General features: G+C 49.2%; 6 protein-coding genes and 1 non-coding gene across 30 annotated transcripts; 3 read left to right on the top strand and 4 right to left on the bottom strand.

The window, feature by feature from the left end:
• Positions 1–10,093: 10,093 nt before the first annotated feature.
• On the bottom strand, positions 10,094–37,062 carry LOC138633862 (CLIP-associating protein 1-B-like). Of its 24 annotated transcripts, XM_069720341.1 has the most exons (41): positions 36,016–37,062; positions 32,941–33,019; positions 32,204–32,307; positions 32,014–32,105; positions 31,689–31,764; positions 30,871–30,968; positions 30,286–30,356; positions 24,038–24,175; positions 23,827–23,903; positions 23,612–23,704; positions 23,381–23,526; positions 23,058–23,193; positions 22,779–22,849; positions 22,641–22,700; positions 21,577–21,654; positions 21,319–21,486; positions 20,823–20,869; positions 20,519–20,704; positions 20,020–20,046; positions 18,874–18,969; positions 18,523–18,705; positions 17,916–18,020; positions 17,517–17,573; positions 16,722–16,819; positions 16,594–16,617; positions 15,981–16,228; positions 15,815–15,878; positions 15,379–15,542; positions 14,910–15,132; positions 14,642–14,737; positions 13,919–14,071; positions 13,368–13,474; positions 12,783–12,905; positions 12,135–12,270; positions 11,637–11,874; positions 11,502–11,555; positions 11,114–11,316; positions 10,913–11,041; positions 10,630–10,836; positions 10,425–10,541; positions 10,094–10,264 (listed from the first exon to the last, which is right to left on the bottom strand). In XM_069720341.1, exons 1-41 carry the CDS (start codon positions 36,214–36,216, stop codon positions 10,181–10,183), a joined length of 4,857 nt encoding a protein of 1,618 aa, XP_069576442.1. In that variant the 5' UTR covers positions 36,217–37,062; the 3' UTR covers positions 10,094–10,180. The 24 variants fall into 24 exon arrangements, with proteins under 24 accessions (XP_069576442.1, XP_069576449.1, XP_069576448.1 ...); XM_069720348.1 differs by lacking the exon at positions 12,783–12,905; XM_069720347.1 differs by lacking the exon at positions 14,642–14,737.
• LOC138633870 (U4atac minor spliceosomal RNA) lies at positions 33,305–33,433 on the top strand. The gene has a single exon (XR_011311919.1). It is a non-coding gene; the product is annotated as a U4atac minor spliceosomal RNA (small nuclear RNA).
• Positions 37,063–37,083: 21 nt separating the features above from the next.
• Positions 37,084–42,797, top strand: LOC138633866 (high affinity cGMP-specific 3',5'-cyclic phosphodiesterase 9A-like). The gene is made up of 14 exons (XM_069720372.1): positions 37,084–37,354; positions 38,021–38,170; positions 38,538–38,577; positions 38,685–38,787; positions 39,043–39,185; positions 39,260–39,319; positions 39,475–39,652; positions 40,643–40,765; positions 40,858–40,950; positions 41,236–41,303; positions 41,383–41,485; positions 41,757–41,861; positions 42,232–42,378; positions 42,684–42,797. Exons 1-14 carry the CDS (start codon positions 37,267–37,269, stop codon positions 42,795–42,797), a joined length of 1,515 nt encoding a protein of 504 aa, XP_069576473.1. The 5' UTR covers positions 37,084–37,266.
• A 2,093-nt stretch (positions 42,798–44,890) lies between these two features.
• On the bottom strand, positions 44,891–49,554 carry LOC138633841 (H(+)/Cl(-) exchange transporter 4). Its single transcript, XM_069720305.1, has 12 exons — positions 49,398–49,554; positions 48,911–49,065; positions 48,716–48,815; positions 48,382–48,569; positions 48,090–48,212; positions 47,800–48,006; positions 47,641–47,721; positions 47,013–47,558; positions 46,679–46,865; positions 46,016–46,414; positions 45,693–45,909; positions 44,891–45,561 (listed from the first exon to the last, which is right to left on the bottom strand). Exons 1-12 carry the CDS (start codon positions 49,411–49,413, stop codon positions 45,471–45,473), a joined length of 2,310 nt encoding a protein of 769 aa, XP_069576406.1. The 5' UTR covers positions 49,414–49,554; the 3' UTR covers positions 44,891–45,470.
• Positions 49,555–50,056: 502 nt separating this feature from the next.
• On the top strand, positions 50,057–57,161 carry ephx2 (epoxide hydrolase 2, cytoplasmic). Its single transcript, XM_069720301.1, has 18 exons — positions 50,057–50,209; positions 51,615–51,693; positions 51,783–51,945; positions 52,051–52,241; positions 52,327–52,449; positions 52,520–52,591; positions 52,675–52,770; positions 52,842–52,920; positions 53,124–53,158; positions 53,241–53,267; positions 53,344–53,429; positions 53,574–53,685; positions 53,962–54,036; positions 54,173–54,215; positions 54,303–54,405; positions 54,703–54,772; positions 56,517–56,597; positions 56,684–57,161. Exons 1-18 carry the CDS (start codon positions 50,106–50,108, stop codon positions 56,828–56,830), a joined length of 1,686 nt encoding a protein of 561 aa, XP_069576402.1. The 5' UTR covers positions 50,057–50,105; the 3' UTR covers positions 56,831–57,161.
• plaat1l (phospholipase A and acyltransferase 1-like) lies at positions 56,889–59,501 on the bottom strand. Its single transcript, XM_069720303.1, has 4 exons — positions 59,389–59,501; positions 58,535–58,664; positions 57,669–57,922; positions 56,889–57,583 (listed from the first exon to the last, which is right to left on the bottom strand). The coding sequence occupies exons 1-4, from the start codon at positions 59,395–59,397 to the stop codon at positions 57,518–57,520; spliced, it is 459 nt and encodes a 152-aa protein (XP_069576404.1). The 5' UTR covers positions 59,398–59,501; the 3' UTR covers positions 56,889–57,517.
• A 169-nt stretch (positions 59,502–59,670) lies between these two features.
• On the bottom strand, positions 59,671–66,332 carry LOC138633839 (zinc finger protein 513-like). The gene is made up of 7 exons (XM_069720302.1): positions 66,229–66,332; positions 65,698–65,941; positions 64,079–64,201; positions 63,458–63,595; positions 62,561–63,067; positions 61,844–62,055; positions 59,671–61,637 (listed from the first exon to the last, which is right to left on the bottom strand). Exons 2-7 carry the CDS (start codon positions 65,735–65,737, stop codon positions 61,038–61,040), a joined length of 1,620 nt encoding a protein of 539 aa, XP_069576403.1. The 5' UTR covers positions 65,738–65,941; positions 66,229–66,332; the 3' UTR covers positions 59,671–61,037.
• Between the last annotated feature and the right edge of the window lie 1,562 nt (positions 66,333–67,894).

The following is a 67,894-nucleotide window of genomic DNA, read 5'->3' as shown; positions in this document are numbered from 1 at the left end:
GAAAACATGTAACATTAAAAATGTGACTTCTTCTGTGATGCTGTTTTCACGTGTTGATGAACTGATGGTATTCATGGTATTAAACTGTAGCTGTAGAAGTTCCTCCTCGCTGCCTCCGAGGAGAGCTGGTTAAACTCTGCAGGACGTCAGGGGTCCCGGTGGCAGCTGAGGAGGTCTCCGCCCTCTGGAGGCTTACGGGTGGAGGTCCTCATTAAAACCTCCCATCGCTCTGCCCTCTCCTCCTCCTCATCGCCCGGATCGGCCTCTCGGAGGAGTCCCACCTCTGAACGTATGCCGGGACGTGCAGGTGTCATCCAGCAGGTGTGTGCAGACATCTGCAGCGTTCTGATGAGGACACATTTCTTCATCCGACCTGTTTTCTACTTTATTTCAGTCAGCACTGGACAAACTTCTTCAGGACTTCTTCACATCTCACTTTCCAGATTTGTGAGATTTATGTTTCTTACAGCTTTGAATGAGTTATTTTGTCTGTTTCTGCCTTTTAGATTTGTACGCGTTGACATCAGTCCACCGACAGTGTATTTATGGGAGTCCAAGTATTTCTAAATATCTGCAGAACAGATTTGAACATTTCACCTGCTTTGTTGACCAGAAGAGAAGATGAATATCGGTCTAACGTTTGGAGGCTGGAGATCAGAGTGATTAGCTCAGCTCATCATACAGACTTGGTTTCAGCTGCAGACTACTACTTCAATATTTACAGCATGAATGTGAAGACGTATCAACTCCATCCCTCCATGCATCCTCCACCTCTTCCAGCTCCACTAGGAGCCCAGAGGGGCCACAACGCTGATGGAGACCGGATGGGCAAACTCCCATGATCCCTCAGGTCTTCTGGTCCGCCGAGTCGGCAGTCAGACAGTCGGTGGGAGCCTCCGTTGCAGCGCCCGTCCGTCCACCCCGACCTCCTCCCTGCATCAACGCTCTGCTGACATCAGACGACCGTCGTTCTTCACACGGCTGCAGCTTTCATTACAAGTTGCTGATCTCAGAGAGAACAGGATGTGATTGAGATACAAGTGGCCCGTTTGAAGTCTCTCTTCACGCACGTCGGTGAGTCGAGACGTCCCGAAGCTGCCAGAGTCCTCTTTAAATATTGACTTTGCACACAAGAGGCAACAAAAGCTGCAGAGGGGAAGGAGAGACGCTGCCAACACCAGGGTTTCTCTGGCTCTTCCTCCAGCAGCAGCACCTCCACCTGAGGAGCAGCCATCTTTCATCTGGCCCAAAAGGCTGACAGCGGAACGGCGGTTTGCGATTCGAACATTTCTTTTCAGACTCTTGACATGAAAGGTGGTTTTGAGGATGTTATCCCGTTGTGGTCAGGCAGAGAAAACATTTGATCCTGGAGGAGAGTTCATCTCTGCTCGCCGCCGTTTCAAAGCCAAAAAGCAAAAGGCAGAGAACAAAGCAGCTCTGTGTGTTCAGGCCGGCCGCTCTCCGAGTGTTTGTGTCTCAATTTTTACTCCCTCCTCCTCCTCCTCCTCCTCCTCCTCCTCCTCACCCTCGGCAGGGAGTGAACACTATTATTTCATAGCCCGTGAAAACACAGATATGAGCGCTGCCCAAATTTGAACCACAAATCATAAATAGCTGATTTCTCCTCAGACTTGTCAGACGAGAAATCACAGTGAAGAAATGTGATCCACCTTGTTCACAGAGTCTTTTTTATTTTAGCGCTGCAGGCCTTCGCCAAGAAGAACACAGAGAACACGGGCCGCATAAAACATTCACCACCTGATGCAACCGTGATTTAAGTGCGTTAATGTTTTTCTCCCCGTGGTCGAAGTGAGCTCACGTCGTGCCAACAGGCCTCCGCAGCCGGCTTCTTCTGTCCTGTGTTTTCAGACTCTCACTTTATAAATCAGCCCCTTCTCTTTAGGGGGATGGGGGAGGGGCGGGGGGCCTGTTTTCTTTACAAGCTGCTTCAACAGGCGGGAAATGCAGCATCATTTTCCACTGCAATTAAGAGGGAGGCCCTGGTGCTGAGGCAGCGGCGGCTGCCAGCTCCGTGTCTGGGTCTGGCACCTTCCAGCCGTTTTCTGGAAAGACTTAACAGAACCCGGCTGCATGTCTTGGCTCACGGTGGAGCCGGAGTCAGGCCGCCCTGACGTAATCCTTTAAGAAACGGCTCTCCTCGCTGGCTGTGAACCTCGCCGCCTCTCCACAACATAAAGGGAGCTTTGGGGTGATTATCAGCTCGGTTAATAACCCCGCCGGGAGGCCAAAGTTACAGAGAGCATCTGAAACCGCCGTCCTCCTCTCAGGCTCCACATTACAGCCTGTTTATGCACAGCGGAGCTCGGCCTGTCAGCGGCTAATCATTACAAGGATGATCGATGGTGTTTATTTTCTGATGATGGAACGCAACCCCCTGCCTGATGATAATTGTAATAAAAAGGACAGATCAAGCTGGCAGAGTTATTAAATTATCAGACCATAATTTGCATTAATGCTGGCTGCAGAGATGTAGGGGGAGATGTGACAGAGGCCCGGCGCCGCCTCGTTACAGAGTCCACCTTCAAAAGCTCCCCGTGCCCTTGGCCCCCCGCGGATCCTCAACATGCCGTCATGGCATGATGACACGCCCGTCACATGACAGGAAGACAGCTCAGCTCCCACTCTGACATCCAGAGGCAGAAACAAGACGCCGGAGGGAACCGACCGTCTTCTCGCTGGAAGTCTGTTCTTCTTTTCACTTTCAAGTTGGAGAAATGTCACAAATCTCGAGGAGATGACGTTAAAGTGAAGCGCTGGTGTGAGAGGCATGCTGCGGTTAGGCCCCGCCCACTTTCATTCAGGTTGTAATGAGACAGCAAAGTGAAAGTTGAAAAAGGACCGCGAGCTGGTCAGAGTGAACTGTGAGACAGGATGAGGGGGGACGTCACCATGACGGGAGGACTGAACCAGCTCTCACGCTGTCAGAACGCTGTCTGGAGAAACATCCAGGTGTCCTCCAGGTGTCCTCCAGGTGTCTGACTGATTGTTGACAGACAGCAGCGTCTCTCAGACCTGAGTTGAGTCCAGATGGACCCTTGAACCAGCAGAGCCCAGAGATCATTAACAGCCGACGACTCTCAGTTGTCCTTTTTTTCTTCCAGTGTTTGAAACGGATCTCGGAGGGAACGGGAGCCAGCTGGACGGAAAAGATCCAGAAAATAAAGAGCAGAGGAAGAAGAAATAAAGATAATGGGGCTCGGCTGCTTTTAAGTTCAACGCAGCAGAGGAATACATGAATGTGGAGAACTCCCCAGTTCCCCCCGACTCAGTGTCTGTTCCTCTGAGAACTTAAAAACCAAACAACAGAGTTCAGACGGCACACACACACACACACACACACACACACACACACACACACACACACACACACACACACACACACACACACACACACACACACACACACACTTCAGACCACGGGACGCACAGAGAAGCCCGTAGGTGGACTTCAGAACCAGAACCAGACTTCACGGTCCAGTCCAGCCGGTCCGAGTCTCGCCCCCCAGACCGACACGCTCAGCCTGCCTTGCTCAACAGGTGGAGGGAAGCTGTGCTTCACCTTCCCAGCGAGGCCCTCAGCAGCTCTGAAGCTCCCTCTACTGACCGCAGGAAGAAGGACTTGTGGAGGAACCGGAGATGGAGAGCCTCCTCTGGAAACTGGAAACCTGCTGAGCGTCTGGTTTCTTTCCACAGTTCAGTTGTGATGCAGCAGGAGTTGTTTGATGAGAATATTAAAGACTCTCTTCATTCACATCCGGCACTTTGTGTTGGGTTTCATTCAGTCGGTTTGATTTCAGATCTTTGGCTTCAGAATCTGTGAACTGTTGGTTCATGTAGGAAATACTGAGCGACACGTTTGGTATTTTTGGAGACTTCAGGATGAGAAGGTTTGAGGGTTGTTTTCCCTGCAGGTCAAACATCCCTTCGGTTTGAAGACGCTTCTGTCTGAAACCAACTGTTGTTGCTCAGTTCGTGGCGGTCGGACCTTCGTATACAAACACGGAGAGCTGACGGAGCGCGGCGTGTTGCAGCAGTGAGCTGCAGTGCGGTGAATCCTGTTAAATAATCATGATGAATAATGAAGGTGTGAGCGGGCCGCAGCTTTCCCCTCCTGGGCCGACATTTAGTGTCAACCTGACAGGTCTCCGTGCAGCTGGGGGACGAGGGGGGGATGAAGTTGTCTCCATATTAAGCAGGCAGATTAGACCTGTTAAGTGGAGGGCAGCGTGGAGAGGAGCAGCACGTGGACCTCCGAGGTCTGCATCTCATCAGGCGAGGCCGGCCCGAGCTGCAGGGACGGGGGAGGGGGGGGAGGGGAGGGAGGGGGGAGCGGCGGCGGCCCGGCCTCTGGCCCGCCTCCACCACACCTCACGTCTTCCGCATCCGCAAACTGGAACTGACCCTGCTCTTCTGCCAGCCTCCGCCGCAGCTAAGCCCGGCCCTTCCCATCATGCACAGGGGCCGCAACGAGCTCCCAGGAGCCCCGGCTCGCTCCCCGCCATCTGCCGTGATTTATAGAAAACGGCCGATGATTTATGGGCCAGTCATCTCACAATGAAGTTGTTCTCTTTCATTTGTGCGACCTCCCGACCCAGCCGCCACTCCCAGCCAGGTTGGGGAAATGCGCGCTAATCATACACTATGAGGGCCTTTAAACAGGAGATGCTGGGCAGGTGGGGGGGAGGGGGGGGGGCTGCAAATAGAGGCCCTTTAATGAAATTAATTTTCAACAGCGTGTGCATACTGATGAAACAGGCGCCGACACGCGGCCACCGCTGAGAGACGCCAACGTCAAGGTCTGCAGCGAGTCCAGCACGGCAGCCCCGTCCCCCGTCCCCCGTCCCCCGCTTTGATCTATGAATGAAACACCCCATTAGGAGCCACTGATCCAGGAGAGCTGTTTAAACATTTATACAGAGCTCAGTGCAGCGTGTAAACTACAGAGTGTGGCCCTGCAGATCACCTGGAAGCAGCGCTTCGGCCTGATCGCAGCAGCAGGACGGAGGACCAACAACACGCCGACCACAGACGTGTCACAGGACGCACACACCGGCTTATCCTCCACCAGCTCACAGAAATGGACTGTTCAACACACATTTCACTGGAAATGTATTTAAACTCATGAAACAGATTTTTCAAGATTAAAGCAGCAGTTTAAAGGTTTGTCATGTTTCAGTTATCTTACAAATAAAAAGCAAAGACACCAAAAAAAAATGATGCAAAAATACAGAATAATTTGTGCATCAGGTTTTTTTTCTTCTTCTTTTGTTTCCCATGAAGAATCTCAGATTTATCTGCCGAACATAAAGCAGTTAAAAACAGCTTTGATTTGTCGTGTTTCAGTGCAGCAAGCACCTTTATTTTCATGCTTTAGCGAAATTTAATACTTCTGTGCTTTTATTCAATTTTCAATGCAGGACTTTTTCTTGTACTGGAGCAGCTCCATTTTATTTCCTCAGCTTCATCAGATACACAACAGGGAGTTTAGCAACGAATTAAAACCTCCGTTTAAATGATTGTGGAGCTTTATTCTGTCTATTTTGAAAAACCTGTTTGTGAGAAATCCAGAATTTGTATTATTGTTTTTCTCTCCCATATGTAATAATTTAATTTGTCACTGTATTTGTTTGTCATTTATATTTTTCGGTCTTTAATATTTAATTTAAATAAAATGATCGAGCTAAAGGTAGTTTTATGTTGGGGTAAATATTCACAGCTATAAGCAGAGGCCTAGTTTCATATTTCTTTTCTATAATTTATCGGTTTCATTTACAGAATCCTCACCTGTAATTAATCAACTATCAAATATAAATAATTAGAGAGAAACGTGATGTTTCCTCCGTGAAGGTGAAAGAGTTCAGTGTTGGTGAAGATGTACCTGCAGGTCCGCAGGACATCCTGAGCTGTCCGTCTGTCTCTCACACGAGTCCACGGCGGCCTGTGAAGGACAAGTCCCAGGTCTGAGCTGCAGGACGTCCCTGAGACGAGGACACGCAGCATGAAGACCAACAGACCTCCTTGAAACCGAAATCACAAGCTGAGGAGTGGAACAAGTCGCCATGATCATAAAGCAGCCGGGGCCATCCGAGCTGAGAGCGCCATCTGGTGGTGAATTACAGCTTTGACTTTCTGCGCTTCTTTCTAAATCTTTCCCAACACGTCGAACAGCAACTGAGCAGGAACATCTCGTTATCATTTACAGATTACGGTTAGTCCCGACACGTCCTCTGAACAAACACACGTCGGGTCCAAGAGCTCCAGCTCCTCCAACGACCTCTGATTGAAAACACCTGGCACTCTGCACGCAAGGGCTCATGGGAAATGTAGTCCACGTGGAGGTGGCGGAAGTATTCGGAGCTTTTTCGCTGAACTGAAAATACTCCATACTTACTGAAAGTCCTGTGTCTGTTTGGGATCCTGTGCAGTTTCCATACGGCTTCATGCAGATAAATGAAGGTGTCAGACAAAAGACAGACAGTATTTCCCTGATGGAGCCTGAAGAGGTTTAAAGGTAAACAAGTCCCAAGTCAACTAACAAGAAAAACGGAAGAAAATCCCTGAAAAGCATCAATACACGTTGTCCAGAGAGGAGCAGCATCATTCAATCACAAACTGGGTTCAACATTTGAATAAAGACACAAGAGAAAAGAAGTCTGATCGTTTATTTCAAGTTCTGCAAAGTCTATCACAGGTGGAAGAGAACCAAACATGGAAATATATACAGTCAGACGGGGAATAAAAGAGAATATAAATATGGTGGAGCAGGAGAGGAACCAGATCAGGAGCCATGCACTGGAAGTGGTTTGGATGGAGAACAGCTGGAAGCTCATTTACAGCCGTGCGTCTCCTGCGCTCAGAAGCAGTGTTGTAGTGTTAGCACAGGTTAGTACTGTACAGGACGACCAGGAGATTTACCCAAAGGCACACGTTCAGGAACTCAGAAGCACGTCTTTAAATCACACTTTCAATTTGGAGATTTTTTTTTTTTTTTTTTTTTCTCAAACAAACAGCAACACGTCCGGAAACATCCTGCTGCTGCAGAGCTTCGGGTCCCGCTGCACACAACAGTAAAGGAAGTGGGCTTTAGATCTCCGTCCTGACCTCTCGGCCCACCGCGATCACATCCACACCACGGGCACCGGCTCACGTCACGTAACAGTCCCGGCGATGGGTTTGGAGATCAAATAAGGCCTGGAAGTCTTCAGTCTCAGCGTCCTTCATGGTCTGGGCTCACGGCCCGTTCAAGAGACACTTTGGGAAACAAACTCACTCTTTTCTGCGGAGAGTCACAGAACATGAAGCTGGAAACAGGCGGTTGAATTCAGGCAAACCGTCAACCAGTTGGGATGGTACTCTGGGTCACATGTAGGTTCTGGAAAATGGTTCTAGTCTCCACGCACAGCTACGGTGATGTAAAGTCTGTCCTTTTTGATTTCATCCTTTTATGGTGAGATTTGCTGCAAAGCTTAAACCTCATCACAGATTTTTAAAAGGTGGATTCTGCAGAACCTTTGCAGAACGTTTTCAGCCTTCTAAGAGCCGTCGGACGGGAGGAACTTCCCCAGAACAAGAGGAGCTACAGGGGAATTGGTTCTTCCTCCGACGAGGAGCTGTTACATGGCTCTGTTCAAAGCCACCAGACTCCATAAATAAAAACAGGAATTTAACCTCACAGAACACGATGCCTCGACCCGACAGAAGACATCGTATTTTATTATTCGTGGATATTAAAGCTTTAATTCAGCTTTTGTTATCTCCAGTCATTTTCATCCTGCAGGCTGCAGCTTCATATTCAGTGGTCTCCATCTCCAACTCTCAGCAAGACATCTAATGAGTGCATTTCCCAAAGCTCTGCCTCGCCTTCAGCATCCTCTGGGGCGTTTGTTTGGACTCGCTCGGTGCACCGGCCGGGTGGAGTCCAGCACCAGGAGAGTTCACGCCGTGCAGAGGATTTGTTTTCTACATGTCAGTGTTGAGTCATGAAGTTTTCTGCTGAGATGCAGCTCTCACGCTGGAGTTATTAGGCGCGTTTGTTAGTATTAGAAGAAGCAGCTTTAACATTTCATAAAAAAACAAACAAAGACCAGCGAGCGTCTCTAACGATGGAGATTTACAGTGTTCGACGGGGGAACCCAGGCTGGACTCCTCGGAGTTTATTGCTAATGTTTCATCTTTAATCTCAGATTGTTGGTCTGTCTGACAGTTTTAGGTTCCGCCCGCCTGTTGTTTGTCAAACTATTTCACATTTTTAAGGTCGAAGTCTCCGAGTGATTTACATTCGATTGAGGAACAAGTGATACAGACGAGTTTGTGCCCCGCGGTTAAACCATAAATACACCGTCAACAGCTGATTCTCTCAGTCTGCCCCACGTTTAAATACTGATACTCTGCGTGACACGTCCTGACCTGTCATACATATATTACAGTGTTGGAGATCACAGTCGTCTCCACCTGACAGCAGACGGTTCAGATTCACAGGTGAGAGCGTCGCTGTCGTCCTTTCAGTGCTTTCGAGAGACGGCCAATAAAAACCAATGTGTGGTTCCAAATACATACAGAAGAATTACAGCCACGTGACGCCGACCAGGTTCACTTTCCATTTAAAACCTGTATTTTTATTTACAATAATGTTTAGATTTGGGGAAAATTAGAAAATCAGTTTTCTCTTTTCAGCACATTTATAAAGTCCTCTAACATGAAGTGGCCCGTGAATGCGACTTGCTAATAAAACTTAGCATTAAAAGGAGAACATCCGTCACAGCTTGTTGATTATTTAAAGTATTTCTGATTTGTTTTTCCGACTAAAAATCACATCATAATCAATAAAAGCCGGTTGCTTGTTGGATTTCAGAATCCCAGAAGAGGAAACGGGGTCGACTGAAGGACCTCGGGGAAATATCTCAGATTATAATGCAGCTTTTTACCATAAAATAAACAATAAACTGTTTAAATGTTTAAAAAAAAAAAAATCTTTTTCTACATGAACAGAACCGAAAGTTTGTTCAGTGGTCTCCTCGACATCAGTCAGCAATATTATAATATTATAATATTATAAAATTAGTAGTGGTATTAAATGTAGTTCAAACTAAATCCCTTCTGATGAAGTTTTATATCTGACAATGACATGATGGGTCATTTTTGGATGTTTTAAAATACTGGACACATGTTCACCAGCTGTTGCAACAGCTACACATCTGTCCACTGGATCATTTATCCAGAACACAAACGCTCCAAACATTAAAGTTCCACTGATTCTTCATCTTAAGTGAACGGTGCGTTCAGGTGCTCACCTTATTAAATGGAAACTGAACTGAGCAGCGTCACACAGACTGAATTCATCCTTCTTTTCTTCACATCTGAAAAGTCTTTCTGCAGATTGTGATGTTTTAATTTGGGATATATTCAGTTGCTTTTTGGGCCCAAATAATACAACTTTTCTCTTTTACATTTAGCTGGAGTGCTTCCAATCATTGGCCAGCCAAATGATCTCTGTAAACCGAGACAAACTTCTTCTTCCGAGGGCGAGATCAACAGGACACAAACAGTCCTCTTCCTTCTGTCGCGGTTTCCTTCATCTTGAATTTCAAAGACTTTCTTTCAACAGCTGGAAATTCATCGAATGTTAAAAGCTGGAGCTCCAGCAGGTATGACGAGGCAGTAGTTCAGGGAGGAGCAACACAGGTGATCATTCAAAGCTCTTCACATTCAATATACTCTAAGGTTTGATGTGTCAAAGCAAAACAGTGTTCAGAGATGTGAATTAAAGGTACTAAAATGAATACAAATACTGACGCCACAGGTCTCCTGCTGCGCTGAGAGGAAGGACGCTACACCTTCAGACTCACCTCGGGTCCTTCACCAGGACGAGGAGACGCACTCAACGCTGTCAGGAAGAGAGGAGGAAGAGGAGATCTTTGTTTCAGGCACACGGCCTCAGAAACACGGAAGATGAAGACTTAAGGCTCATGACTCTGGCGGTCGTCCGGAGGATCAGGATCACCTCCTGAAAAGTAGCAGAGATTTCAAGACGACGGGAAGACGGTGTCGAAGGTGGAGCTCCTCCAGACGAGCCCAGCAGCTGCAGGAATGGGAGGACGCTCGTGATCCCACCCGCTGACGGAGGAATGAAACGGTTTGTGCGGAGCTGAGAGCGAAGCGGTTAGTAGGAGGAGATGTCGGAGGAGCTGCTGCTGTTGCTGGTGGAGGTCTGCGCCCTCTTGATGTACAGGTTGAGCAGCTTCATCTGCAGGAGGAGGGAACAGCAGGCGGTTAGAGGACTCCACCTCTGAGGCTGCACACAGCTGTGTGCTACACCACGGCTTACCTGACGGGGGCGGTCTACCGGCTCATCCTTTAGATGTGCCCTCTTTGAATCTAAGCCGAGAGACAGGAAGTGAGCGTACCTTGCTGCCGGTCAGCTGAGCCAGGTACGGCTTCAGCTCCTCTCCGATCACAGAGTAGATGGCCACCAGGCAGAAGACGCTGGCCTTCCTCACGCTGCTCTCCGTGTTGTCGTAGCCCTGCAGCAGACGGCAGACGGCGGCGTGACCAACACGGCTGCAGCCGACGCCACTTCCTGACGCCAACACTCACCGCACGGAGTCTCACCTGCAGGAGTCCGGGGATGATGTCGGGCAGCAGCTGATGCAGCGGCTCCTTGGTGATGCGTTCGATGGCCCTCGTCTGCATCTTGATGGCGGCCAGGTTGATGGGGTAGTCGGCGGTCTGCACGATGGGACAGAGGACCTTGATGCACTGCTCGGGGTGGATGGAGCCCGCCAGCGTGGACGCCGCCTCCTCGGCCGCCCGCACCACCTTGATGAAGGGTCACACGGAGTTAGAAACAACACGCTCCTCGGGCACGTGCGGCTCCTCGCCGCCCGCTCCTCACCTCCTTGTGCGAGTCCTTGTGAGCCTCCAGCGTCTTCATGATGGTGAGCTCGGCGTAGTTCTTGAAGCGGGCCGGCTGGTTCCTCAGGATCTCCTTCAGGACTCGCAGGGCCAGCGCCCGGATGGTGTGCTGAGAGAGAGGAAACAGCGTGACTCGTCTGAGGGGGACAGCTTTGACACAGCAGGGGGCTCGTGTCCTTACGTCTTTGTCCCCCAGCGTCTCCAGCAGCAGCAGCAGCATGGTCTTGAAGTGCTCCTCCCACACCACCAGGCTGTCCTCTCGGGCCACCTTCAGCAGCTCCAGCAGGGTCCCCCGCCGCTCCTCGGGGCCCCTCTCCCCCGCCTGGCCCTGGGACAGCTCCTTCAGCAGCTCCCCCACCAGCTCCAGCTGCTCGGCGGGGCCGGCTGCAGGAAACAGAGACATCATTTGTCCGAGAGCTGCAGGCCGGTCTCACATTTCAATCAGCCGAACGATAAACACAGAGAGATGACGTCATCACTTCTGTCTGATTTTTCTGTGTCTCAATCTGAACATGAAACCGGGTCAGAAAAACAGACAAACGTGAAATGTTTTCGGGTCGGGTGGTTACCGGGGAAACTTTTGGGGTTCACGATCTTGTTTTCGACACTTTCTTGTCGGCGGCCTGCAGAGGACGACAGGAAGGAGGGAAAGGTTTCAGCTTTAAAGACACGGCTGGAGTTCCCTGGTGAAGACGCGTCCTCACCGTCTCGCAGCTGCTCCACGGCGTCCTCGTACAGCGCCTCCTTCAGGGCAGCCTTGTCCAGCGTGCTGATGCTGTCCGTGTAGTTGTACGGGTTGTACTCTCTGAAGCGCGGCCCGGCGAAGGATCGGGGCGACGGCGTGTTCAGCAGCGACGTCTTGTTGTCCAGCGCTGTGCGGCCGCCTTCCACCGCGTCTCCACCCGGACGAGGGTCGGAGTCCGAGGACGCCGCGACGCCCGGCTGCCATCAGAGGAGACAAGTCAAACAGGTGAGCTCAGTCTGACGGGACCTGCGGCCTTAAAACGTCTCAATCCATCTGTTCTGGACTAGAGAGACACACTGGACGCCGTCCAACCACATGTCTGGATGAAGCAGAGGTCATTTCCTGTCTCAGATCATTTGTGTATGAAAACACACGACACCTCGAAGCCTCTAACTTCACAGCATCTAATGTAATGAGCTCCTCCCTCCTTCGTCTTAGTCCCCCTCCTCCTCCTCACCTTGCCGTCCCGCCTCGGCGGCTCCATCAGGTCCTCCTGGCTGCGGAAGCTGAAGTTCTGGATGGCCTCGGTGACGCCGCGCAGAGAGCTGTAGATCTCCTCGGAGTTCAGGTTCTCGCTGTCGTACTCCAGCATGCTGCAGCGTCAGAGGAGAGACGGCTTGTTAGAGGAGCATCAGGCACGTTAATCCCCGACTCCGAAGGATGGAGCCCGATCTACGGTCCTGTTGTTTGTGACGACTGAGGACACTTTCCTAGACATGAACCAAACACTGCCGGTCTGTAAATATGTTGAGGAAACAGAATGAGGTTTGTCCATGACTAGGAAACGGGCCCGTCGTCCACCACCATGTACCACAGAGCAGTCCGGTGTCGACCCGTGCACGTGCAGAGCCGTGCATGTTGACCAGCTCAGACAAACAGGTGAGTGGAGCACAGACACAGGTGACACGGTGACGGAGGATCCGAGCAGATGGAGGCACAGACTGCTGCGAGGTGTCGGGGTTTCACAGTAAAACACTTCAGGCTTCATACAGGGACGGACATGGGACAATTAGCTGATATTTTGGAGGTAATATCGATCGGCGCTACTGTGAAACCCCGTGACAAGGAGGAGGAGGAGGAGGAGGAGGAGGGGGGGCAGGGTTACCTGGGTGAGTAAGCTCGCCGCAGGGCCTTGAGGGAGGACTGGGCGGTTGGGGGAGGAAGAGGGGAGGGGAAGGACTGAGGAGGGAACTTGGAGAGCCCGTCTGCGCTCCAACCCCACAGCCGACTGCAACCAGCCGGGGAGGAAGAGGAGGAAGAGGAGGAAGAGGAGGAAGAGGAGGAGACAGAGACGTGAGAGAAGAGGATAATCAGGAGAGGGGTCAGAGTTTAGTGCTCGTCTGGAGTCCACGGCACGTCTTCATCCGGACGGACTCAGACTGGACACACAGGACGCGTTCCATTCGTTTCTGCCCTCTGACCCTGAAATCAGTGGAGGTGGACCCTGAAATGTGTCCTGCAGCAGACGAGGAGCGCAGCTGCATCGTTTCCTGAACACTCAGCTGATCTGACGCTAAAAGAATAAAAACTAACTCTTATCTATCCTGACTGTATTTGAGTGTTTAGTTTGAAAAAAGATCAGTGCTTCCTTTTTCCTTCTCTCTGAGGTGAACTGAAGAATAGCAGGAAACGTTGCTGTAATGTTGGATTTGAAGACATTTGAGTGTCCTGAGCCCTGGAAGCAGCGTACCTGGGCGAGAGGCCGCCGTGGGAGCAGTTGGTGGGCGACGTCAGCGGGCTGCTGCGGCTGCTCGGCTGCCGTGGAGGCGTGCGAGCGGCCGTGTTGCCGGGAGACGCCTGCGGATGGACGGTGTGCTTCATTAGTTCTTATAGCTCTTCTTTAAATGACTTGTTTTCTCTGATCAACAGTCACAAACACAAATATACTCAGTTTACAATGATGTAACACATTTATTTATCTATATTTCCAGAACTTTTAGTCTTTGAGCTGCTAAAAACACATTTTTCTTTAAATAAATGCAAGAAACATGTTGAATTTTCTAGAAATTCGTGTTTTGTCTTTGAAGAAAAAAATATAATTTGATTGCAGAATATTTGTCTTTTATATCACAATATCAATAAATTATTTGATGGAGGAGAGTTTATGCAAAAAGGATTCTTCATCACATCAGCGTTTGGTCTACCGGTGTGTGTGTGTGTGTGTGTGTGTGTGTGTGTGTGTGTGTGTGTGTGTGTGTGTGTGTGTGTGTGTGTGTGTGTGTGTGTGTGTGTGTGTGTTACCATGGCGATGCCGCTGTTGGCGCTGGCGTTCCTCAGGTGGTTGTGCAGCAGCTTGGTGGTCCCGTCCTGGAAGGTTTTGGGCAGCGCGCCCAGCAGCATGGTGAACTCCGGTGTGTTCAGCTCAAAGAGGGCGATCAGCACCACCTGGGCCGCCTGCACACACACACACACACACACACACACACACACACACACACACACACACACACACACACACACACACACACACACACACACACACCATCAATCATCAGAGAACACGTCTGCAGACAGAGAAAGATGTTGAAATGCAAACGTTTGTGGACGGGAAGAGACGAAGTAAAAGTGAAAGTTGGAGCAGGACCCCGGAGCTGTAAGTTGCAGGTGAAAGGTCACAGAGTCTGTCAAAGGTCAATAAAAGTCTCTTTTCGCTGTTAAGAGAAAAAGCCTGCTGGTTGCAGTGAACATGCAGCGCGTCACTTGAAGTCTTCTTCCAGTTTCAGGTTGTTGTTGCTGCAGCAGAGTTCAGACTGCGCTGATGAAACTCTGCAGCTCTTCATGCACTAACACTTCCTCAGTCTCCCGTTTGTTTTAATATGAAGCTTCACGCGGTGTTTCAGAGCAGTTAGTGTTGGAAAGCGTTCCCGCTCCTCGCTCTCAGGTTGTTCGTTTTCACATCCGGTCCGAGGACTGCAGGTCGAGGAGGTTATTTACGCTGCTCGTGCTGTTTGATGGATAATCTACCTGCTTGCACCTCTCCTCCAGGTTGCCCTCCCCAGGCAGAGAGGCCACGGTGCTGGGTCGGCCTGACAAATCCTCCCCTGCCCAGTTCTGAAGGGTCTGGGGGTGTTGGTGGATGGAAGGAAGGCGATTGGGGAAAACAATGAAGACATGAAAACAAAAAACAAATAAAGAAACGCTGCAATGGAACTTAAAGGAAATGAAAGGGGGAGCGGTGCTGTGAGGGAGGAAGAGGGCGACACCGGGACGCCCCCTCGCCCCGCCCTCCTACCTTGCGGACGTCGGAGCTCTTGGGCTCGGTGGTCCAGGTGATGATGCGCGAGACGGCGAGGCGCGTCTCGCTGGAGTTGACGAAGTCGGCCGGGTCCATCTGGCGGGCCAGAGCCTCGATGTAGCGCAGGATGGCCACCTTCACCTTCAGGTTGGGCGTCTGCGTCTGATCCACGATGAAGCGCATCAGGATGTTGAACTGCTGCTCGTAAGAGAAGGACTCTCTGCAGCGAGACGGGAGAGGAACATGCAGCGCTGGTGAAGCCAACACAAACACCTTGATCCTGATTGACTCTCAGCTTTACACTTCAAAATGGAAACACGTTGTCCCTCTGGATTCAAACCAGCCACACCAGGTGTACAGCTCCTCCACTTTATATTCAGATACACAAAGAATGTAAACGATGAAGTTTAGCTTGACATTCATGGAACAGCTGTGTGCACTGGGCAGATGTTTACATGGTGCTGACCTGGTGACATCCAGGGCCTTCTGGACTTTGGCCTGGACGGAGCCCAGCAGGTCGGCCCCCATTTTCTTCAGCAGCTGGGTGAGCAGGACGAAGAGCCAGTCCTGCAGGTCGTCCCTGTGCAGCACGATGAAGTCCACCAGCGTCTCCAGGAACATGCTGAAGACCTGCGGCAGAGGGAGGGACGATGAGGAGGAGGAGGAGGGAGGAGGAAGGATGGCAGGCAGGTCTGATCAGTACGGGGGTCAACACTTACTCTCTGGGGTTTGTTAGAGTCCACAGCAGCGAGGAGGCATGCAACAGAGAAACACAGTGTGTTAGTTGGTCCTACAGTTAGTGGTGACGGTGAGCAGGGAGATCACTCAGACCAGGAGGTGCAGCTCTCCTCGGCTGTGGTTCAGGGAGGGGGAAGCATGCTGTGCGTTGAAGAGACTCTCACCTTGCTGTGAGGGTCCGCAAACATCCTGGTGAAGATCTCACAAAGCCTCTTCAGCTCCACACGACTGAGGGACAGAGACCAGACGCACAGTCAGCACAAAACTGACAGACAGTTTCCTGAACTTGAATTCGGACCCTCGGGTGAGGCCTCTCCTCCTCACACCCACCTGAGCATCCTCTGGCTCTTGAGCAGGTTCTGCAGCCCCAGCAGCCCCTCCTTCCTCTCGGACCAGTTGGCGCTGGCGCAGTGGTTCAGCACCTCCGCCACGTCCTCCGTCTGACGCAGGTAGTGCGGCGCCATGCCGCCGTTGCGCGAGCTGTACGAGCGCTCCGAGCAGGCGCTGGAGGCGTCGCTGTTGGCGTCGTCGTCCGAGTACATGCCCGGCGACTCGAAGCGCCGCCTCACCGGCCTCCGCTGCGTCGGAGAGAAGATGGAGGAGTTCAGAGACAGCGAGGGAACCGGCAGCAGTCCGACGCTCAGAGGATCTAGCATGCAGCTACAGTCGGAGTCATGCAGCTTTCTAATGACATGATGTGAGATGGAGCGCTGAGCTTTCTTCACGTCAACATGCTGGACTCATTAACAGCAGCCAGCGCCTCTGAATGAGGAGAAAAACTGAGACACACATTCTCCTCAGCTTCAGTCTCTAAGGATGATGTTAGAAAGAAGATTTAGGAATCAGGAAAGAATCCTATAACTGTCAGAGTCAGTGTGTGAAGCTCATGCTCTGCATGCAGTGACAGAACACAACGGCTCTGAGGCAGGTGGGATCGATGTACCTTATTCCTCGAGTCTCCTAAGAGCTGAAACGTACAGAGTCCAGAGAGAGAGAGCACAGAGGGCGTTAACTCCCACCGTCGCCAGCGTCAGTCACACCGAGGGAATCTGTTCTCGGATCTGTTCTTACCAGAGCGTCGGCGACGGCCGCCTCCACCTCGGTGCCGGTGTTCAGGATCCTCATGGCGTTGACGGTGGCCGAGATCCGAGCCTGGTGGGACAGCCGGTCTGAGCAAGAGAAGGTCGAGAGAAGCTGGGCGTGAGGATCGACCGTGGTGGTGCAGTTTGGAAGCAGACACTTCAAATGGAACAAAACAAGGAGGGATGAAGAGGCCGATGCACGCTTCACTTCCAAACAGAAACGTCTCCTTAATGTCGGACGAAGACGAGGAAGTATTTGGGAGTGAAGAGTGTCCCGGTCCCGTTTCTAACTGCGTGAGATGAACTGATTATCTGCATGTTTCGGTTGGACTCAGAGAGTTGCTGGAAGTCAGTGATTTAATACCAAAGACTTGTCAGCGTGGACAAAGAGACCCAACTCAGAGCAATAAGCTGTTCTTTAACGAAATTTAAAAAAAAAAAGGTGCAGCCTGTAAAGTGTTAAATCAACAAAAAATACAACGAAAATTCAAATAATACTGTAAACATGAGAATGCCCGCATTGCAAAAAAAAAAAGGCAGAAGCAGAATATTTTATCTTCATAATTTATTCTTCCTATTAGTACGAATTCTTAAAGCAGCCACAAACATGGGATTTGTGTGATTGTGTGTCGCCCCCTGCAGGTGAGTGACATGTTTAGCTCGGGCCGTGCAGGGAGGGGATCGACGGAGCCGGAGAACTCCTTTAACCAGATGAATGAAGCGAAGCGAGCAGCTGAGCTCCTTGTTTATCTGGTTAGGGGAGTGACTCGGCCTCACGGGTCACCTGAGTAGCCCTCTGCAGAGGACAGGGCGCTGGTGGAGCGGGAGTGACGGCGGGTCGCTGAGGAAAGTTAGAAGAGATCGACAGATAACAGGCTGCCGTCAGCATCATCATCATCATCACGCTACCTGGACAACCAACACATGCCCTGACAGCATCTCTACCTGCTGCGACAAGTGTTTCAGCAGCTTTACGAGTCTTTTCATTAGTGGACAGACAGAATCTGGACATTTAAATGGGGAGCATGCAGAGAAATAAGCAGCAGAACAGATTATAGAAGACAGCTGCAGCGTAGGAAGGTCCCGAAAGAGTTCCACACTCGTTCTGGGCACTTCCCAAACTTGAAATCAAATGCAGTGTTTCTCCCCTGAGAGAGGGCGGGGGCTTCAGTGCTGTACTCACCCAGGGGGGAGAAGCCCCTGGCGGGGCTGGTGTCACGGCTGCTCTCGCGACTGGTTTCGCGGCTGCAGCCCTGACTCACGCTCGGTCGAGGGATTCGACTCCGGGCTGGAGAGGCGAGGCAGAGACACGGAGACACGGAGACACAGAGACACAGAGAGACAGACAGCAGCGCAGGGCAGAGTTTAGCTTGTAGCACATGGAGGCAGACACCGACACACCTGGAGCTCTGAGGAGGTGGTTAGTCAGGCAGGAGGAAAGGAGAGGAGGACCGTGAGAGGCAGCAGGATGAGTTGGAGGAAGAGGAACTGCATGCAGGTCAGCCTCAGGACGAACAAACACTTCACCTGTCCTGCTTTAATGGCTCAGGTCTGTCTTCTTTACAGAAGAAGATGCCGTCGCGTTCAACTTTTAAAAGCTTTGAGCTGATTTTATCCTTCAAACCAGAAGATCCAGATTGTTGAATTTTCAAATCAACAGTTGTGGACAATTGTTTAAACTCTGAAACTCAACCTGCCACTTCTTCCACTAATTCTGTTTCCAGTTGTTTACCACTCCTTAATAAAAGACTTTTATTTTGAAAAGAATTGGTCTTCCTGTGAGTCCTTACCCAGGCCTGATCGGGTGGGGCTGGTCTCCCGGCTGCAGCCGTGGCTGCGGTGACCTCGAGGTCGTTTCTTGTCGATGAGGCTGGCGGAGGGGCTGCTGGCGGCGGCGGTGCCCATGGTGGGCCGGGGGATCCGGCCGTAGGTGGAGCTCAGCAGGCGCCCGGGAGAACCGGACCGGCTGCCGGCTGCAACGTGGAGGGAAATAGTTCGTCACTGTTTGAATGCAGCAACATTTTGGTTTGATTTCTTAATTACTTAAAGATTGTGTCACAAAAATAATAAAACAATTCAAGGTATTTTTTGATTCTCTGAACATGAAAATAAATCTCCATCAAGAAGCAGAAGCTGCTCACGCTGAGACTGCGAGACGACTTTTCCTCGGCTCCGCCCCCGGCTGTCCGTCACCGGCGGGACGTTTCCTGCACTCGTCTTCCTCGTTCGCACTCGACCTGTGGAGGCAGAGGACGGGAAGCGAGGACACGTCACAGCTGCAACACGCTGAATGCGGAGGCCGCTGCTGGTTTGAAGTCAACACTTTAAACATCATGCAGACACTGAGAGAGGGAGCAGGGAGAGGAGAAACATCGACCGGACCAACGGAAACCGACACCGGACAGGTCGTGAAGGCGAGACGAGGGTTTAACATCACAATCATAAATAAGCTGCAGCTCACTCGCACAATTCATATCTGCAACACTCACGTGTGCGGACAGAACAGATGAGGCGTGCAGCTGTGCTCCGGTCTCAGGTCAGCAACATGCACCCGCCACCTTTATTCATGAGTGAACTGAGGACTGTAGAAGGTTTCAGCCTCTGGCACACAGACTTCTGCCAATAAGCTGTCTGTTGCTCTGATCAATAACGTGTAGCGCCAGATGTCGATGACGGGTCGCCTCACATGGCGGTTCCACTGACCGGTCCGGGGGTGTCTGGGCTGCACGTGACCAGAGGCAGCGGCCCTCCTCCGTCCTCCATCACATGTTAAGGATCTCCTGGTTCCCCCAAACAGAAGGCTGCAGGCCTGCTTGTGGTTCTGAGTTTCCGGGTTCCTCTCCCAGCCTGGTTCGGGAGCCGACCCGTCTCCGTCTTCGAGTCTCCTCTGAAAGGCTGAAAGGACCTCGGATCTCTTCTTTTTCACGCGTTTGCACTTTCTGTTCAAATTTTTCTTCACATTGATATTTTAAAGAGGTTGCTGGTTGTTTGTTGTGCTTGTAGAGCGTGTGAGGACCGTCCTACATGGTGATTCTTAAAGAAAGCTTTAAATAGAACAGACTTTACATTAACCTCCGGCCTCGTTAACGGCTCCGTGAATTTTTTTTTCTTTCCACCTGAACAAACATCCCCAAAGTAAAAAGGTTTTCCAGGTGTGGGAGAAAAGTGAGAGGAAACCATGCGGAGACAGTCCATGCACTGACACGTCCATCACAGATGATCACCATGACAGCACTGATGGGGTAAAACACACACCGAGGAGACATGGAGGAGCATCGCCAGCTTACCGTCTGCATTAACAGACCACGAGCCGTCTGACAGGCGGGCGGGAGACACAACAGGGGTTTAGGGTCAAGAGGTTAAGCTTCAGGAGGAGGAGGAGGACGGGGAGGGGAGGGGGGCAAACAGGGGGGCACAGCGAGATTTATTTGGACAGCAGCATCGGATCAGATCCACTTAATGCAAATCCAGAAACAGCATCTCCCAAGACGAGCACGTGTCTCTGCAGCGCCGTGAACAGAGCGAGTGATTGCATCACGTCAGGTACGTTAGCGGCTGTGAGCTGGAGGACACGCTCATGAAAACAGACACTCAGCTGCTGAACATACAAGTGTTTTAACACCGACTCCACACAGGCTGCAGCTTTCATCCCCACACAGAGAGAAGGGGGAGATGTTCTGCTGCTAATCTGCTTTCAGTAGAACCCACAGCTGTTTGGGGTTTGCAGGTAGAAGCAACAGGAAAACGTGCTTTACATTTCTTTAACGGCGTGACCCGCCGTCTCACCCAGTGAAGCGTAGGATCCCGGAGGAAGAGCCGAGGCCGAGCTGAAAGAGGAAGTGGCGCTGGGCACGGCGGGCATCCTGGTGCGGGCGGTGGCGGCGGCGTTGACGTCCACGTCGCTGCGGGAGCGCTGCAGCGAGGCCGGGGAGGAGGCTGCGGCGGGCGGCCGGGAGCCGTGGGCGGGTTTGGCTGCGGAGCGACAGGTCAGGTCAGCGTCCAGATCCACAAACACAACTCAGACCTGCACACGGACACCGTCATGTGGAGGGAAACATGTGGTGGGCTGTACATGGATGGGAGTCCTTACATCTGGCGGAGCTGCTTCCAACGCTGCTCTTCACAGACAGCGGGCGACTGGGGAGGAAAAAACAACATAAAACACACACATCCACTTTAATGACATCCTCTGATACTCCTAAATCCTGTCTGAGACATCGATACGGGGCTTTTCAGAGACATCAATGACACAAACATCAATGCAGACTTGAGACTGTGAATATATTAAGAAGGGAAGCGTCAAGTGTCAGAGAGGAACGAGAGGAGTGGAAACGGATCCACGGAGACAGAAAACCTCATCGTCTGAGCAGATACTCGGGCCGGGCCCTTTTCAAGTCTGTGAGGTCAGAACCAGATCAATACTTCACAGGACGTCCCTCCTCACCACTCCCTGTGTCTCTTACACCTTCACTACACATGAAGAAGAGACGTGAGGGAGGGAACAGGGGGCTTTAAACCTGATTTAATTTATATATCTCAGTTGATCAATAACTTGGTCGATCAGAGAGGAGGAGGAGGAGTCTCACTTGAGGCTCTCCTGAGACGAGGAGGAGGAGCGGTCGGAGGCGGGCAGCGACATCAGACTGTCTCCGCTCCTCATGTGAGCCTGCAGAGCCTTCTGATAGGACGACTCCAGGCCCTGGAACAGATGCTCCGCCTCCCGGCTGAAGTGACCATGGTAACTCCAGTAACACCTGCAACGGCAAGCCAGCGTCAGGACATCCGTGTCGGAGGCAGCGATTGGTCCTTCAGAAAGGTGAGGTCAGAGGTCAGGTGGGACTTACTTCCTGCAGACGGAGCGAGCCTCGGCGTCGGCGTCATGGATCCCTTTCTTTATCGTCTCCATTATAACGGTTCCGTGTCTGCAGGAGAAGATGAGGAGAAGTGTTTGTGAGTGTTATCAATGACACCACCGTGCAATGGGAGCGTCTACAGCTGCAGGGCAAACAGGACGCTTCATTATTTGAAAATAAAAAGGATGGACCTTCAAACTAAAAGTAGTTTGAGGGGTTTGGGGTCTTTATTATGCAGCTTTGGTCACAGAATTCAGTATTTTGATTATGAAACAAGACTTTTTGTTAGCGAGTGGAAACCTTAGTGAGTCGAGTTGGAGGTATCGAGCGGGACGACCTTTCCACCCTGTATGAGTCAGACACCCATCTGCTCTGCCTCCATTAGGTGAAGCAACCCTTTGGGATTTTAGAGCTCCTCTGATCGATGTGGGATGGCCGGCTGCTCTGCCTCTGAGGGCGCGAGCTACACGGCAGATGTTTGAAGAAGACGATCAGCACGTTTCAGAAAATGTAGATTAATCCAGCAGATCATCTGATTACAGATCTGAGCAGCGTTTGACCTGCTTCTTCAGCCACCTCTTTAATAAACCTGAATCTGGTGTGTGTGTGTGTGTGTGTGTGTGTGTGTGTGTGTGTGTGTGTGTGTGTGTGTGTGTGTGTGTGTGACACACACACACACACACACACACACACAGTGGCTGATCGATGAGAACCAGAGAGCTCCCCTGATGCGGGAGGGGGGGGGGGTCAGCTCGGGTTTCTCCCTGGCGGAGGCGGCAGAAAACAGCCGGGCGGAAACACAAAGAGCCTTTTGGAGGCAGACAGAGGTCCCCCTGGCATCGCCATGGAAACTGCTGAGGTAGAGCTCGACCAGGCCGGTGTCACGTTTCCTCACAAGGTAGCATGTGTTGCTGTGGGCCACTCACGAAGCAGAGTCACCCCTTTTGTTTTATATCGAGTGCTCAGAGACCTGCTCCTCCCGCAGAGTTACTATAAAGCACATTTGGAGTTTCTCTCCGGGAAAACAAATCGTCACCAGTTTCATCTGTTCTCACCTCTCCAGAGAGCCCGTGTGCCACTCCTGCAGCAGCAGGTCCAGGAACTCAAAGCAGCGTCTGCAAACAAGAAGACAACTTTCAGTCTGACCTGAACCTCGCGTACAAACGTGGATGAAACCAAAAGTGAGCGCTCACCTTCTGATAGCTACAGACTTGGCCACACAGTTGGTGGTGATGATGGGGATGAGACGCGGGTAGTGTGTGTGCTGCAAAACAAAACAAGTTGCTGTGAAACGGACTTTTTCACGCCTTCATTTTGGCAGCGAAAGTGTCGACAGACAGGAAGTGAGGAGGACGGCGTGCAGATGTTTCGTCTGCGACATCCCTCCTGCTCTGACAGGGTTATGAACATTTAAAGCAGGTGGTGGACAGTTAAAGGGATACTCCACCACGCGTCATGCAGCCGCTACGTACTCGCAGGATGAGGCGGATGACGGCCACGCCGGACGTGGCCATGACTTTGGCACTGTTGGGGACCAGGTTGAGGAGCGTCGGCATGATGGCCTCCGCTGCGTGGTCGAAGCGGTTGCCGAGCAACGACGACAGGTGGCTGCAGGCGGCAGAGCAGAGCGGACGTGAGCATAACTCAATGAAACGGGAGGAAAACGGAGCAGGCACAGATCAAACACTTCTTTAGGTCTGAGGAGAGATTGTTCCTTGAATGTCCTGACTTGGAGAGGTTTGTGATGGAGAGCTGTCAGTATTGTTTCTGGAGCTGCATCAGTGTTGTGTCTTACCCCAGAGTGAGGCAGGCTTCCCTCACCACCTGAGAGCGCAGGTCCTTGGCGGACAGTTTGAAGGCCGCCTCCATGAGCCGCAGCTGCTGCTGAAAGCCGTCGAACTCGGCTGCGCCCGCCAGCAGCAGCGAACGCACCTTCTTCAGCTGCAGGAGCACCAACAGACAGGACGTGAGCACAGACGCCGTCACCGACCTGACACTTCAGAGAGAGACCAGACAAACGTCTTACGGCTGCCACTCGGAGCTCCCAGTCACGCTTCTCGTCTGACAGCACGTCTCGGATCTTGGTCATGGCCTCCTCTACCTCCCTGTTGGAGAAGATCTGATGGAGATGAAGAGGAGACAGATGTGTAAGTGTGACAGATGTTTTCTTTTCCACATACTTCTATCCGCAGCCTGCTGCTGTGAGAGGCAGCAAAGTAAAGTACATATCACACTCCCTACCTGCACGGTGGGAACATCCTCAAAGGCCTGGATGAAGTCCTCCTCATCCACAGCACCAGCACTGGACCCGTCCCTCCCTACACACATCAACACAAACAGGATGCTTCACCTCCAAATGATGCGTCCTATCTTGCATTGGGAATGAGCCAAGCTGAGTGCAGCGAGGATTTTAAAAGGATTTTGTATCGTCGGTGAAATGAATTGTTCTGACCTGCAGACTTGCTGCTGGAGGCGGCGGGGCGGCGAAATGAAGCCATGCTCACCGCCTTCCTCCCGGACAGAGAGGCCCCTTTGGACGAGGACGAGGAGCGGCCGCCGTCCACCGAGTCATCGTCCTCAAAGTTTTTGTCTGCAGGAGGGAGAGAGAGACGCAGAGCGCTCCGGTCACATGAGCCGACAACAAGTCGTCCCTCAGAAAAGGCCAGCGCCGAGCATGCGAGCGATGTGGAGCAGGAAGGCGGACATTTCTAACTTCAGCATAACTGACATTCCTGCAGCACCAACACAACAAGATGAGGACAGCGAGGAGCCCAGAGGTCACTAACAATAAAGACCAACAATCAATCCTGTGTTCCCCCGCAGGAGAAGCGTCTGTGGACACATCAACACCACGTCCAGGACTCGTCTTCTTCTTCTAGCTTTTGCTGAGCTGAACAACGACTCTGACATCCAGCAGTCCAGAAATGTAAGAACACAGATTATTTATGCAGCAGCCACTGGTCTGCTTCTCTAATGGCACTACTTGCTGTTTTTATGTGTTCGTAGAAGGAATAAATTTGGATTTTGGACTGTTGTTGGACAGAAGACACACAAAGAGGTCACACCTTGTTTACGTGCAAATGATCAATTATTGATTTGAGCAAAATCAAAACTCTCTCTGCAGCGCGGCCATTTTCAGGCCCAGTACTCCGACATACTGTACGTGGTTGAATAGTATTTAATGAAGACCAAAAGCTCCTGTGGTGAGTTGTAATCAGTCAGGAAATAAATCCAGAACAACAACAACAACAACAACAACAAAGAGGCACAGCCCCGAGGAAACAACAGAGGTCCCCTCAGCACAGGAATCTACCCGGCTAGCAATCAATCCTGTTTCATTATTCAGAGTTTACACACACACACACACACACACACACACACACACACACACACACACACACACACACACACACACACACAGCAGGGCACTCAGCCAACACATCAGTCATGTACATCAGGTTGCAGTTTTTCCTCCATGCAGGATCAAAGCGGCGCGCTACACCTCTCAATATCAACGCAAGGTGACTCTGTGTGTGTGTGTGTGTGTGTGTGTGTGTGTGTGTGTGTGTGTGTGTGTGTGTGTGTGTGTGTATCTTTTCCTCTAATCGCATCACAATCACATGTTTTCTGAACTGACTTTGTCTCCACAAACCGTGCAGCTGCTACGAGACATCGACGTGTTCATGGGAGTTTCAGGCGAATAAAAGGTCTCATTATTCCTTTAAAAAGTCATGAGGACAGTTTGAAATGGAAATCGACTGCAAGAAGAGGATTTGTTGACAAATAATAACATTTTAATAAGTTTAACGCAGGCTTTTCCAACGTCCAAACGACTTTCACTGACTAAAGAACTGAAACTTCATGACCGATAACGAGCAGGCAAACATGCTGCCGTCGTGCTGAGCGGACGAGAAACACACAGAACATGCCGGGACATTTACATCTTCCCGGCGTGTCGGCCTTCCTGAGCAGGAACAGCATCTTGACCGAAGTGCTGCCACTTGTTGACTAACAGAAAGAAAAAACACTCACACAATACGGAAAACGAGAAATAACAATGAAAAAAAAAAACGCGTTAATGCACCCGTAGATGTGAAGAGCAGAAAAATGCATCTTTTCAGAAGCTATAAAGAGTCCTCTGTGGCCTTCAGCAGGGATAACACACTTCTCAATGCATCTCAGACAGGACTAAACCACCGACCCCCCGTTGGCTTCCTGTTTCTCTCCCTCACCAACAGGTCGGAGCATCAACAGCAGCATCCAGAGACTCCGTCCTCCTCCTGCAGCCTCCTCACCTACACTTTACTCACAGACCGACAACAAGCCCTCATCACGTCTCGTACATTCTCCACCCAACAACTGAGCTGCAGGCAGCCAGGAAGCCCTCCATCACACCCTCCATCACATCCTCCATCGCATCCTCCATCACATCCAGAGGAAGAGCAGCTTACAGGAGCAGATCCGCCTGCACACCAGTTTCCTCAGCATGCTGCCAGCCAACCAGCCAGACAGACAGCCAGACAGACAGACAGTCAGGTGGTGCTTCCGTCCTCTGTGGTCCTCACATCGTTCCCCTGGCTCAGCAGAGGGAAGGAGGGAGGGAAGGAGGGAGGGAGGGAGAAGCCGAGCCTCCCCCTTCTCCTGTCAGGGAGCATGTGCTTCAAAACACTCTTCCTCTCCGTATTCGTCCTCTCCTTCACTTCATCACACAGTCAGGACCAGGATGAAGGAAGTGGAAGAGAGAGGATGGAGAGCAGCGACGAAGAGGAGGAGGAGGAGGAGGAGGAGGGAGAAGAGTGGACCAATGAGAGGAGAAGGGAGGGGTCGGTCAGAGGACAAACCCCAGTGCTCGGTGAGGAGGCGGAGCTGGTGGGGGGAGTCAGAGATGATGGACAGCTAGAGTGTCATGATGACTCAGGAGAGGAGGAGGAGGAACAGGAGGAAGAGGAGGCCCCTCTCCAGAGGAAGCTGGTTGTCTCTCAGCGTTAACGTCAGCCTGCAGCAGCCGGAGACGTTTTATCTCCGTAAGGTCACTGCTGCTCACACCGACGATGAAGAGGAGATAAACATGCAGCTGACAGACCGACGAGGAAGAGGCCGGAGGCTTCATCAGACTGTATGTTTAGGATCATCAACATTTGTGGTTGCAGGGAATATTTATGTTGCTCTCACTTGTTTTCAACAGAAATTAAACCACATTTATTGGATTCAGTCTTTAAAAATAACTTTAAAATATCCACAAGGCCTAAACTTTAGCTCCTGTATTTAAAATATATAATAATAAATATATACAAACTGCTCTGTAAATACAAACAGCAGCACAAGAACTCGTGGTCGTGTTATTTCTAAATAATGAAATAATAACTCATCTGCCTGACACAACAGTCCCCTCTTTGTCCACAAGAGGGCAGAGTCAGCCCTCCTTTTAAATCTCAGTGGTGACAGCGGGTTCATTTTAGATCCTCCTCCATCAGTCTCTTCATGTTCTGGTGGTAAACAGGCAGGAGGAACAGGAAGGCAGACACGGGAGAAAAACAACTCAATACACGTTCAGAAAGATCTTCCAGGAACTTCACCGTCTGAAGGCCTCATCTTCCATAGCGCTCTGTCCCTGAACACAGCTTGGTATTATCTGGACTACAATCTTTCAATCAGGAGGTCATGGCTCCCAGAGGGCTCCAGGAGAGCTCCAGAAGAGCTCCAGGAGGGCTCCAGGAGAGCTGTCCCACGCAGAGGAACAACAGATGATGGATGGATTCAGTTTGTCTCCCTAAACATCTCTGAACTGTCGGTGCTGAAGGGAAAAGTCGAGCTTTTATCTGATCCTGCTGCAAAGTGAAGAGGGTGAAGTAACTTTTACGCAGATTATTTAATGTACAACTGTTTTAATGTATAAAACTAGAAACTAAACTAATATATAGCTGGACGCTTTTAATTTGAAATGGATACAGGAAGTTGTAGCAGTGGATTGAGGTTCAAGGACAGAAATGGGGCTGAAATATCCAGACTTTGAGTCCAATTAAACTTCTTCCGGCACCGAGGCGACCGGGTCAGAGGTGTTCATCAGGACCGGGTGTCACCGGACGGGGAGACCCCCTCCGTGAAGTCCGTCAGCCCTCGGAGCAGAGCGGTGATGGCGGACACTGTTTTCTAGGGTTTCATAGAACGAACAACTAATTAAGAAAGTCGTTGGATTACTTTACCTCCTCATCGCACAGTTTCCAGGAACAAGCAGTGATCATTTAGGAGATCATAATCCCCAAGATGGACAAAGAGACGGAGACTCGGCGGGTCAGGATTTCTCCTGCCGGCGGCGTGGAGCCTGATGGAGTCCGACAGCTGATCGCCTCGATGCAAATTCACCAAATGAGCGAGGAGAGGTGAGGCGGAGCGGAGCAGGGGAGGAGCAGGGGAGGAGCAGGGGAGCAGGGGAGGAGCAGGGGAGGAGCAGCTCCGAGTCACACCACAGGACAAACACAACCTGCTCTAGCTGCTTTCAGTCAGCGCTCAGGGCCCATTACATCCAATAGGTCAAAGGTCAGTTTCAACCTGTGAGAAATGACGGGCTTTTCACGGCTGAATGAGCGAGCTGGGAAACACCCCCAGCCTTTCACCTGCACGCCTCGACAACAGAGGGAGGGACGTTCCCACACAATCACCAGACTCCACTTTCTCACCACATTAAAGTCCACATCAAACCCTCCAGCTCTCCGACGTGACATCTTCAAATGTGGTATTTCAGGTTGTGTAACAGCCGTAGAGCCTCGCTGCTGCACGTCTGCATACTCTCCATTATTCAGGAGGCCTCCAACTGTGCAACCTAAGTCCTGCCGGCAGCGCCTACCTACATCCCCGGCTCTCTGCACCTCCCTGCAGGACCTCCTGAGGCCGAGTGCGTCACACAGCCGGGCCGGCGCTCCAGTCAGAGCTGATAAAACACCAAACCCAAAGATGATGAGCAAGAAAAAAGGAAAACCGAGGTCAACGAGCTCGTTCTGGAGCTTTCAACAAAAGACACGACGGGGGAATTTATTTAGAGAAACAAACATCTTCATTGGAGTTGAAGAAGGAAAATAACCTCTGAAGGAATAAAGTCATTGTTATCATTCAATCCAAACTTATTTAAACCCACTTTAAAATCAGAATGATCTGCCTGACTGAACAGGTCCCTCATAAAACACCTGATGACAGTTACAGCAGGACGACTGAGTCGAGAGGACAAACAGCTGAATGTTCACACAGACAGTTCAACCAGGTGTTCATCTCTCAGTGAAACATCTCCGTCATGTTTACCTGCGAGGTGATTCTGTTCCCTGTAGATCAACTGGAGGAGAAACGCTGGCGTCCTGTCGCCGACCCTGAGCTCACACTGACACACACTACTGCCGCCGCCGCCTCCTCTCTTCCCCTCTCCTCCTTTCCCCTCCCCTCCAACCTGGTCTTGTGACTGTAGAGACGACAGCTGACACCACTCCTACAAAATAAGAGCCCTGGAGCTGCAGGAGGAGAGACACTCTGTGCTTTCCTTTCATTTCTCTCTGCTCAACGCTCACTTTGTTCCTCTCCTGCCTCTCCTCACTCGACCTGCGTCTCCATCTTATCTCAGCGCGATGCTTCCTGCTCCGGTGACACTTACAGCTACGCCGACATCCAAACCTAAAATGCATCCAAGCACATGTTAGCTTCACCAATCCTCATCTCAGAGCAAACAACCCAAACACTTCCTGCTGCTGCACATTGAACACTTTAATATGTCGTCTACTAGAATCTTTTTATCAGGAAAGTACAGGTAAGAAGATCTGAATGCACAAATACTGCTGCTGCTTCTCCAAAGGCAGCTGGAGGGCCTCCGGAGGGGAACGCTGAGCCCACAGCGATGAGGCCGCTGTCATGTCACTGAGTGCAGGTTGGAGAAGGTCAGTTCGCTTTATCTGCTGTTTTTAGTGTCGTCAAATAAAACCTAAACACTGATAAAAGACGCTGCCTCTCCCTGCATGGAAACCTTTCTGTCCCACTCCTGCAGGTCTCTTTTCCTTTCAGTCCGCAGCACAAAGGAAGCAGCTCGGGTTGCGTTGGAACTGAAACACGCCCCTGTGAGGAGGCTGGAGTCCACCAGAGGGGTCCAACACGCCGACTGATAAACCAACATGCTTCCTTTGATTTCTAGATTCACAGCTTCGGTTTAAAGCCCAGAGGACCGCAGGAGACGAGCAGATCGTATTAATATAACAAGTGACCTGACAGCTGAGGGGTTCGGGCACAAACGCCGTCAGCAGCTAGTTGGATTCCTGCATGTTCGTCCTCCGCTCTGCTTCCAGCTTACAAAGGCAGTGTCTTATTAATTATTGTAACGTCTCCTCCTCTAAAATCCATCACTTTCAGAGACTACTTGAAGGCATTTTGGGCCTTTGTTAGAGTCAACGTTGAAGACACGAGGGTGCAGGTAGATGATGAAGATGAAACAGGATGTGCACCTGAAACCCAGAAGGCTCTCCTGACAGAAACGGGGAACCGGCATGACACCAGACGTGCCGACAAATATTTCAAGATGTTTAATTTAGTCAGTGTCACATGTTGGTGCCTCGAGGCCGCTTCCGATCTCACAGAAACAAAGCGACGCTGCTATGGCGACGGTGTTTTGGACCGGGCGCACGCTGTCCCGGTCCAAAACACCAGAACGGAGAGGAGGCGTGATCTTACCTGACACAGGTGACAGGACCATGTTCCCCGACCTCTGAACTTCATCAAATTTACTGAAGATCACGTTCAGCCTGGACACAGAGGAGGGGGTGGTGGGGTGGGGGGGGGGCGGGGTAAGAGACCAAATTCAAAATAAATCTCAATAAACAGCTCTGCTGGCTTCAGGCCTGAAAAACAGACAACTGGCTCACTTCAGACTCCCCAGAGAGCCCGTAAACAGGCCGAATCTCTGCATCCAAAAATACTGCAGCGTAAAATCACAACAAACATTACAGAGCACCACGTCTCTTTAAAAAGATCCGAAATATACTTCATTCATTTGGTTTTCTCAGTTTCATACTTCCTGACATTGCCTCAGGTTTGAGAATTCCTTTGAAACATCTGTGTATCTGCCGGGACTCTTTAAGCAGCACTAAACCTCCTAAAGGGTGAACAGCAGGTCAGCAAACATACGACACGTTTCTCTGAATGACCTCGTAACATATAGAACATTAAACCTCTACTTACAATCGAAAGTCAGAAAAAACCCTCTCTAAAATAAAAATAGGTAGATTTACTGATATTATTGTGGGCACTTGAACGCACCGTGACTGAGGCAGACCCTTCTTCCCCAGGTCCATCCGCACGCGCTCCCCGACGTGGCGGTAGATCTCCACCAGGCAGGTCATGGCGCCGTCACGTACCTGCATACCAACACAAGCTGTCAATCAAACAGGCCGCTGGGAAACGTGGTCTTTGAACGCACCCTCCTCTCTCCTCTGTGTGTCCTCTTATTTTAAAGGTCCCACAGCTTCCTGACCTCTTCGCTCTCGTCAGTTTCACTGGTGTTTATTGTTTCATGCAGCTTTTAAAGCGCAGTGACAGTAACACTAGAAAATGGCCGACATGTTTCTCAGGATGAGTTTTCCTGTCTAAACCGATAAGATCTACTCATCCTGTGAACTTTCAGTCTGATGGTGGTTCCAAAGGCTAGAAGCGCCTCAGAGCTTCACGAGTGAGGCTTCAGGAAGGGAAGTTCATGGGCACGGCTTCCTGTCTTCGGAAGGAAGTGCGATTGTGGTGATGACAGACGTCTGCAGCCAATCAGGGGACGACAAACTCAGAGACCGGCAGGAGGACGAAGGATCTGATGGCCGAGAGGAGATTTTATCTCCGCAGAGTATCGTGTCTGAAGGATTTTCTAATTCGTTGTGCTGAGCTGTAAGGGCTTCACTTCACCAGCAGAGGGCAGTCAAAGACCAACCACCCCTCCTCATACTTTAGAGGAGGAGTGTGTGTGTGTGTGTGTGTGTGTGTGTGTGTGTGTGTGTGTGTGTGTGTGTGTGTGTGTGTGTGTGTGTGTGTGTGTGTGTGTGTGTGTGTGTGTGTGTGTGTGTGTGTGTGTGTGTGTGTGTGTGTAGTACCTGACTGGTGGGATCTCCGAGGAGGTTACAGATGTGAGGAACTATTTTACTGAGCGTCAGACTCTGAGATCCAAACCTGCAGCGACAAAAAACAAAACGAGACATAAACATGCAGCTCGTCAGTGAAGTTCCTGCTTCGACTGAAAAATGTAAAATGGGTTTCATGTGTGATTTTTCTTCTGCTAAATGAGTTCTCCGTACAAACTCTGCTGCCCTCTTCACGGTTGGGACTTTACCAGGTGTAAATCCCTGCAACATGCTCCCGTGACGTCGACCTCTCTCAATGTAAATCCTACAAAAAGGAGAAGATTTTAGGTCCACTTACACATTTAAGGTGGAGACGAGACAGAGGCAGAGTCCTTCTCTGGTCCGGTTGTTCTTGTGCTTGAAGCCTCCCATCATTCGCTCCCACACGTACTGAAGAGGCACAAACACATTTACATCAGTCGACATCTAGAAAAAGATTAAAGTTGATTAAACGGCAGCTGGAAACCCTCCTCATTGTCACGGTGTACCTGCGGGTTGGCAGCCTGGTCCATGATCTTCAGCAGAAGCGCTTGGTCCTGGTCTCGAACTTGGTCCTTGGCGTCTCCGAGTCGATCGATCAGGCTCGGCAGAACTGAGCCGAAACAGAACCACACGAGTCCTCAGAAACTCATCTGCTCATTTATTTCATCTGCTCTCTGAGTATGAATCTGCATTTGTTCTTAGTGGATCTTTCTGAGGGGGTCATTCAAGTTGAACCACAACAGAATAATCTCATTTTCTTATTAAAATACAATCCAATGTGAACAAAAGCTAAAGAAGAGTGTCACTTTCTCACAAATGCATCAAAGTGCTGCATCACCATCAAGGTAAAAACAGAACATCTATAAACTAAACTTCAGGTCACTGCTGCCACTAAACAACAGAACCATAAAGCAGGGAGATAATAAAGGACATAACAAAGCAATTAAAATAACATATTATGACGTAAATATAAACACATGCACCAGGTAGCATTTAAAAATGACATCAAGAAAACAATTGAGGGTAAAAGAGTGTAAATGCAGCGATGTGTAACAACAAATATGTCTTTAAGCTCATAAACACAGAAGCAGAATTATATTAAAATATTTTTTTAATTAAAAATGACAGGTTGTTAAATTCATAGTATTATTATTTTTGTATAAATGTGCACTAAATTCTTGGATCTAATCAATAAAACATGACTTTTACTGCAGGGATGAAGGAATAAAGAGAAGCAGCTCACCGGTTCCGACCTGCGTCCTGAATCTCTCCTGGAGTCGGCTGACCAGAGCCGACAGGATGTCCATCCCCAGCAGAACCACCTGGGACCAACCAGAACCAGTCAAAAACCCACTCAGAGCAGCTGCAACAGCAACAAGCAACGGATCTGAATAGAAAGCTGCAAAGGATTATGGGTAATTGGGCTAAAGCAGAAGTTCTGGCTCCAAAAACCAGGAAATGATTAAATTAAATGTTTTCTATGCAGTAAAACTTGAATGTAAACATGTCGTCTTCCGCTGTGTGAGCTGAAACACGGAACTGAAACGCGACCATGAGTGAAGCAGCTGTTCACAGTTCACAAACGTGTCTGGCAGCGCGGAGCTGCAGCCTTCCTTGTCATGGGGTGGTTTGGGAAACTCAATGAACGCGTAGTGAGAGCTTCCCTGCTGACACCATAGCAACACATACGCGCCACCTGGACTTCCGGTCCGGGCCTTGGTGCAATTTTTGGAAACTCTCAACAAACGGGAGAGAAACTTGAGTAAAAGGAAACCCGACCGAGAGCCTGCAGCGCCGCCTGCTGGCCGCCCGGCAGCATCACGTGGAAATCACAAACCGACTTCAGGCGCTGAAACTCATTAATATGAAGAATTTATCTGAATTTATCTGAAGAAATGACCGTCGGCCAAAAACAAATGTTTGCATTATGTGAAGTTACACTTCATTAAAATGGAGGGTTTTCCCTTCCAATATAACACCCAAGTGATTTTTCACAGCACCACTATAACTTTATTTCACCAATCTGTGCGGGTTATTATTTTTATGGCAGACAATACTAACAAATATTGAAAAGTAAATATTGCATATATATTTACGACTCTATATTTTGATAAAGACAGTAAACACAAGCTTGTCAAGTAGGCTGCTCTAAATTATACTTATAAAAGTGACTACAAGTGTTTGATCTGCAATTTGTAGTTGATTGATTGCTTGGTTGCTTTGAGGTGAACAAAGAGGGCGAGTATAAAGGGTCCCTATGAAACATGGAGCCCGACTCCGGATGGTTCGTCCCGAGGGACACCTCTGATGTCCACGAGGGACACCTCTGATGTCCACGTCATACTCCTCAATATGTAACAAGTAAAATAAAATACTCAGTGGTTTCTCAGCCGTGAACTTTGACCTTAAAAAACATAAAAACACCACTGTTGACTCTCTGGACTGTTTTATGACTTTGAAGTGAATATCTTTGGATTTTGTATTGATTTGATACATCTGACAACACATCGGGAAATCATCTGCAGATTAATGGATTATCAATATAAATAAATGTTGGTATGAGCGGTGAATATTTGTGTCGTCCTAAAAGGTGCAGAAGCAGCTCAGTCGAAACGTTGACTTTCACAACCGTCTTGTTTATCACCGGCTGGACGGCGGTTTAATTTACAACAGATGGATTAACTTGAGCCATCAAACACCCATCTGAGGGCTTCACTACCTCCGAACACACTCGGCGGGGCGGGAAGCTCGGCTCCACACCGACTTTCTGCTGGCTCGGTCACGCGGGGAAGGAAAGTGGGCTAATGGTGCTGGTAAATTAAGCTCACGGCCACCGCCGCTGCCACGTTCGCCTGGGAGCCGCGGCCCCGTTACGGCCCCGTTACGGCCCGCAGACATCACCGGAGGACGCTGCGTTTCCAGGGCAGCGCGGGAAGCAGCGACGTGATTGGTGGTGTTGTTGTGTTAAAAAAAAAAAATTAAAAAAGTGGGTCACACCAAACTGCGTCTCTCTAGGAAGGACTTCATGAGACAGAAAGTCTGCAACTCGTAAAGACAAAACAAAATCTCCTCACAAGGTCCTTGAAGGAGCTGTTCTGGAGCTTTCCATCTCATCACATGTTCTCCTGCGTTCAGGACGAGTTGACGTTGAAGGAAGATCATGCGATGAGCTCTGAAGCTCCAGAACGGGCACGAAACGGACCTCACGGTGAGACCAGCAACGATCCAACGCTACCGTGAACCGCCGCTGAGTGTTGATGAACCTGCTGCCTCACAAACGCATGAATTACAAGCGGACAGCGACCAGCGTGCTGAAGCCATCAGGTGTGCAGACAGACGGAGGTCATTCCATCAGGCGGCCAATCAGAAGCCAGACAACGAGAGTGAAGGACAGATTATCTCTGACACGGTGTCAAGTGGGTCGATGCTCAGAGGACCTCGTGGAGGGAACCCTATCATCCTAACTGGTGGCTTTACCACACACACACACACACACACACACACACACACACACACACACACACACACACACACACACACACACACACACAGTGGGATATAAAGAAAGAATATCCTCCTACGACTTTACATGACGCCATAATGTACTGACGTCCGGTCCAACCAGCCTCGTTCAAAGAATCACGACAGGTATTTGTTTTAGAGATGCTGAGATGTTCCCTGAGATGTTCCCTGAGATGTTTCCTGAGATGTTCCCTGAGATGTTCCCTGAGTTCTTCCCTGAGATGTTTCCTGAGATGTTCCCTGAGATGTTTCCTGAGATGTTCCCTGAGATGTTCCCTGAGATGTTCCCTGAGATGTTTCCTGAGATGTTCCCTGAGATGTTCCCTGAGTTCTTCCCTGAGATGTTCCCTGAGTTCTTCCCTGAGATGTTTCCTGAGTTGTTCCCTGAGATGTTCCCTGAGTTCTTCCCTGAGATGTTCCCTAAGATGTTCCCTGAGATGTTCCCTGAGTTCTTCCCTGAGATGTTCCCTGAGATGTTCCCTGAGTTCTTCCCTAAGATGTTCCCTGAGATGTTCCCTGAGTTCTTCCCTGAGATGTTCCCTGAGATGTTCCCTGAGATGTTCTCTGAGTTCTTCCCTGAGATGTTCCCTGAGATGTTCCCTGAGATGTTTCCTGAGATGTTCCCTGAGTTCTTCCCTGAGATGTTCCCTAAGATGTTCCCTGAGATGTTCCCTGAGTTCTTCCCTGAGATGTTCCCTGAGATGTTCCCTGAGTTCTTCCCTGAGATGTTCCCTGAGATGTTCCCTGAGTTCTTCCCACCGCTCCCATCCGTGGGATTCAAACTACCAACCCTCACCTTGTAGTTGCTGGAGTTGACCCAGGAGCTGGCCACGGCGTCCACCATCCTGTCCAGCACGGTCTGGTCCTGCTCCAGCTCGGGGGACTTGTCCTCGTCCAGGAGGAGCTCCATGATGTCCTGGCCCACCTGGAGCCTCCTGCCCAGGTCCTTGTGCGTCACCTGCTCCAGCAGATGCTCCATGCTCACCTCCTCCTCCATGGAGGACACAGCAGACTCCCAGCCGGCCTTTTCCCCTCGTCTGGTCCACCGGAGCCCCGCTGCAGGATTCGTCCCGGTTTATACGCCGGTTATGATGTCCGAGAGGCCGCTAGTGTTGGTGAAGAGCACCAGAACATCCTGGAGGACATCATCTACATCCTCTGCTGGAACCACATTTCACCAGGAATCACACGAAGTTTCCAAACGAGAGCACTTTAAACACGAGTTGAAGACGACACACCTGACAGGAACCCAGCTGGTGAACTTCCAGCTGAGCGTCGGAGACCGAACAGCTGGTCTGAGTGGCGCGAACAGCTGGTTCAGTGACGTAAACACGTGAGTTCAGGTGTCAAAACACTTTAGGTAGCTGTTAGCTTCAGCTGCTAGCACGTTAGCTCGCTACTAGCCAGCTTGTATGTAAAACACCGGTCGAAGCTAACCGGGCCAAAGTTAGCCCGCTAACGAGCTCGGACGGTAACCGGCGGGCGTCACCGTCACACACCGGTTCCGACAGGGACACTAACGAGTTCGTGATCCGGTGACCGGCTGTAGATTCACTCACCGGATGGACCGAGTCGTTCCCGGGAACAAGTCACAAGTGGCGCTGCTGCCTCCGGACACCGACTACCGTCACACGTCCCGGCCGGTTCCGCTCACCGGTTCCGCTCACTGGTTCCGCTCACCGGTTCCGCTCACTGGTTCCGCTCACCGGTTCCGCTCCGACCTCACTAACGTGTCCGACCCTCGGCCGGCTCACCACATGTCCGTCACTGTCACCAAAACACCACGAAATGATTACTTGTCACACCGGATCAGCAGCTTGTCCCACGCCGGCCGCCGTAGAGGCTGAAGGGAGCCACTGAACCGCGACCCCTGCCGGCCGGACTGAGAACTACACCGCGGACCGGGAGGAGGGAGAGGAGGGAGAGGAGCGGATGGGTGGGCCTTCTGTCACCCGCAGGTGGCTCCTTCACACATTCAGGGTGTAACGTCGGTGGCAAGAGGTCTCATTTCAGTTGTGGAGCAGGTCATGTCCCACGTGGCTCCGGGATGACAACAAAAATCATTTATTTCACGGTTCACGGGAAGCTGGAGCGAGCTGAGTTCAGAGCCGACTGCTCTGCTGCAGATGTCAAAGGTGAGAGAGCTCTCTGCTGATCCTCCTGTGAATGGATGTGACTGTGCACCTCCTTCTGCTCCCTGCAACATCCGGTGTGATCACAGGTGCAGGTGGGAAACCGGACGCCAGCTTCTGATCGTTCATGAATGTTCCTGTGGCTTCGGTGTGAGGCTCTGACCTCCATGTGGATTTGACAGGTCCTCCTTAAAGGGCTTTGTTCTGTTGACACAGCCATGAATGAACCATGTGACAACTGGGCCCTTGACCTATAATGTTGTCCTGCAGGTGGAAGGCTTAACATCATGTAGAAGACAGAATAAAGGTCTGCAACGTCCTTTAAATCTCACACGTCCTTTTACTGCAGCTGATGAACTGAGTTTGAAGAAGGTTGGAGCTTCTGTTGGTCAGAAATCAGTCAGAAAACAAATCCTCCAAACTAAATCAATACTTTTTTTAGCAGCACATGTCTGCATTGTTGCTTTTTAAGTTGCTGCTTGTCGTAATAAATATCTGTCAGATAATTATGTTTTTGCAGATAAATCTAAGAGTAATATCAGAATTATCACATGAGGATGATGCAACAGAAATAAATCATATTATAAATAAAGAGTGTTTTATAATGTCTTGCATGAGAGGAAGCTCCAGTTTAAATTGACCAGTTGCGGTGAAATGTCCCTGTGACAGATCTGTTCCGGGCGGCGGCGGAGGTGGGACCTCACCACATCCTGAAGATGTACAACCCCAGCGGCAGCGTGGTGAACATCTCCCCTCGACTGGAGGCCAACAGCACCGAGTCGTGCTACCGGCTGGAGGTGGTGGCGTCGGACCTGCAGAGTGAGCGGCCTCCAGAGAGTCATTTAAATCTAAAATATCCACGTTAGATCTTCAGAGATCTTCTCTTCTCAGTCATGTCCTCAGTGTTGTTCTGGAACACCTCATCTTCTTCCACTTGTAGTTAAATGGGTGTTTTTATCTTATAGAAAAAACAGACTGATTAATTTTGTTCCGTCAGATTTGTTTCCTGGCAGTGAGGGACATTTTTTGAAGGAGATAAAATGTTCAGAAACGGTTGAGATGTGAGTTTGTATTTCTAAAACCCTACGACTACATTATTATTATCAGATACTGTCATCAAGTGCTTCGGAGGGTGGTTTCTATCTTGGAGAAGAACAGTTGTGTTCAGCTTGGCGTGTCGTTGCAGGTGTGTCGGTGTCACCGCAGCTGGACAACATGGAGTACAGGTGAGTGCATCATTCAGAGATTTATGAATCCATCTATCTGATTATTTATTTACAGACTGGGAACACGAGTTTCTATCTGTCTAACCGTACCTGCTTCCCGTCTTCAGGCTGCATCACCTGGAGAGCAAAGTCCTCGAGGACGTGGGAAAGAGTCCGGACATAATCTGTGAGCTGAAGAGCCAAGTGGAGTCTTTCAAGAGGAAGCTGGAGGTTGGTCACCGTGCACACGTTCATCTTGTGAAACACACTCTGATAACAGCTGGTTGAACCCTGCACAATCAGCCAGCGGCTCACTGGACAGAGGTCTCAGTGACAGGTCCTGTCCAGCAGCTGCTTCACAACTAAAGCCTCTCTGGGTTGAAGGCTTTTAATGTGAAGGAGCAGCATCAGGAAGTACAACAGCTCCAGTCCCCAAATAAACAGCCCTCGTTCAGTCTGATGAAGAAGTGTCATGTTCTCCGTCAGAGCGTGAAGAACCTGAGCTGGATGGGTCTCTTCAAGGAGGACGGCCACCAGCAGCTCTCCGCGTTCCCCCCGAAGCCCAAAAGGCCTCAGACGAGCGAGCAGGAGGAGCGCCAGCAGGTCCGCATGAGGTTTCTCAACATGAGGTGAGCCGTCCGTCCGGTGCCAACCCGCGTTAGAAGGTCTCAGCTCCATGTGACGGCTTTCTGTGTTTCTGTAGCTCGCTGCAGGTGACAGAGGAAGTGAGAGAGCATCTGAAAACACCCATCTTTGACAACTGGTGAGAACACACACACATCGAAACACACACACACACACACACACACACACACACACACACACACACACACACACACACACACACACACACACACACACACACACACACACACACACACACACACGCGCGCTGCCCCCACCTGTGTGCTGCTGCAGGCAGTGGGAGGAGGCGGAGATGCTGGTGCTGCTGCAGGTGATGTTCACCGACCTGGACTTCCTCACGGCGTTCCACATCGAGCTGCACGTCCTGCAGAACTTCCTGTTCCAGGTGTACTGCAACTACAACAACATCCCCTTCCACAACTTCCAGCACTGCTTCTGTGTCACTCAGATGGTACGATAATATTATCAATTAATAAATACAGTTAAAAAAAACTGCCATGGGAATGTAACTTTCCTGATGTTACTGGTTTCTTTCTGATGTTACTGGTTTCTTTCTGCTGTTACTGGTTTCTTTCTGATGTTACTGGTTTCTTTCTGATGTTACTGGTTTCTTTCTGATGTTACTGGTTTCTTTCTGCTGTTACTGGTTTCTTTCTGCTGTTACTGGTTTCTTTCTGATGTTACTGGTTTCTTTCTGATGTTACTGGTTTCTTTCTGCTGTTACTGGTTTCTTTCTGATGTTACTGGTTTCTTTCTGCTGTTACTGGTTTCTTTCTGATGTTACTGGTTTCTTTCTGCTGTTTCCCTGCTGTTACTGGTTTCTTTCTGATGTTACTGGTTTCTTTCTGATGTTACTGGTTTCTTTCTGCTGTTACTGGTTTCTTTCTGATGTTACTGGTTTCTTTCTGCTGTTTCCCTGCTGTTACTGGTTTCTTTCTGATGTTACTGGTTTCTTTCTGCTGTTTCCCTGCTGTTACCGGTTTCTTTCTGCTGTTACTGGTTTCTTTCTGATGTTACTGGTTTCTTTCTGCTGTTTCCCTGCTGTTACCGGTTTCTTTCTGCCGTTACTGGTTTCTTTCTGATGTTACTGGTTTCTTTCTGATGTTACTGGTTTCTTTCTGATGTTACTGGTTTCTTTCTGATGTTACTGGTTTCTTTCTGCTGTTTCCCTGCTGTTACTGGTTTCTTTCTGATGTTACTGGTTTCTTTCTGCTGTTTCCCTGCTGTTACTGGTTTCTTTCTGATGTTACTGGTTTCTTTCTGCTGTTTCCCTGCTGTTACTGGTTTCTTTCTGATGTTACTGGTTTCTTTCTGCTGTTTCCCTGCTGTTACCGGTTTCTTTCTGCTGTTACTGGTTTCTTTCTGATGTTACTGGTTTCTTTCTGCTGTTTCCCTGCTGTTACTGGTGCCACGGATGTTTTGCCGGCCTCTGGTTCTGCAGATGTACGGGCTGATCTGGCTGGCAGACCTCAGGAACAAACTGGGAAGAATCGACCTGTTCATCATGCTGACCTCGGCTCTGTGCCACGACCTCGACCACCCCGGCTACAACAACGTCTACCAGGTCTCCTCTCTGCTTTGTGTAGGATGTTTGCCTTATAATCAAGGTGTTTCTTTATTGTTCTATGGATTATTATTATTATTATTTTTACACAGATTAATGCTCAGACCGACTTGGCTCTTCGTTACAACGACATTTCTCCTCTGGAAAACCACCACTGTGCCGTCGCCTTCGGCATCCTGTCCAAGGTACAAAACACACGACGCATTAAAGACTCTAAAAGGATCATTAAAGAGATAATATTCAAATTACAGAGCAGCAAAGAAAAGATTGTAATAAGGTTGGTGGAAATTACAAGTGCTGATTTTAACCTGATGGATTTTGTTTTCATAGCACACTGATTGAATGTAAGATTGTTTTTAACATTCATGTGACATCAGCTCAGTCAGAGCAGTTTGTTATTCGTCATGTTAGCCTGTAAATATTACTGCACATTATTCGACTTCAAATGTACATTTATCTTCCCTTCGCAGCCAGAGAGCAACATCCTTAAAAACATGACCAGTGAGCAGTACAAATACATCCGGGGAGGAATGATCAAGTAAGACGTCCGCTCCCTTCGTCCGTGCTGATGTCAGCAAGTCGCTGGTTCAGTTTTTCACTTAGCTTTTTGTTTTCAGATGCATTCTGGCCACCGACATGGCGAGACACAACGAAATCCTCAACAAGTTCAAGATGATACAGCCGGTGTTCAACTTCACCAACAAGGACCACAAGGAAGTGGTGAAGACAGCTGAAGCTCCTCATCTCACCGTTTACACTCACTTCTAGTTTTATTCTTCGTTTGCAGCTCAATCTAAGATAACTTCTTCTTCTCCTCTCAGCTGGAACGCATCAAATGGCCTTAATGTACTCGTACAAATTATAAAATCAACTACAAGACTGCTGTTTCATTTCGTTCTAAATGTACCGTTTGAAATTCCAGCTCTTATTTTGAAAAGAACGTCATATCAACAGGACAAAACTGTCTTACCTTCTGCGTCCTTGTTTCCAGCTCATGAAGATCATGGTGAAGGTCAGCGACGTCTCCAACGAGGCCCGGCCGATGGCGGTCGCCGAGCCCTGGCTGGACTGTCTGCTGCAGGAGTTCTTCAACCAGGTTGTTATCGGTCGCTTTACTCATCAATAAACAGGAAGTGACTGGAAACAGCTGGCCTCAGAGATACTCAGGGGTCATTAACTTTCCTGCTGGGGTCTCATGAAACCTGAAAACACAACACTATCCATTTATCCTCAATGGATCTAGTTACACCTTAAATACAATTTCAAAATAAGAGTCTTTACAGTTATTTCTCCAAATCAATTGGTGTCAGAGGAGGCACTAAAATTATTCCATTATATCCACATTTCATGCTGTTTGGAGGAAGATGAGCCGTTTGAAAGCGAGAACAGGGACTGAGAGTTCATGAGAGTTCAATGATGGTCCCGACAGACGTGTCAGCTGATTCTGGTGTGCTTCGGTTGTGCAGAGTGACACAGAGAAACTCAAAGGTCTCCCGGTGACTCCGTTCATGGACAGAGACAAAGTGTGCCGGCCGTCTTCTCAGACCAACTTCATCCGGTTCGTCCTCCTGCCGCTCGTCACCGAGCTCACCGAGATGTTCCCCTGTCTGGAGGTAAAACACTTCTCACCGCCGCCGCAGCTTCATCAGGAATCAACACAAACACCCACAATGCATCAGAGCTTCAGCTTATTTCTCAAATAAAAAGGTATTCTCACAATAAATAGTCATTTTCAAACATTTTGTAGAATAATTGGCAGATTAATAGAAATAAAGGTTTTAAACGGTCACTTTTGTCCTTATTAGTACAAATGAAATGTTTTATGGAGGTAAAAATGATCGACAGTTTAAAATGTGTTGATGATGATTGACAGGAATGATTCTTTCTTTATGAAGTTAACTGACGAGTTGTTGTGCAGCAACATATTCTGGAGCCGGTACGCAGAGCTCTGGAGTATTACTCTGACATGGAGAGGGCCACCGAGGAGGAGGAGGGGGAGCAGGAGGAGGAGGAGGGGAGCCCCAAACCATGAGGAGAAGGAGAAGGAGGAGGAGGAGGAGGGGGGCCCCAAACCATGAGGAGGAGGAGGAGGAGGGGGGGGCACCAAACCATGAGCAGGACAAGGAGGAGGAGGGGGGCACCAAACCATGAGGAGGAGGAGGAGGAGGAGGAGGGGGGCACCAAACCATGAGGAGGAGGAGGAGGGGGGCACCAAACCATGAAGAGGAGGAGCAGGAGGAGGAGGAGGGGAGCCCCAAACCATGAGTAGAAGGAGAAGGAGGAGGAGGGGGGGAGCCCCAAACCATGAGGAGGAGGAGGGGGGCACCAAACCATGAGCAGGACGAGGAGGAGGAGGGCCCCAAACCATGAGGAGGAGGAGGAGGAGGAGGAGGGCCCCAAACCATGAGGAGGGCAGAAAACCTTGAGGATGAGGAGGAAGATGGAAGAGGAAGAGGAGGAGGTGTCTGATTCTCAGCCTTGCAGTATGTTAGAGGAATTAATGACGTGTGAAGAAATGTTTATAAGTTTAGTTTCCGTGTTGTTTGTAAAATATTTGACAGGTTTTTTTGGTGTAGTTTTGGAAGATGTTTGTAATAAACGTTGATTTCTGTTTGGGTCTTTGGGCGTCCTGCTGAGGATGTTGGTGCATCTTAAAGAAAATGAATGAATTGTGTGATGAGGTGAAACAGCGCCCTCTGGTGGACGATTCCAGTTCTACATTTTCTATTAAAGGTCCGTTGATGTTTTACATTTTTCAATAAATCCCATTTATTTTGTCCTCAAACACTCAGTAGAGCTCCAAATGAGGATGAATCCACCCTGGAAATAGCCCCCAACAGAAGCAATAAAAAACTCAATGCTGATTATCAGTCCATTTAAAGTGACAGAACATCATTTTCCTTTCTTGCTGTTTTAGTGTCACTTATGAAAGGTGCTTTTATATCCAGGATATTTTAGAAAGAAAATTCTGAACTTTTTTGTGATTTAAGAAACAGTTTTTATTGAGACTTTGTGATTTTCTGTTTGCTGTTAAATGGCAGTTTGTTTAAGATGAAGTGATTTACACATTAAAATAAAGAATGAAACCGAAGCATCTTCGTTGCCCATCTGAAATAAAACGGTTTATTTTTCAGACTTCTTTTACAAAAAACAAAAAGTGCAAATGTGTGATTTTCTGTTTGATAAATACTTCAAATAAAAAATTAGCAGGGCTCGACATGAGTGACAAAATTAAATCCTCACTATATACAACACTTCTTTTTTTTTAATTTTTTTTAAATACATTCTCTTGGCATTTAAAAAGAAAACCTTCCGTGGAGTGCGTGACCTCCGACCTCCAGTCTGTGTGAAGCGTTAGCAGCTGGGAGGTTTTTTTTCACAATAACAAATATCACAACACAGGAAGCGACCGAGAGGAGGGAAACACTGAACGCTGGAAAGAAGCTGGAAATATTAGTGACGAAAGTCATTTTCCTTCTGCAGCTCAACTTCTCCTTCACGTTTCAGTTTGTAACCGGAGCTTCTCGTACCATCGGAAAAGTTTAACGGCTGTCAGATATGTTGACTTTAAAACTCTTTATAGCTTAATAATGCTCAGAAACACGGTCAGTCCACAGCAGCGGCCCGAGGATCAGCCGGCGTTACAATTCAGACCAAATGTGCTCCTTTTGTTTTTGACACTTCTTTTTACTTCCGGAGAGCGAAGGAGCGTTCACTCCCCCCGAAGGTGTCGGCAGAGTCGCTGGAAAGCTCTCTGAAACCATTCAATCGGCCGGAGACGCCATAAATCCAGCAGTCCTCCGACACTGCTGCAGACACGACGTTTCTGAAGCCAGTCACATGAAAACAGACTTGGAGGTGTCATTCATATAAATATGGCAGCAACATACAAAACAAAAACAACCAAAGTGCAACAGACTCTTACAGGTTAAATAAAATTGGAGGTTTGAGCTTCACCTCAGCTTTGTTCCCATTCTGAAAGACCCCTGCAGGCTTTCTACGTGTCTGATCATCTCACCTGAATATGACATCATCCAAACAGGTGCGGTTCTGTTTTAATCAAAGGTAAGTTAACATAGTTAAGAACAATCCATCAGATCATTTACCTGCCACTGGAACCATTTCCTGCTCGTCTCTTCTTTCTTTTATGACTGGAAAGTAAATATATTTTGAGTTTTTACAAATGTTTGAGATTTTTCTGTCAATCGTGAGACGGTGTGACATTGAGGAAGGTTCACATCACTGTTGCCATGGTAACCACCGCTGGAGTGGGATCAGTTGAAATCAGTGGGAATGTTTTTACTTACATTTACTGAACATCTTTAATTAAAACACACCTTTTCTGAATGAGATAATATTTGCTGGGATCCAAACACAGATCGACTGGAGATGATTGATTTTAAATTCAGCGATTTTCCCTTTTTAAATGTTTAAATTGAACTAGCAGCGATAAATAAACGGCTGTTGAACCTGAAGAAATAAAGATGATTTAAAACATGCTAAAGTCTCGGTAGTGTCGGCCACACAGATCAGCTGCGACTCTGTATGGATCTTCTGAGGGTTAGTGTCACTGCTGTGGTCACTACGGGGGGAGGTGGGAGGGGGGGGGGGCTTGCCTGTCAGGAGGTGGGAGGGACTTTTCACAGGTTACAGTACAGTAGCATCGCACCGGTTTCACCTATTTACACCATCGGTGGAGGAAATGCTAGTTGAACATGATGGACTCTGGATCCTGGTTCATCATCTGGGCCATGTGTCGCAGGACGTCCTTCTTGGTGATGATGCCCAGGAGACGCCTGCAGAGACACAGACGGGGGTCAGAGGTCACTGCTCATGTCGGGGTAACAATATCAAAAAGCCAATCAGAGGCAGAGGCGGTGTCTCTGAATTCTTCTGGTTGTCACGGTGACACACGAGACGCTCTTACCCGCTCCTGGTGACCAGACACTGGCGGAGGCCCAGCTTGCGGAAGATGTCCACCACCGTCTCCATGGGCGTGTGGTCGGTGACGGTGAAGGGGCTGAGGTTCAGGATGCGCCGCAGCTTCAGCGGCTGCGGGTTGCTGGCCGGCAGCTGCGGCGCGTCCTCGGTGAAGTAGACCACCGAGCTGCTCACCACGCCGTCCTGCTTCTGACGGGCAGTTTCTGTGGACATCACAACATCACACTCACTCTACGGCCTCATCCTGTGACACCGCAGCTGTGAAGTCACTGAGCTCCGTCACCAAAAGAAAACTTTGAGCCAACTCACTGATGGCGAGCGTGAGGTCCCGGCGCTGGACGAAGCCGATGAGCCGCTCCGACTCTCTGGACACGACCACCGGGAAGCCGTTGTAGTCGGTGTCCTTGATGAGCGTCTCCACGTCCTCCACGGTGGTGGTGTCCTGGGTGAGGACGGCCAGAGTGGGGTCGTTGCGGCGGGGCCGCATCACGTCGGTGGCCAGCGTGCGGTGGGTGAACTCGTCCCTGACGTCCAGGTACGGGTAGCCGTTGAGCTGGATGTGAGACTCGTAGATGCCCTCCTTCCCGAAGGCGTCCGCCACCCACTTGCTGGTGACGGCGGCGGCCATCAGGGGCACGATGTACTCCAGCCCGCCGGTCAGCTCGAACATGATGACCACCAGGGACACGGTCATCCTGGTCACGCCGCCTGAGGGGACGCAACACATCTGCTGTATTACAGAGTTACTCTGTTTCTCAGTCGTTGCCATGACGGCGATGGACATTTCATAAACTCAGTGATTGATGTGGAAAAAGTCATCCAGACATGAATTTGCGATAAAAAGAAGAATCAGAACTGGACCAGAGTTTGATTTTAAAGCAGTTTAACCATCGAACCAGATGATGTGAGACCAGAGAGGCCGAGAGATACTGGAGAGGTGAAACCTCGGCGACGGGAACCGCGTCCACTCACCCAGACAGGCGGCGGCTCCCACCATGGCGTAGAGGCCCGGAGTGACGCAGTCGGCGCCGGGCCGGCACCAGTTCTTGAAGATGATCCAGTCGTGGTGGTGGTACGCCATCTGCTCTACGGCGATCCCGACGATCCGCCCGGCGATCGCTCCGACCGCCATGCTGGGAATGAAGAGGCCTGAGGGGATCTGAGGAGACACGGAGAGTCCGGTCAGCTGCAGCTGAAACACACTCAGCAGAAATCACATCAACTCAAGTCTGGAAAGAAAAAACGTGACTCCTCCAATCAAAGTTTTAGAAATAAGAAATGCACTCCTCCTCTTCCTCGCACTGACCTTCATGCCGAAGGTGAAGATGGTGATGACGATCTTGAAGACGAGAGCGAGGGCGAGCTGCCACAGAGCGTTGTAGACGCCGGGCCCGGCCGGCCGGTCCGGGATGTCGTCCACCGGCCGGCTCATGTTGGGGTTGTTGATGTAGTCGCAGAGCTGCGAGGACTCCAGCGCGCCGCAGTCGTTGAAGAGCTCGGAGATGAGCTCGCTGGTGCTGCGGCGGGTGTACGGGTTGGGGAACGCCAGCACGGCGGTGATCCCCGTCACGGCGATGACCTCCAGCACCGGGTACTTCCCCAGCTGGGTGGTCTTCCTCCGCCGGCACCAGGCGATGTTGGCCCGGATGAAGAGGGTCCCCCAGAGGCCGCCGAACACGCCCAGCAGGATGAAGGGCACCAGCTCCGCCATGTACCAGGGGGTGTGGTACTCCACGTAGAACAGCACCAGCCGGCTGTTCCCGAACGGGTTGATGGAGCGCAGCGTGAAGGCGGCGACCAGAGCGGCGAAGAACGAACGCCACAGAGTCTTCAGAGGGAAGTAATAGCTGACCTGGAGGAGAGACGACGGTTACAAATGGTTTCAGAGGGAAATAATAAGAAAGAAAACATCAACATGAAGACACCAAGCCGACCTCCTCCAGGCTGAACAGAACTCCACCGATGGGCGCGCCGAAGGCCACCGACACTCCCGCCGCCGCCGCCGCCGAGAGCACCTGAACAAACACACTCTGTCAGCATCTCACCTTGGACCACCTGTTGCCATGGCAACAACAGCTACCGGGTGTTCCTACCTCTCGCCGCTTGCCCTCGTTCTTGCTGTACTTGGAGAAGAGGCTGCAGAAGAGGTTTCCGCAGCAACAGGCCACGTGGACCAGAGGACCCTCCTTCCCCAGACTGAGACCCGACGACACCGCCAGCACCAGGGTGACCGTCTTGATCAGCAGGGTCCACTTCCCCAGGTAGCCCCGGATGATGAAGCCGCTCAGGATCGTCTTGATCTGAGCAAACAGTCACGTGACAATGATCAAGTGTCAGAAAGCGGTGAAAAATATCCCACCTTTGATCCCGTTCGACGTCTCACCTCTGGGATTCCCGACCCGCAGGCGTACGGAGCGAACACCCGCACCAGCGACACCGCCAGGAAGGAAAAGAGCAGAGCCCACATGACGTACAGGAAGTAGTTCAACACGTACGCTCCCGCCCCCTGAAACAAGACCACGCGTCAATCAAAGGGGATTTCACACGTCTGATTCAGCAATAAAACAGCTTTTAATTAAATGTCAGAGTCAGGACACGTTTATTCTGTCTGTTAAACTTCTTTAGATAAAGTGACTTGGCTGCATTAAAGATGTGTGTGCAGCGGTGGGTCTGACCTCAGCGTGGCCCGTCATAAGCTCCGCCCACTTCTGCCACTGAGGACACTTGTCTCGGTCGTCGAACGTGGTCTCGTTGGAGGTCCAGCAGCACTGCTCGTGGCTGTACCAGAAGGCCGACAGGCACACGCCTTCCTTCAGGTCCGTCATCCAGTCCACCGCCAGGTCGATCACCCCGGCCAGCGTACCTGAAGGAGGAGCAGGACTCCCGTAAAAACCCTGATTAACCTGCTCTCCTTCCTCTCTGCTCACAGGAGCTCAATGAATAAATTAGTCTCCTTCCTCACACGTGTTGTTTCTTTAAGGCGACGGAGCGTCGTCATCCCTGACTGACCTGAGAGGAGGCCGATGAGCAGCATCACCACCCACCCCGACCAGGCGTCCAGCAGGCTCTTGATCAGCTCCCACATGGACTCTTTGCTCTTACTGGTGATCTGACACAAACGAAGAGGACTTCATTCACACTTTGTCTTTACTACGTCTCACGGTGCCTTCAAGACACCAGTAAATAAGAGAACTGATGCTGCACCTTGCGGTGGCGGTCCGTGTCTCTGGATTTCTCCCTCAGCCAGTCGATGGTGTGGAAGTCTTCGTAGGTGCCCACGTCAGGGAAAGGCTCGTCCAGGAAGTCCATCAGGTTCCCAGCTCCGTTCATCTCCTCTGTGGGCGTGGCCGCGCTGACACCTGGCCACGAGACATCAAAACAGCATCTAAAGCACTGATTGTATTACTGCTGCCAGATTTAACGTTGAACCAGATAACTACGGAGGCCGAGAGGCCACGAATAACTAATAATTGATGATAATCTGATCCTTTAATCGATCACAGAAAGAGCGGAAAAACTACACATCGCAGGTGTTGCCAAGTCAACATAAAAAGAGAGCATGTTATTATATAAATACTGACGTGGATACAGGAATGGAAATAAACAAACGCTGCAGATGCGGCTTTATTTACGTTAGCAGCGGAAGCTAACTTAGCATCTTGTGTTGCAGCTGGTTAAAGTGCTGTTTTACCTTCACCGGCCTCCATCTCACACTCCGGGAAAACGTCTGTTACACGGTCGACCTAAACAAAGTCGAGCAAACCGGACATTTTACTAAATATTTCAGAGAGAAATAAATAAACTGATCGGCGTCAGAAACAGCTCCCCACAATGCACCTGTTTCAACCTGTCAGTCTCGCGATACTGCGCCGATCTCGCGTTGGTTTGTACTTTGATCAGTCACACAGAAGGCAGTTACTTTACTAAATTAACTTATTTAAAATGACAAAAGTTACTTTGATAGAGGTGTATTACACATACTAATATATTATACTACAGAGTAATTATTGATTCATGTGTAATCAGACTTTTATTGTTGTAGTTGAGAAGAAATTTTACACTCTTTTAAACATGTTATATAGTTTGGTCTATTTGTTGACATTGAGGTCAGTGAGCTGTTGTTGTTTAAATCTGTTGACATTAACTGAAGCCAATAACTCACTTTTTATAACTTCTATTGATTTGCTGTTTTTTTGTTTTGTTTCAATGCAAGTCCTGACAAAGTCTCTGGTCTGTCTCGTGGACCGGTCCAACTGGATGTCTTCTAGGTGAAACGTGAGTGTGCATGATAAGTGGGCGGCTCTGCAGCCGGTCTGTTCAAAGGTCGGAGTCTCTGAAGAGGAACAACGGTCCTGAACAGACAGACAGACTCGACGTCCTGCGCTCACACTCACTGGACATGGAAGACAGAAAAGCTGTCCTGTTCAACTTCTGGGGAGTCGCTGTGTCTTCTCGACCCGAAGACATTTTCCACAAGTTGGAGGAGTTGCACAACCTGCCGGGGTAAGATAACAGCTGTGAACTGTGCAGCCGTGATCTGTTTCACGAGGGCCCGGCCACCGATGGCGTGGAACACTTGTTTAATTTTATTTTATTTAATGTTGATTTTCCTTTTTGGAGGTTTTATCATCTTCAAAAACTCATGAAAGTAAATTCTCATTTGTCTCCCGGTGAAAAATGTCTTATTCTAGTGGAGTCTCTTGAGTGGGCGTGGCCAAACGGCTCGAGAGCGCCCCCTACAGAGATGCCCCGGCGGCCACATTTACCTAAATTCACCAAATCCGGTGGACACGTGTATCACACCTGGACGCACAAAAAAGTGACATCGGACCGTTACGTCACCTCGACAGGAAGTCCGCCATTTTGAATTTAGTCACCATTTTGGGCGACTCTGACACGTTGTAGTTTGTCGAACTCCTCCGAGGGGTTTGGTCCGACCGACTTGAATTTAGTTTCTCTGGATAGAAAACATGTTTGGGATTAAAAGTTGTCTAAATAATTCGTTTTCATCGATGCGTGTGCCCGTGAGAGGCGGCCATTTTGAGGTCTCGCCATGAAACTAGGAGTTGCTTTAAATCTTATGTACATGGACCGACCTTCTCCAAACATCACAGGTATGATAACAGCCCCGCCCTGAAGACCCCTGTGGGGGAATATTCACTCATAGTCATAGCGCCCCCTGGTGGCCACCGGAAATGACACTTTTCATACATGTAGTTGATGATATATTGAGACGTTCGTTCGACTTTGTCAATGGGCGTCGCCGTGACGATGCGGCAAAGTTGGATGTCTCGCCGTGACACAGGAAGTTGATGTTTAAGGTCAAAGGATGGTTGACACCTCACGAAACGTGTCACATACATCCGGCGTGGCGAGACGATACATGTGATGTGTTTTGCGAGTGGGCGTGGCCAAACGGCTCGCCAGCGCCCCCTAAACTGCAGCTCCGGCACCTCGTTTCACCGACATGCACCAAATTTGTTGGACTTGTGTGTCACACCGAGACGAACCGAAAAGTGTCTTCGGCATCGTGAATTTGTTTTCGCCGATCGGTGTGACCGTGTCGTGGCGGCCATTTTCAGGTAAAGAGTGGAGAAACACCCCAGTATCACAGCAGAGTGTGTAATACAGCTGCCGGTCCACTAGAGGGCAGTGAGTCAGGGTCAGCAGTCAGGACTTGACCCCTGACCTCCAGCATGGCGTCCTCATGTCCGCCCGAGGACGTCCCTCAACTACCTGACGTGTCTCAGTCGTCATTCGACGTCTCCTCACGCCGAAGCGGTGCCGTGCATCACAGAGACACGCCTCCCTCTAGTGGACTGACGTGTGTATTACACGCCTCGCTGGGCGTTAACAGTCTGTCTGGTGTGATGTGAGAGACTGGTTAGATTAACGCTGTGGTCCTTAGGGGGTTTCTGTCCAGCGTGGCGTCCCAGAAGGACGGCGCCATGATGCGGGCGGAGAGAGGCGTCCTGACACTCTCTCAGGTACGGAAAGATATTTACGGTTTCTCTTCACGTCTTCTTCGCTGCTTGTTTTTACTGATGGGGGCTGAAGGGGCTAAATGTGTGTGTAGATGATCCCAGCGTTGGAGGCCGAGTGTGTGAAGGAGGCGCAGGTCAGGGGTGTGACCCTGCCGTCTGATTGGTCGGCCAGAGGCCTGCTAGAGGAGCTCGGGGCGGCGATGATGGACGTCAGAGCGCCGGTGTTGAGGACAGCGGCCCGTCTGCGTCGCAACGGTAAAAATACCGAACAAACCTCCAGGAGTCCCTACCTGCTCTGTAAAGCTTGTTGAAATGCATTGTGGGAAAGAAGTAAACATAGATCAACCTCCCGTTTTGAAGGGTTACTCACAGCCGTGCTGGCCAACCACTGGCTGGACGACAGCCCGTCTGCAGAACGCCCGGCCCGCCTCCTCTCTCTGCTTGGCGCCCACTTTGACCTGGTCCTCCAGTCCTGCCGCTCCGCTCACAGAGTCCCTGAGCCCGCCATGTTCAGCTCCGCTCTGCAGCACCTGGGAGTGACATCACAACAGGTGGAGGACAGCACCACATCCATATCAGGTTTGAGTAAAAGAGGTGGAGTCAGATGTTGAGGCCGAGCGGTGCGTCTCGTTTCAGGCGCTGTGGGTGGATGCGGATGAGGAGGGCGTGAAGGCGGCTCGAGCAGCCGGCATGAAGGCCATCAGGGTGGACACTCTGGACGTCGCTCTGGACGATCTGTCCCGCTTCACAGGGGTGGAGGTACAGACCGGCGTGCAGGTTGGAGGAGATGGTGGTTGGACTGGTTTCCTCATCCGTCTGTGTTTTTCAGGTGGTCCGAGCAGCCGGTCCTCCGACGTCCTGCAGCCCCGACGAGGTGTCCCACGGTTACGTCTCCATCAGGGTAAATATCCGTGTCGGTGTAACAGCTCGTTGACGTGTGAGAACTCGACCAACAGTTCACAGCGAGTCTTCTTTGTGTCTCAGCCTGGCGTGAGGACTCACTATGTGGAACTGGGCTGCGGCCCGCCGGTTCTGCTGTGTCACGGCTTCCCTGAGAGCTGGTACTCCTGGAGGTACCAGGTGAGCTTTGCGTCTTCCTGTTACCATGGAGATGTTACGAGAGCTTGAGACAACGTGGATGTTGTCTTTAGATCCCGGCCATGGCTGCAGCAGGCTTCAGGGTGTTGGCTCTGGACATGAAGGGATACGGAGAGTCCACGGCGCCGCCCGGTGGGTCACACACACACACACACACACACACACACACACACACACACACACACACACACACACACACACACACACACACACACACACACACACACACACACACACACACACACACACACACACACACACACACACACTGCTCTATGTCCACTTCTGAACTGTGTTCATCAGCTGTGATTCATGTGTTGTTCGTCCTTTCACAGACATCCAGGAATATTCTCATGAGCAGCTTTGCAAGGTACAAACTCTCTGATTCACTGCTGTGAATACTGGCCATGAAAAATCTAAAGAACTTTACATGATGTTGTTTTGTCTTTCAGGATTTAATCATCTTCATGGACAAGATGGTGAGTAATACCTGCTGACTCGGCGCTCTGCCGGCTCAGGTTGGGTCCAGCTGACTCCTCTCTGTCCCGTTTCCAGTCCGTACCGCAGGTCACCCTGGTGGGTCACGACTGGGGCGGCTCCCTGGCGTGGACCATGGCCCAGTACCACCCTGAAAGAGTCAGGTGAACACACACACACACACACACACACACACACACACACACACACACACACACACACACACACACACACACACACACACACACACACACACACAAAGATCCAGTTAGTGTGTGATGTTAAAGTGTGTTGACATGCGTGTGCAGGGCGGTGGCGTCTCTGAACACTCCTCTGCTCCCCGTCGATCCGTCCACTTCACCTGCAGAGAAACTGAAGAACATCCCCGCGTTCGACTACCAGCTCTACTTCGAAAAGCCGGTGAGTCACATCGTTCACATCACGCCGTGCGTACGAAGGGGAGTTACGGACAGGTGAGGGATCTGAGTGAAGACGATCAGGGCTGCGTTCGGGAAGATGTTTTTAATTGTGCCTTTTGAGAATAAAATAAAAATGTCAAGAATAAATCAAACTGAAGTCTCAATGTTACGAATAAAGTCAACACTCCTCAAATAAAGTTGAAATAAAGTCGAACTGTCGAGAATAAAGTCGACATTCGGAGATGAGCGTGTAACATTTAGTGTTTGTGGTTCACAGGGAGCTGCAGAGGCCGAGCTGGAGAAGGATCTGGAGAGGACCTTCAAGATCATGTTCTTCAGCAGCAGTGAAGAAGTGAGTGAATGCACACACACGCACACACACACACACACACACACACACACACACACACACACACACACACACACACACACACACACACACACACAGCAGAGAGATCTCCCTACAAATGAATGTGTGTGTGTCTCAGGCGAGTCGTCCTGCCCTCACCTCTTCAGGAGTCCGAGCTCAAGGTGAGAACGTTTCTACATCTTCATTGGCGCTCTGCTTGTTCTTCTGACACCAGTCGGGACTTTAACAGCTGTGACGTTGCTCTCCAGGCGGCCTGTTTGTGGGTCTGCCGGAGGAAATTCCCCGGAGCTCCATGCTGACGGAGGCCGACCTCCAGTACTACGTCAGCCGGTACAAAGACGGAGGCTTCAGGTGAATTAGACGCTGACGGCCCATTCTTAGTTTTGGACCAATTTTAATATAAGTGACATCCTGGGGTTGAAGTCTGAAGGACCGGTGAAACATCCGCAGTTTTTGTTTTTTTGTCTTTCAACTAAATATTTCAGGTTTTGGACGGTTGGTTGGACGTCACCCAAACTACTGCAGAACTTTTACAGAGCCGTTCCATCATAAATTACATCATTAGGTCCATTTATGTGACTTCTGCTTGTAAAGCCAGTAGATATTTCATAGCTCCAGTCAGTCAGTAATCCTCTTGTGCTCTCACAGGAGACCCTTGAACTGGTATCGAAATACTGACGCCAACTGGAAGTGGATGTGTTCCCGACCCGCAGCGAAGGTTCGTTACAGCGCTCTTTTATCTGACTTTAAAACGGTGAATTCTGGGAAAACCTGGATTTCTATTCATCATTTTCTAGTGATGTAAATGTGCTGGAAAATAAATAATTTGTCCCAATCTTCCTGGAAACCAGTGAGATGTGTTCAGGGACTTTTTCCCTGAACACATTGTAGTCTGTGTAACACACTATATTTCCTGTGTTAGGTTTAGTCCTGTCTTTAGGTCGCTCTGGGAGTGAATGAAACACGGAAAATGTTTGCAGTTTAAAACAAGGAACTGAACTGCAATTTATTATAGTGATTAACACGCACAGAAAATCAAGGGAACAGCATAAAAGAAAAATAACAAATTCAAGTAATAACCCCAATACTGGTATTTCTCAGTCAGTCAGTTTCAGTCTCTCGTCTTCCAGTCTACTACCCGGTAGTTTATGTCTGGAGGCTCTCAGACTAACTCTGATCTCAATCTTTTGCTCCTCGGTGCTCCTGCAGGAGAATCCAAGAAGCCCAAAGATGATCAGGGGTCACAGGGTCACTCAGCTCCAGCTCTGTGGAGGTTTCTGGGGATCGCTGTCTCCATCACAGATCCATACAAACAAAAACAATCTGCATACAGCAGAATTTAATACGATGTCACTACTGTAATTTATAAACTCTATCGTTGGTGTAACAGTAAATGACCAGTAATATAGTATACACACACACACATACATATATACATATATATATATATATATATATATATATGTATGTATAAAATATATTCACTGTGGTAAACATATCTCACACACACATGTCCTCATGTCTCAGTGACATCTATCACTTAAACCTAACAGCCATTATTTAAACGTCCACCGTTGCTAAGCAACACACTCAACAGCTGTTCTCAATCTGACCTTTACTTTTGGCGCTAAAACAAGAACATGACGTCATCGTTCCCGCTCGGTTCAACCGGCGCTTAGCTAGCGCTTAGCTAGCCCCGTCGCGTACATGTAGCTCCACAACCACAGATATCAACCCCGTAAAATCATATTCATCAACTAATTAATCTTTATCTCCGACTGGTTGTTGTTCTCTTCTCTCCTGATCGGTATCTTTAACCCAACTAACAACTAAACAACGGTCCTCCTTTGTAGCTCTGCACCAACGGATAACTGTTAGCCACGCATTCACTCACCGGAGATTCTTGTCCGACTTTAATAAACTTCTTCCTCCGGAGTCGGTCTGGTTAACGACCAAATAAATAAAGATCCTCAACAGCAGAGAGCAGAAACCAACCGATGAGATCTTCATGGAGATGATGACCTGCTGTTGGAGACGTGGAGGCTCTTCTTCGGGAGAAGGCTTTGATCTCCCGACGTGCACCACAGCGCCCCTCTGGTCAACGTCGGTACTGCATGTGTGAGTTAGGTTAGGCTAGATTCGGTTAGGTTAGTTTAGTTTAGGTTAGGTTAGATTAGGTTCGGTTCGGTTCGGTAGTTACTTTATTAATCCCCGAGGGGACATTTTTTCGCTACAGCAGCATACAGAAGCAATAAGATAATAAGATAATAATAGAAAAGCAATAATATATATAGTTAACCCTTTAGTTGCTGGTCAAACTAAAGTGGGTTACATCATCATAGGTTAGGTTAGGTAGGTTAGGTAGGTTAGGTAGGAGCAGAGTTTGCAGTGAAATCATTTCCCAGAATTGAAACTTTCTCCTTGTGTGAATGGGATGTTTCCTTTGTGTGTGTGTGTGTTAGCTGCTGATGCCGGCCCTGATGGTGACGGCGGGTAAAGACAGTATCCTGCTGCCGTCCATGTCCCAGGGGATGGAGGACTTGGTAAGAAAGACGGCCGCCGGACAGTCGATGAGTGATGAGGTTTTTTTCTAGAGGTGAAGGTGACGTCGCTCATGTGTGAACCGCAGATCCCCAACCTGAGCAGAGGACACATCGAGGACTGTGGACACTGGATGCAGATGGACAAGCCAACGGAGACTAACAACATCCTGATATCGTGGCTTAAAAAGACACGCGAGAAGACTGGAGACGTTACTGTGGCAACCAATCTGTGAGGAGGGAGGGAATAGGGGAAGGAGGGAAGGGAACAGGAAAGGAAGGTATCCGAGAGGGTTGTCAATCAAAAGTTTATTTCATCTGATTGCAAACTGAAATTTGTTCCAATTAAAATAAAATAAAAATGCTGGAGGTTTCCTGAAAGAATAAAATGAACAGCTGATCACACGACAGAAAACAAGAGAAATGTTTCACAGGAACAGATCCAGCAAACACAGCAGAAAAATAAAGAGAATAAAAGATGATAATCTGACAAAATAATGTCTCAAACTTTGTCTGAAAACCACACGACCTTCTGAATTTAACTGTAGTAAAGACTTTACAATCTTACAGGTGTTCTTTCTTTCTGTTACATGTTAAAAACTGAAGGTTTGGTCAACATGACGGGAACTTTTCCTCCTTTTTAATGAGAAGAAGAATAATCGGAAAAGTAATTGAAGAAGGGGGAAGGAAAGGAAGGGAGGCAGGGAAGGATTAAAGGAAAGGAAAGGAAAAAGAATGAAGGACAGAAGTAGACAAAGGAGGAAAGAAAGGAGGGAACAAAGCAGGAAGGACAGATTCCTTTTTTTTTTTATGTCCTCATTGTTGGTGTGGAAATCTTTTGAAAACTGAAACTCGACACGCTGAATTCGTCTGAGAACATCGGCGCCCTCCGGTGGTGGAGAGGAGAACTGCAGCCGTTCTTCTCACAGCTGCTTCTCCTTGAACAGCTTCTTCCAGGCGGGCATGATGTGCTCGTAGACCCTCTCGATCTGTAACACAGGGATGGATGGAGGGAAGGCAGCTGTGAGCCATCTGGCGGTACATGAAATGTGGGCGGGGCTTCCCTCGACTCACCTGCTCCGACTTCTTGACTCCGTATCTGAAGAGCGTGGCCTGGTGCTCGCTGTTGTGAAACAGGATGTCGAAGGTGACGTCGCGGCCTATCATGTCGTCGATGCCGGGCTTCACCACGCCGTGGAAGTCTCTGGCTGAGTGCGAGTCGTCCAGCATGTTGTTGACCTTGTATTTCGTCCCCAGCAGCTCCAGCGGATCCAGTTTGACCTCTGACCTCAGAGCTCGGCCAAACAGCGGGAGCTTGGAGTCTGAATCTGACAGACAGTGAAAACATCTTTCTGATCAGTCATAATAAATCATAAACGTATCTTACAGTGTAAAGAATAAGACAATCAAGATCAAATTCAACTTGATTTGATTAAAAAACGGTTGATTTTCAAAATAAAACTTATAAACTATTATAAAACTATTTATCTGAAAAGTTGCCGATCGGAAGCATTTTGAAAAGCTTCAAGCATGAAACAGAGACCTTATATCCGGTGAGCAAGTGTTTCAAAAAGGGCTTTCCAGAAGAAATCAACAGATTTCGTCACTTTTTTGAGCCCTAAAAGTCTGAATAAATAAACAGCACTTCAGTGATACTAAAGATGATATTTCCAGTGTTTTCCTTCGACTTATTTGGTTATCAGCAACATGTTCTGTATTATCATCATATCTGTGTAAAAGCTAGCGCAGATAATAAACCCCCACAAAGCCTAAAGAAAGAACGTGTTAAAGAAACAAATAGAAATATTACATGTGGAAGAAGACATGAATTCATATTAAATTTCTGCTGGAAAAAAAGCTTCTTTTAAAAAAAATTTTTTTTTTACTTTAAGGTCTGAATTCCAGATGAACTTTGCGACCTGCGACAGGTGAACACCGACCTCGACATGTCAGGTGAGCCACGTAGGGAACGCCGTCCCTCTCCCCGTAGTACACCCCGAAGTGAGAGAAGTACTTGTTCCTGGGATACTCCACGATGTCGCCCGGGAACAGCTTGGGTTGGGAATGTTTCTGAAAATGACAAACGAGTGACTCAGCACAAACTGAGAGGAACACAGTCCGTCTGCAGCTTCACCATTTCACAACTTTCTTTAAACCATTTTAAATGATATCGACATGTAAAAACACGACGGCCCGATCTTTATCGCACATGCTGCCTCAGCACTTCTCAACCTCAACAGTACTTCCAAGATATTCAGTGAGTCAGAAAGGAGCTTCCTTTTTTAAATTACAACAAAACCTGGCAAGCCACAATATCACAAACCCTACCAATTATAGAGCTTTTATTTTATTTTGAAACTTGATTTTGTTCCTACTGCAGCCATATTCAGCAGAAAGGGTTAATAAGTTGGAACCAATGATAAATAAATTGTTTACTAATAGTATAGATCAGTTATGAGCCATTTTGAAGAAGAATTCATGGTAAAATCAGCCCTGAATGTCTGCAACAGACATTCATGGAGAAAACCTCAGATGTCCTTTAATGTGACGGACAGGAAGTCCCAACGCTTCATATTTCTTCACAAAATATAGTTTTAAAATGATGTTGAAAGTATTCCTTCACATGAAGAGCTTACAGGACCGTTTGTGTACATTCAAGAGCTCCAAACACACGGCAGGATTGGTTTTCTTCTAATAAATGGCTCAGACTGACATACAAATCCTTTCAAATGATTTTAATATCCGTCTTTACAGGAGTCTCCTGTTCCCTGCTGGTCAGAGAGGTCGTACTCACCAGGCCCATGAGGTCAGCCGAGTCTGCAGTCGCCTCTGAAATGACAATGACATCCACATCACACACACACACACACACACACACACACACACACACTGCTTTACATACAGCCACGTGACGACATGCAGCTCCATCAGTCTGTCACGGTCGACTGACCTCCCCCCACCCACCTCCTCCCAACACACACACACACACGTTACTCCTTCTTCTTGGCTGTACTCATGTCCCCCCCTCCTCCCCCCGGGGTCGACCCGGATCCTCCAGGTGTTTTTTTGGGGTCATTTCTATTGTACTTTTTTGTGTGATCTATTTCATGGTGGCTGAGTGTGAGCCCCTCAGCCTCCACCTCCCTCCACCTCCCTCCACCTCTGGGCGTGTGAAGCAGGTGTTTCCTAAACAGAGAGGCTGAAAGAGGAAGTAGCTCCAATCAGACTTTCGGTTTTTTATTGAAGATAAGAAGGCACAGTGAACGAGACAGAGGACCAGACGAAGCCCAGACTCACTCAGCTTTGTTCGCTCTGCTGCAGACATTCAGTTTTTCACATTTAGGTTTGATTTGAAATGAGGATTGTTGAGAAACGGACTGATTTTCAAATTAAAACAAGCCGTAACATCCTCTGAAATACGAAGAGAAATCCAGAGTCCCTCTGTTAACGCAGATCTTTTCATTTTCCGGCTTTTTCAGGACGTAGATCTGAAAAGTTCTGAAGTCGAAGACTTTCAAAAAAAAAAAAGGCGTGAGATTCCTCGTGAAGGACGAGTCGGGCTGCCAGCGGGGCTCCTGTTCATTTCACCACGTTTGGTGTTGTGATTCCACAGAAAGACGTGATTCTCGTCGGCCTCCTGACTGTTTGAGTTCCTCTCATGTCAACAAAGAAATCATCTGGAGAGAAAAATATGAGCCAACATATATAACTTCAATAAAAGTCAATGAAAGGGAATTCACATCAATTTAGCCGAAACTTCCAGAGAAAAAGTCATAAATTAAGTGAATGTAGTGAGAAAAAAACCATAAAGTTCAGAGAATAAAGACGAACAAACAAATCTGATAATATGACAAGAAAAGCTGTGATAATGGAACTTGATGAGCAGCTTCTTTCCTTATACTGTTACCATGACAGAATATTTCTCAAAAGAAAAAGAATATTAAATTAGTTTTTCAGTTAATGCTGCACAGGAACCACGCTGAGGAACCCCCCCCCCCCCCCACACACACACATCTAAATTAAATCCACTTAAAGCTTGTAAGACAATGAGCCACCGACACTTAGAAAATATAGATCATCTGTAGAGAAAAAAATAAACATTTGGATGAACTGACATCAGAACATGTTCTGTGGACAGAGATGGAGGTGTGTGTGTGTGTGTGTGTGTGTGTGTGTGTGTGTGTGTGTGTGTGTGTGTGTGTGTGTGTGTGTGTGTGTGTGTGTGTGTGTGTGTTAATGCCCATTTATAAAGTCAGTGCAGCGTTACAGTCGTTCATTCTGTCAAAGGCACCTGAGTTTAACTCCAACCTGAGCTGGAGGTTCACCAGTGTATTCACCACACACACACACACACACACACACACACACACACACACACACACACACACACACACACACACACACACACACACACACACACACACACACTGTGATACAGGGTATCTAGCTGAGCTCCTGTCCCGGGCTCTCCTGAGTGTCTTTGCTCCAGCTGACGGGGACGTGTTTGTCCCAGCTGTCCGTGTTGTGTCCGTGTTTCCTCTGGTGTCGTTTGTAGTTGTCCCAGTGGCCGGTGGTGTAGCTGCACTCGGCGCAGGCGTACGGCTTCTCGCCCGTGTGCCGCAGCATGTGCCTCTTCAGGTTCATGCTCTGGTTGCAGGAGTAGCCGCAGATGCCGCAGTGGAACGGCTTGGCGCCGGAGTGGATGCGCTCGTGGCGCCGCAGGTTGGCCAGGTTCCCGCAGGCGTAGCTGCACGCCGGGCACTGGTACGGCTTCTCGCCCGTGTGCACGCGCATGTGGCGCTTGAGGTTGTCGAGGTGCGAGGAGGTGTAGGAGCAGTGCGGGCAGCGGTGCGGCTTCTCCTCGGAGTGGGTGTGGGAGTGGCGGGCCAGGTGGTTGGGGTAGTGGGACAGGAAGGGGCAGTGAGGGCAGCTGTACAGCTTGGAGCCACGCCGGTCGCGCCGGGATCCCCGAGGCAGGTCGGGGCTGCAGGGGGGCCCGGAGTCGTCTTTGGAGAGCAGGTCAGACGAGCACCGGCGGCACACCTGGAAACACAACGCACGGGTACATCGTTTTTTTGTGGTTTTTCAGGAAGTCAAACTGGTGATGACCGTTGTAGACTGGGAACATGGAGGGAGGGCAGAGCTTTCCTGTTGCTATGGAAACAAACTCCACCTCGCATCACCCTGTCGTTCAACATTAAATTCACTCTCAAGACGACCTCGCGGGGTTCAGAGGAGGAGAAACGTACCTGTCCTCCGTCGCCCTCCTCCTCCTCTTCCTCCCCCTCCTCCTCCTCCATCTTGTCCCCCTCCAGGTCGGCCTCCTCCAGCGTGAGGCCGCACAACCGGCAGCACAGGGGGAAGAGGAGGACCGGGAGGGGGCCGGAGGGCGAGCCGAGGCCCCCCAGCGTCTGGAGGTAGCCGGAGTCCTGGGACAGCCGCAGGGTGAAGTCTGACACGACTGCAGACACAGAAAAGAGTTTAAAAGCTTTTCTTTTTACTTTTGCAGGAAAATCTGATTCAACTCTCGGATTCTACTTCGTTCATTCTTTGACTCAACACTGAAAAACTCACAAATAACGTCCTGAAAGCTTTTACTGATAATGAAAACCATCTTTCAGTCGAAGAACGTCTTGCTCATTTGGTTCCACTCAGTTATTCTGATGTGAAGATGTTCCTCGTGATGAACTTCAGCTCAGAGGTTTGTTTTCACTCAATAAGCGTTCAACCAGACAATTTCTCTTCCTCATTTTTTAACTCTTTTTCTCTTCTTTCGGTTTTTTTTTTCTTTTCTCTGTGCTTTCAAAATAAAAGAAGGCTGACTCTTTTCCAAAACCTTTCGATGCAGCAGTTTTTTTATGTTGTGTATCTGTCGGGTTGATTTTTTTCGCCACCCTTCGTAACTTCCTGCGTTCAACACTTGTGTCTGATCTCGTCTAATTGCATGATGGGAAATGCAGGATTACCTTCTTCAGCTGCAGCGCTTGTTTTTTTCCGTCTCCCTCGCCGTTTCTCCTTCTCCCTCCTCTGCGGTCTCTCCTGCAGGTGCATGCGCTGGTGCCTCCGCAGGTTGCCGAGGGAGCTGCAGGCGTAGCTGCACTGGTGGCAGCGGTACGGTTTCTCCCCGGTGTGCGTGCGGGCGTGGCGCTGCAGGTTGACGAGCTGGGCCGAGGCGTAGGGGCAGACGGGGCAGCGGTACGGCTTCTGGCCGTCGTGGGTCCTCATGTGGCGTTTGAGGTGGTTGGAGTAGCGCGAGGTGAAGGTGCACAGAGAGCACGAGTACAGTTTGGGGGGGATGTCAGCGACGCCGCCCGTCTCACCCACGCTGCTCCTCTTCCTGTCGGAGCCGCCGCCGCCGGGTCGGTCCGCCGGGTCCGAGCCCTCCACCTGCAAGGAGTCGAAGGAGGCGGCGTGCTGGAGCCCTTCCTCACAGGTGAGACAATAAAGCTCCGCCCCCAGGTCCAGGCCCACACCTGGATGTGACAGACATGTGCTTCAAGTGAAATGTTCTCGATTCTTCTTGAACATGTGAAAAACGTGGAGCAGCTGCAGCCTGAGCAACCGGCCATCAAATACTCACTGGAAGAAACATTTGTATTATTTGTTTTATGATGAATTTTCTGTCTATTAACAGACTGACTGTTGCAGCTGCAGCGACACTTTGATGTGAGAACTTCAAAATAAGAACAAATCCAATTCTGCTGCTGTTTTGAACTTGGATGTTGATTTGTAACCGACAGAATCACAAACTTCAGGTTTCAATTATTTTCTGAAGTGACTCAAACCCTGATAAGGACATATATATAAATATATATATACTTAATATACACAACAATAAATAAACTGAATGATTATTCCATTACCGAGATCTAAGCCGGCCCCTAGAGGCGTGTCTCCCAGCAGCTGACCACATCCTTTACAGGAGAGGAAGGCGGGGAAGGCGGAGTCTGACGGGGCCGAGGGGTCGTCCTCCTCCACGCTCAGAGAGAACACCGTCATACCTGAAGCAGAGAAGACGCATGTCAGACATATTCAAACATTCAAATCAGCTTTAACATCATCTACGGAGAAACACTTCTGCCACACAAATTACAAATAAAGAAGATATTCAGGAAACTTGAAGTCTTTAAATCAAACATTTTAGCTCTTAATCTTCTTATCGCATAATCATAAAAAATATATTTTGACTTTTTTTATTTCCTAATTTTGTTTCTTTTAACATTATTTTGACTTTTTGATTCACTGGTTTAATTTTTTTTAAATTACTTTTCGATTCATAATTTGACTTTTTCAAATCAAAATTTCCACTATTTCAACCACGGTTTCAACTTTTCTTCAAAATATTGACTTTTTAACTCAACAGATCGATTTTGTTAAATCCTTTTTGGTTTCATTTCATCACAGTTCAGACTTTCTGATTGATGATTTTGTGAGTAAAAGTGTTGTCTTGTTTTCCAGCTGCTTCATGTCAGTGAGTCACTGACCGGCCTCTCTGTCCAGCCCCATGATCTCAGAGTCTCCGAACTCCAGCTCTCCGCTCAGCAGGAAGTCGCTCTCCAACACCAGGCAGCCCGGCTCGCACCCCGCCGCCTCCTCCTCCGACTCCACTGGACACAAACAGCTTCATTATTTCCTCCGTAAACAATGTCCGCACACCTTCAGACACTTTAACCGAACCCAGTCACGACAGAGCCGCCCTCACTCTGCTTTTTATAACCTCTCTAACACACATTTTATTTATTTGTGTGCGGGACGAGCGTTTCGCTGCAGGAAGTGGTTTAAGAAAGTGGACAGATGGCGGCGGGACGGCGGAGATTCCTGCTCAGAAAAAGGAAAAGGTGGAGGAGAGCGAAGGCGGTGGAGGGAGGGCGGCCGGGGGGGAGGAGACGGAAGGCGGTGGAGGGAGGGCGGCCGGGAGGGAGGAGACAGAAGGCGGTCGGCGAAGGGAAATCGGCGGGGATGAGATAAGTGCAGAGGAGGAAGAGTTAGAGGGAGAGTCAGGAAAAGGAAGAGGAGTCGATGTTCTCGTCCGACTCAACGAGAAACACAAACAAACATCACATTTCACTTTTAGAAACATTTTCAAATTATAACTGGAAGATAATCTGCAGATCAGCTGCTTGCAGATCCAAGAGACATCGTCCTTCTGGAGACATGTCCTTCTGGAGACATCCAGCTGCTGAAGCATGTAAACAAACTGCCGTGAGCGTCGCGTGGCCGATTTATCGACTTAAAAAAACAGTGAAAGAATTTCCCTGAGTGTCACTTTGAATAAAAGAGAGATGAAAGAGAGATAACAGAGAGATAAAAGAGAGATAACAGAGAGATAACAGAGAGATAACAGAGAGATAAAAGAGAGGTAAAGAGAGATAAAAGAGAGATAACAGAGAGATAAAAGAGAGGTAACAGAGAGATAAAAGAGAGATGAAAGAGAGGTAACAGAGAGATAACAGAGAGATAACAGAGAGATAAAAGAGAGATAAAAGAGAGATAACAGAGAGATAACAGAGAGATAACAGAGAGGTAACAGAGAGGTAACAGAGAGATAAAAGAGAGATGAAAGAGAGGTAACAGAGAGATAATAGAGAGGTAACAGAGAGATAACAGAGAGATAAAAGAGAGATAAAAGAGAGGTAACAGAGAGATAAAAGAGAGGTAACAGAGAGATAACAGAGAGATAAAAGAGAGATAAAAGAGAGGTAACAGAGAGATAAAAGAGAAATAAAAGAGAGATAAAAGAGAGATAATAGAGAGGTAACAGAGAGGTGAGGAAACGAGGGAGACAAAGAAAGAGAGGAAGGAGGAGGGGGGGGGGAGCAGGCGGAGGTCAGGTACAGGACATGCAAAGAGGAAGTGGAGGCAGGATGCAGAGAGGAGGTGCACAGTCCAGATAACACACTTCTCCTAAAAGGACAACATGGCTCGGACAGTCTTCCTCAGGACAGACGACGAAGAGTCTTTAAAGTCGATCGGAGCAGTTTTAACGCAGAAAACCTCAAAACTTCATGAACGTGAACTTTAAAGAGACACTTCCTGATTCCGCGGCAGTGATTTCAGCCGTGACACCGGAGGACGGAGGACGGAGGACCGGAGCGGGACTCACGTTTCACCGGCTGCGGGTTGGACTGCTTCCTCCGCGGCATCTTCGCCCCTCGTCGTCCCGGATCCTGCTCTGGTGGCGGGGAGACACCGCTGTCAGTCGGTGGGCTCTCGTCGGTCCGTCCGTCCGCCAGCCAGGCAGCCAGCTAACTGCATGTCATCATCATCATCATCATCATCACCACCTCCTTCCTCTTCCTCTTCCTCCAACGGACACCAGCAGCGGTGTCATCACGACCGACTACCGCCTGGAACAGAGCAGCGACACGAGCACCGATAAACACAACAACCCTCTGGAAGTCAACACATTACGAACAACACGTGTTTCCGGTCGCCGTGTGATCCTAAAAAACTTAGTGTCCCACTTTAAAGTCGTCCCCGTGCGCCGGTCCTTCTTATTGTTCCCCAGTAAATAGTCGGAGCCATCTTGTTAGCCACCTAGCCGTCTTCAACATTAAAAACTAAACTTCCGGCTTCAGCTTCACACTCAAAATAAAAGTTACGCGCACGGGTGTGACTTCGCGGGTAAACGTACCTGTCACGAAGACCACACAAGCTCCGGGGTCCGGAAAGCGTCGCCGGCTGCTTCTAAAAAACACAGTCTTTTGTTGTCCGCACACCGCAGCTGCGCTGCGCCGGGTCCGGGTCCGCGTGACGTCACTGACAGCAGCGGGGGGTTGTGGGATTTGTAGTCGGATTAAATCCGCTCACCTCACGCGACCTTTACGATGAGCAAGCTCAGTAAAATTCATTTTACGACTTAAAAATGTTCTTTTTTTTAAATCCTTGATTTTACAACGTATTTTGCTTTTTACTTTTTACTCAATACTTTATTTATTATAATGATTATGCAAAAGAGGCCTTTTTCTATGTGGATAACAAGTATTGTTGTACTTGAGGTGATAACCAGAGGAGGTGCTATTTTACCCGATGATGTAACAAAAACAAATTAATATGTAATATAAAATAATAAAATGATGTGAAGGTGATAAAAACCCTCTGAAGGACAGAGGAGCAACAGCAAAAAAACAAGGTCTGTAAACCCTTTTATGTCGTCAAAATATTGAAGCAACACCTCAAAAACAGTTATAGTAATAGTCGTAAAAATATACATGATGAATAACTCAAACACAAAAAGAAAAGTTCGATATGGTGCTTTAATATAATTAAATTATACCATAAATATATTATCAGACTGGGAAGTTCATAAGATCTAAAATACATAAAAGTAAACAATACATCCATCAGCTTCTTGTTGTTGACCTTACAGATGTTAATATACAGAATATCTTGTGTTTAGTAGAATTACTTGTTATTCATACAAATATAATGACATTGTGTCAGTTATTATTTTCTAAATGTACAAACTCTAAAATTCTTAAATAACGGGTCTTGTTTTAAGGGCTAAATCTTGTTATTTTACCCTGAACGCAGCCTCCCAGGCAGCCTGCAAAGGCCTCATTGGGTCCCTGATAGATTTCAGGAGTTACTTGACTTTTAAAGCATGACTATATGAATATATTTACACAAGAAGACAGAAAGAACAAATATTTAGCATGAAGTACCAAAAGGCTCTGTCCTGGGTCCTCTACTTTTCTCTATTTATTCCCACTAGGGGGCACAATCCCCAAACACAAGATCACAAAATGCTTCTTGGTCGATAACATCAAATTGAACTCGATCATGAGTTAATCAAAGCCTCAAATTCATCGACTCTCTGTCTGGTGTTTCCTCTCCGGATCTTTCTGTAGGACACAGTCTTGTACTTTGATGGCTGGCTGCCTTTCTTCGTGTCATCTGCTGTGTCGACCTCGCCGTTCATCTTGGAAGAGCTTTGACCTCCTCCACCGTTGTTTCCTTTACTCTCCGTCACCTTCATCGCGGGGTTTCCTGTGCTGGCTGAGTTCTGGGTCTGACCCAGGCCTTTGCTTTCTTGTCCGTCCTCCATCGATAAACGAGTGGCAGCGTCCTCCAGCCTGCAGCCTGATTCCTGAAGCTCTGGAAATACAAATCCACCTGTGACCGTTTGTTTCATTGAAAATACCTGGGAAGCACCGCCTGAAGACATTTCATTTGTTCTGTGGAGGTTTATATATTAATTATTATTTGGTGCTATCAATCGAGTGAAAGTCATCTTTGTGGAATTTTAATTAGATTTTAGGGAATTGATTAACTCGCTCGCTTGAACCTCCACTTTGAGT

Source organism: Brachyistius frenatus, unplaced genomic scaffold (assembly GCF_029030835.1).
Source record: "Brachyistius frenatus isolate BFR_SWC_R1_liver_20210118 unplaced genomic scaffold, ASM2903083v1 Contig_238, whole genome shotgun sequence".
NCBI lineage: Eukaryota > Metazoa > Chordata > Actinopteri > Embiotocidae > Brachyistius > Brachyistius frenatus.
This window is presented reverse-complemented; position numbering and strand designations above follow the sequence as displayed.

Bases quoted from the DNA above. Each gene is read 5' to 3' on its own strand.
- LOC138633862 (XM_069720341.1), bottom strand. From the start codon at position 36,216: ATGGAGGAGGAGGTGAGCATGGAGCATCTGCTGGAGCAGGTGACGCAC. The intron at 16,820-17,516 runs GTGACCCGTGAG...TCTCTTGCTCAG, and splicing joins CTCTGCAGAGGGCTACTCAG to ACCGGCTGTCCCACCAGGCT. The intron at 14,072-14,641 runs GTAGATTATCCA...GTGTGTGTGCAG, and splicing joins TGGAGGAGAGGTGCAAGCAG to GCGGCCCAGGTGGTGCTGAT.
- LOC138633866 (XM_069720372.1), top strand. From the start codon at position 37,267: ATGACAACAAAAATCATTTATTTCACGGTTCACGGGAAGCTGGAGCGA. The intron at 41,862-42,231 runs GTTGTTATCGGT...TCGGTTGTGCAG, and splicing joins TGCAGGAGTTCTTCAACCAG to AGTGACACAGAGAAACTCAA. The intron at 42,379-42,683 runs GTAAAACACTTC...GTTGTTGTGCAG, and splicing joins AGATGTTCCCCTGTCTGGAG to CAACATATTCTGGAGCCGGT.
- LOC138633841 (XM_069720305.1), bottom strand. The intron at 47,722-47,799 runs GTAGGAACACCC...GTGTTTGTTCAG, and splicing joins ACGAGGGCAAGCGGCGAGAG to GTGCTCTCGGCGGCGGCGGC. The intron at 46,415-46,678 runs GTGAGTGGACGC...GCGTCCCCTCAG, and splicing joins GGGAGCCGCCGCCTGTCTGG to GCGGCGTGACCAGGATGACC.
- ephx2 (XM_069720301.1), top strand. From the start codon at position 50,106: ATGGAAGACAGAAAAGCTGTCCTGTTCAACTTCTGGGGAGTCGCTGTG. The intron at 52,450-52,519 runs GTACAGACCGGC...TGTGTTTTTCAG, and splicing joins CCCGCTTCACAGGGGTGGAG to GTGGTCCGAGCAGCCGGTCC. The intron at 54,037-54,172 runs GTGAGTGAATGC...TGTGTGTCTCAG, and splicing joins TCTTCAGCAGCAGTGAAGAA to GCGAGTCGTCCTGCCCTCAC.
- plaat1l (XM_069720303.1), bottom strand. The intron at 57,923-58,534 runs GTCGGTGTTCAC...ACTGTCTGTCAG, and splicing joins GGCTCACCTGACATGTCGAG to ATTCAGACTCCAAGCTCCCG. The intron at 57,584-57,668 runs GTGAGTCGAGGG...CCTGTGTTACAG, and splicing joins GAGTCAAGAAGTCGGAGCAG to ATCGAGAGGGTCTACGAGCA.
- LOC138633839 (XM_069720302.1), bottom strand. From the start codon at position 65,737: ATGCCGCGGAGGAAGCAGTCCAACCCGCAGCCGGTGAAAC. The intron at 64,202-65,697 runs GTGAGTCCCGCT...GTTTGTGTCCAG, and splicing joins CAACCCGCAGCCGGTGAAAC to TGGAGTCGGAGGAGGAGGCG. The intron at 62,056-62,560 runs GTAATCCTGCAT...CTGTGTCTGCAG, and splicing joins AAGCGCTGCAGCTGAAGAAG to TCGTGTCAGACTTCACCCTG.